The sequence below is a fragment of the Salvia hispanica genome, chromosome 6, assembly GCF_029641045.1.
Source record: "Salvia hispanica isolate PSC_SH4W2 chromosome 6, Shi_PSC_v1, whole genome shotgun sequence".
Classification (NCBI taxonomy): Eukaryota; Viridiplantae; Streptophyta; class Magnoliopsida; order Lamiales; family Lamiaceae; genus Salvia; species Salvia hispanica.
The window spans coordinates 8629696-8701784 of record NC_142697.1 but is presented as its reverse complement, the minus strand read 5'-3'; the positions used below and the strand labels follow the sequence as shown (position 1 = coordinate 8701784).

At 39.6% G+C, this 72089-nt stretch overlaps 3 protein-coding genes, 3 long non-coding RNA genes and 1 other non-coding gene across 7 annotated transcripts; 2 read left to right on the top strand and 5 right to left on the bottom strand.

The window, feature by feature from the left end:
• Positions 1–7005: 7005 nt before the first annotated feature.
• Positions 7006–8726, bottom strand: LOC148923161 (uncharacterized). Its single transcript, XR_016132341.1, has 3 exons — positions 8530–8726; positions 7857–7947; positions 7006–7237 (listed from the first exon to the last, which is right to left on the bottom strand). It is a non-coding gene; the product is annotated as an uncharacterized LOC148923161 (long non-coding RNA).
• Positions 8727–13744: 5018 nt separating this feature from the next.
• On the bottom strand, positions 13745–15896 carry LOC148923160 (uncharacterized). Its single transcript, XR_016132347.1, has 3 exons — positions 15694–15896; positions 15021–15111; positions 13745–13976 (listed from the first exon to the last, which is right to left on the bottom strand). It is a non-coding gene; the product is annotated as an uncharacterized LOC148923160 (long non-coding RNA).
• A 12732-nt stretch (positions 15897–28628) lies between these two features.
• Positions 28629–29190, bottom strand: LOC125204044 (18.1 kDa class I heat shock protein-like). The gene has a single exon (XM_048102584.2). The coding sequence runs from the start codon at positions 29154–29156 to the stop codon at positions 28764–28766; it is 393 nt and encodes a 130-aa protein (XP_047958541.1). The 5' UTR covers positions 29157–29190; the 3' UTR covers positions 28629–28763.
• A 789-nt stretch (positions 29191–29979) lies between these two features.
• Positions 29980–31343, top strand: LOC125204045 (uncharacterized). The gene is made up of 3 exons (XR_007173477.2): positions 29980–30889; positions 31002–31093; positions 31159–31343. It is a non-coding gene; the product is annotated as an uncharacterized LOC125204045 (long non-coding RNA).
• Positions 31344–33054: 1711 nt separating this feature from the next.
• On the top strand, positions 33055–44647 carry LOC148923159 (uncharacterized). The gene is made up of 9 exons (XM_089061415.1): positions 33055–34364; positions 34475–34628; positions 34682–35154; positions 35382–35442; positions 35521–35608; positions 36004–36072; positions 37227–37261; positions 37867–37941; positions 44429–44647. Exons 1-9 carry the CDS (start codon positions 33070–33072, stop codon positions 44645–44647), a joined length of 2469 nt encoding a protein of 822 aa, XP_088917541.1. The 5' UTR covers positions 33055–33069.
• Positions 44648–47234: 2587 nt separating this feature from the next.
• LOC148923158 (uncharacterized) lies at positions 47235–54093 on the bottom strand. The gene is made up of 2 exons (XM_089061414.1): positions 52950–54093; positions 47235–47293 (listed from the first exon to the last, which is right to left on the bottom strand). Exons 1-2 carry the CDS (start codon positions 54091–54093, stop codon positions 47235–47237), a joined length of 1203 nt encoding a protein of 400 aa, XP_088917540.1.
• Positions 54094–71539: 17446 nt separating this feature from the next.
• Positions 71540–71646, bottom strand: LOC148923157 (small nucleolar RNA R71). Its single transcript, XR_016133102.1, has one exon. It is a non-coding gene; the product is annotated as a small nucleolar RNA R71 (small nucleolar RNA).
• Positions 71647–72089: the final 443 nt, after the last annotated feature.

Here is a 72089-nt window from a genome sequence, read left to right as displayed (position 1 = left end):
CGGAGTTAGGCAATTTACCTTTCTGATTCTCCAAAGAATCGAAGATGGCCCGCGCCTTCTCCACGTGAAGATCTTGATTATTAGACCACAGATCTTCTGACTGGTTCCCGGACAGTACGTTGATATCAGTGTGGGATGATCTCACCAAAGTACAAGGACTCGAATAATGGAGGACAGAAAAACTGCTCACGGAGGGAGCTGAAGGACGAAAATTTCGTCCTCTTCTACTGCTAGAGGGGGATGAATTTTTATTCACTAAAATTGTGTGTATTCTGTCTCCTTTATTCTCCTATTTATATTAAGTCACATATTGGGCCCAGTCAGGGATCTATGGAAGACTTTGGATATGGGCTCCCCCAATTAGCTTTTCTCTAATTAAATTGAACCCACAATTTAATACAAGCTTATATTGGAATATTACGAACAACCACTACAGAAGTAATATTGCACTCCCCATCCTAATTCGAGATTACAAGTAATTCGGGTTTCCAATATTTATTATTATTTATTTCCCGCACTTAAGATAAAAACGTTCATTAATTAATTAGTGTCTGCTATGAACTTAATTAATTAACATATTTACTCCAATAGTGGACTCAGCAAGAAACACTTATTTATTATTCATAGAGTAATCAAACTCCAACTAGCTAGGTTACGAATAATAAAGTCCTCGTTTCGAGCTCCTCTTGTCAACGTTATCAAACGAGACTCAGCTCACGTACGATTCAATATAATAGCAATCCTAGCACCTCTAGATATTAATCTACACTACCCAATATGCCAGGATTCTTGGGTTATGAAAAACCCGCACCTATTGGCAAGTCAAAGTAGTACTCAATCAATACCGTATGCTCAATGCTAACGTACATTGATTAAGAAACAAATTATCAAGACCTCTTCTTTCAGTAGATAGCATAAAGACTCGTCTTGCTGTTAGATCCAATTCAATGTTATACCACACCAACGTCATCTTATTTCATTAAGGATTATTCTAGATTTTATTTCGATAAAATCAAATCCTACAATTCAAGATAACGTCGATTTAGGATTATCATTATTTAAATCGTACTAGGATATTACTAGATAGAAATAAATCCATCATAATCCATAAGATAAAAATAAAATCCTATCAACCAAGATTTATACAAATCTTAATTCTATTTAGAATAGACATCTAAAATATATCAAATATTACTTAGGATTTCTTAGATAAATGAATTTATCTAAATCCAATTAAATAAGGATTTTCTTATATATCATTAACATCCGAATCTATCTAGGACATAAATCCAAAAGATAAGGATAACTTGGATTAATACTTATTTTAATCCATCTAAGATTTGTCTAAATAGAATTAAATCTATTCAAATCCATAGGATAAAATAAATTAATATAAATGTTTATCCTAATTCATCTAGGATTTATCTTGGAATAAATCCATATAAATCCATAGAATACGATAATATTATATTATAATTATTCAAATGTATCCAAGATTTATCTAGGAACAAATCCATATAAATCTATAAGATAAGAATAAAGTATTATATTATCACTATCCAAATCCATCTAGAATTTATCTATGAATAAATTCATATAAATTCATAGGATAAGAATAAAATAATATGATCATTATCTAAATCCAACTAAGATTCATCTATTAATAAATCCACATATTTCTATAGGATATAGATAAAAACTTAGATTATTATTTTCCAAATATAACTAGGATTCATCTAGGAATTAAATCCATATAAATCCATTTAAATAAGGAAAGAATCTAATTAATCCATGATTTAATTCATAATTAAATCTCACATAATATATAAAATCCACAAAAATATATTCAAATCTTATTTCCATATTTATCTTGAATTATTTCCAAAATTGAATCCAAGGATTTGGAAATCCTAATCAAATTTGGAAAGTGGAGTCATGGAACGAGGCAAAGCGTCGTCGCGCGTAGGAAGAAAACCAATTCCATCCACTATTGGGGCTGCTCACGGAGGAACGCCGCTGCAGTCCGACGTCGATGCTGCTGCATCGTCACAGACGTTGCTGCTACATCGTCGTTGCTGCTCCCGCGTCGCCTCCGACACCCCGCTCGGTACCGCAGCGTCGTTGTCGTTGCTGCTCTTGCACCGATCATGCCTCTGTCGGACTCCCACTGAAAAACGCTGCAGCGCTGTCGTTGCATCACGAGTCCGGGAATCTGCCGACGGGCTCCCACTCAAGCTGACGGCGCTGTTGCGTCTCCGTAGCCACCGGCGCTGCTCATGGCAGACTGCCGTCCTTGGCCACCGGACTGCAATTTCTCTTGTTGTAAAGGTTTCGGATGCAGCGATACCAAGATTTCAATTCAGGTAATTAATTCCACCGACAAGAGAAATCAAATAAGATATAGGCGCATGAATTGATTCCATGAAATCACTATATGTCATGTTCACACGCAGCAGACGCAAGAAGGATGAACAAAACAAGACATACACATCATAACAACATACGCATAGAGTTATCCCAAATTTGATCAAATTGGGCAGATCGTGCATCTTCCTATCGACGTTGAGACTTGCGCATTCGGCGACGTGCAGCTCCAGCGCAAGCGCCAGCTGCACGTCCTTACCGTTCGTGCTCTCGTCGTTGATGATTCACGACTCATGCATTTAAGCAATTCACATAACATGAAATTAATCCACATTATCAGAGCCAAAAATTGGCTCTGATACCAATTAATTGGGTTAGGAGCCCCTTGCACAGCGGAAGACTTGTACAAAACAAATAAATTAGACATGGATCTATTTGACCGATTATGCGATTAATCAACTCACATGTTAAACAGATAATTTCATGCTAGAACCCAAATAATTCATGCTTAGAAAATATAAATCCTAAACATGATTTCTACGGTTTAGGGTTACCGATTTAGATTCTCCAAAGAATCGACGATTGCTCGCGCCTTCTCCACGATGATCTTCAATACTAGACCACAGATCTTCTAACTGGTTCCCGAACTGTATTCCGACATCAGTGTGGGCTGATCTTATCGAAACACTAGGACTCGAATAAAGAAGACAAAAATTTCTCACGGAGGAGGAGCTGAAATTCTCACGGAGGAGAAAATCAAATAAATAATTTCGTCCTCCTTTAGAGAAAAGGAACGAAAATTATATTATGAGAATAATAATCTTTATGTCTCATTTATTCTCCTATTTATATTAAGTTCATATTGGGCCCAGTCAGGGATCTATGGAAGGTTTTGGATATGGGCTGCCCCAATTAGCTTTTTACTAATTAAATTGAACCCACAATTTAATACAAGATTATATTGGAATATTACGAGCAACCACTACAGAAGTAATATTGCACTCCCTATCCAAAAAATTTCAAGTAATTCAGGTTTCCACTTTGTTTATTATTTATTTCCCGCGCTTAAGATATAAATGTCCATTAATTAATTAATGTCTGCTATGGACTTAATTAATTAACATTTTATTAATTCCAAGAGTGGACTTAGCAAGAAACACTTATTTATTATTCATAGAGTAATAAAACTCCAACTGGCCAGTTTCCCGAATAATAAAACCTTGTTCAAACTCCTCTTGAGGACATTATCAAACGAGACTCACCTCACGCACAATTCAACATAATAGCAATCCTAGCACCGCTAGATATTAATCACCACTACCCAATATATCGGGATTATTGGGTTGCGAAAAATCCGCACCATTTGAAAAGTCAAAGTAGTGCATAATCAATACCGTATGCTCAATGTTAACGTATGTAGATTAAGAAACAGTATTTTATCAAGACCTAGTCTTTCAGTAGATAGCATAAAGGCACGTCTTGCTGTTAGATCCATTCAGTGCTATACCACACCAATGTCATCTTATTTCAGTAAGGCTAAGAAATAACCAGACTCACATTGCAACCTTTCACGATAGGTAGTCTAAGCCTATTTGGTTTGTGAAATTCTTCTTTTTCTTTCGCAAAGCATTGCATAGAACCGACTGTGTTACCTTAAAGTGCACGACGCCCACAACCAGTCTACTAAGCAAAAGACTTAGACTTTGTTTGCCTCTTATACATTTAAATGTTTATAAAACATCTTATAAATGCACAAGCAAACACAATGTAATAATATACTGATTCTATTCGTGCGAAACTGGTCGAATAATACTGAATCGGGTTAAAAGTGGATTATAGAGTTTTACGTATACAAGCAAGATTCTATTCGAGCGAAACTTGCTCGAAACATGCTTTTCAGTATACCAAACCTAACAATTTCTAGTATACAAACTCTAACATATGGATGAGCCGAAAATTCATTATTATAGGGTAACTATTAGGTAATTTTTGTCATATGGTTCCCCAACCCCAATTTGGATGAAGTTTTGCAGGGTGCTTCAATAACATGTGTACTTTAGGGGAAAAATAAGCCAAACATGTCAGGTTTCCAATTTGTGTATGATTTTCATATTTTCTCCAATTTATAACAAAACAAGGCAATGAAATTCAAACAGATTAGATTAACAGGAAAACATAAGTATTTTTAGCTTATTTTCTTTTCAGTCAAGTATCACATATATCATAGAACATATACAAAATTTCATCCCAATCTAACAACAATTGATCATTCCAACCAGCAATAAAAATAGGCTACGAACAAAGACAACCTATGCTCTGATAAAAATGATATTGATATTCGTGGATAGATCCACCTTATCTTTTGTTTTAATTGAAGATCAAACAACATTGGGCACATCTTGGAAATAATAGATGGATCTATCCATTAGGATCCAAATCAATAAGTAAATCATGCAAGGATCAATCTTCTCAGACGTTGGCTGTCTCTTGACAGCAGTAACTAGCATGTCCTTCATGTCCTCCACCACTAATTTAAAGAAAGCTAGTCCATTCTTGAAAGTATGTTGCAAAAAGGGTTGAAAAGTTGATCCGCCAGGCTTTCTATCTAGAGCTGGTCCTTTTATGCTTGTGAGACTGGTCGTCATGGAGCATAAGCTTCGATTTACTGGCCGAACATTATCACTTCTTGCATTGTAACATCCCGAATTTCCGAACCCTAATTTTAGAGCCCTAGAATTTATTATTAATGACGTGGGAGATGTGAATTATTTGATAAATGAATTTATTGCATGAGTTTCTTTGACCGGGAAGTTTGAAAAGTCAAAATTGTTGACTATGTGATGTGGCATGTGATTTATTAAATTATGAGGTGAATTATTTGTTTAAGGGTGAGTGAGAATATTAGGGAAAATTTCCATAAATACTAGCCACCTAAATATTGAGATTTTCGAACCCTTGGACTTTTGGAGAAGGAATTCTATTTTTCCGGATTTAATTTAATTCTTGGGATATTTATCCAAATTAAATCCAAACCCCAATTATTCCTTATTTTTATGGAGAAAAATCGAGCCCCTTATATTCCTAGGTGATTTTCGAAAATCACCTATGTTGGGAAGAAAATATTATTTTGCTTGTTTAATTGATTCCTTACTTGATTTCCTTCCATACCTAGAATTTAAATATATAACCAAATCTTTCCATACCTCAATAGATCTTGCCATATCTTAATTTAGTTGATATTAAAAATCCATGCCTTATTTAAAAGGCTACTACATGCCTATTTCCCTTCCTCCAATGGGAGAATTTTTATTTTATTTTGCTCCATGATATTTTATTCTACTCCGTAAAATATACCAAAGCAAAATCTTGGCTAATTGGGAGCCATATATTTCGAAAATTACATGCCTTGATACCTTAGTCTATTTTTGTTAATTCTTCTTCCCTACTTCACAATATTTATTTATTTAATTGTGGAGAATAAAATCTTACCAAATATTCTATTCTATTTACCTAAAGATCTTATTGAGCACTATAAATAAGAGGAACCCCTAACCCTAGCCCCCATAATTTTCGGGCCCCTCCCTTCAACACTCTCTCCAATTTTTCTTCTTCTATTCTCCAATATTTTGTCATCTTTTGAAGAAGAATTGAAGTTTTATCCATGAATTTTGAAGAACCAAGTCTAATACTTAATTTCTACCGTTCGTTTTTCTCATAAGGTATTTTTATATTCATCTTCTTCGTTTCTACCCGATTCCTCTTCTTTCTAACCGATTAATCGGTATTCTTGAACCCTCATGCATCTTGTTGAGTGAAAGTGGGGTAAAGGGGATATGGAAATATGTATACATGTGTGTGGTGTGTATGTAAATGTACCCAATATCACGTCCGACGCATCATGCTCCTCTTGGGCTCGTATTGCATAGGAACGTCCTGGTGCTCGAGCTCAACTCTTGATGTAGAACCAGGCGTTTCCCTCTGACTCCTACCAGCTCCAAAACCTCTTCCTGACCCACGCCCTCGGTAGTTAACTGACTCAGATCTCGCATATGTAGGTGTTGGAGCATTCGTCTGTCTCGGACAATCTTTAGCATAGTGATAGCTTGAGCCACATTGAAAGCATAATCTTGCTAACCTTCTACACACTCCAGGATGATGTTTCCCACAATGTTCACACATGGGTGGGCTATCGAACCCTCCCGAACTAGCCACCGAAGGGGTCGGTGCTCTCTGTATGAATTCAGATCCTGGGTTCAAGTTTCTTCCTCAGGAATGTGCCGGTGCTGAGTACCCACCTCTCCTGAAATCTCCTGAAATCTCTGAACATGGATTGGGACATCATCATTGTTTATAGGCTGTTCTCCAGCTGGAGAACCTTGTATCATACTTTGAGCTTCATCCTCAGCCATATTTAGAGTTTTAGACTCACCACTTCAGAATGATACACCTATATGTATACCAGCTGCATCAGGTCACTAGCTCAGACACAACAAACTCTTATGTGGCATGTAACTAACATATCAGACCTTATCTAGTCCTAGAATCAACCAAACCTGGGCTCTGATACCAATTTTGTAACACCCCGAATTGATGTCACAATTTAGTACCCCATTTATTTTTATTTTTTATTTTCTCAACAAATAGAAAAACTATAATATATGCATATATATTTACATAGGCCCAGTTCGCACAACTATACACAAAAACACACGTACTTAGCAAAGGTGTAGAAAGAAGTAAAACTGTCCTAAATTGCATTCTACCCCTATACATGCCATGGCTAACATATCTAGGGAGTTACTCACACGCAACCGTTCGCTAGTGACCCGACTTCAACATCTGTACAGCAAAAGGGTTAACCTGATCACCTAGTCTGCAGGATAAAAAGAAGAATATGGAATGGGCTTCAACTAACTTAATAGTAACTCACCATTAAGGCATAAATTTTGAAGCTATACCATACAATTTACGCAGTCGATAATAACTATCATAAGTCTTTTCATCCATACCAACATCATCATAATTATACATATCCTATCAGTCATAATCATAAATGACCTCATACAGTTGATAAGAGTGTAGTCCATGACAAATTTCATCACACCGAATATCATATTTTAATTTCTCCAATCACACCGCACCTCACATGGTAATGTTTCGGTCATATTAGATTGTATTTCCTCCCATCACACCATACATAACATCATATCTTCTACACTCATGCCATGCTCACATATCATTACCTTCTGGTATGCCATCTAGTTCTTACCCATACTCATATTCAATAATTTCTAACATAATACGTTCACAACTTATCTCAACATATATAAGTTTACATAATCATTTCTTTCAATAACACCACTCAACATACTCAAGTGATAAACCTCCTATCATGCTCAAATATAGCATCTCTTGACTGACATTCAATACTCAGTAGGTAAAAACATAACTTTATTCAACAATTTAAGTCTAAAGTAGAATATTTATATTACCTCAAAATACAAAAAGTCTTGATATAGGAAGTGCCTTACTCCTTCACCTTCTCCTTCTCCATACCCGTATTAGCTCTTGAGGCAGTGTTACCTTTCAATATATATAAATTTCTTATCAGCACCAACACAAAACAATGTAAACATAAATAAAATTCTCCTTTCAAATTCTTGCTACAAATTATGTTATAAACTGGCTACAATAATTTAGCTTAATCACTCATTTTTGTCAAGCAATCTTTATTTAACATATAATAAACATGGTCCCAAACAAGCAACTTTAACTGTGAACATCTTTCATTCAAAAATATGCAAGATCCTCACATTCCTACTCGTCTAAAAGCTGCCCCAACTTTCCCATGCCAAAAATACAAACTTCTTCTCTGTTAAGGTATAAATTATGCTAAAAATGTAATTATAAAGTCTCTCGAAAGTAGCATAACGATTTTCCTAAACCAAAATAAATAATTATAGGTTTTACAACATTCACACACACAAAGAGAGATCTTTCTATCTGTATCATCTCCCAACTATCTCTATGCAGTGAATTAGAAATCATGACAACTTTACACTTAATTTACCTAAATTCCAAATTGGGGAAGCACTTGATTATGAACCCTAGCTCTAGATTTAGAGAAGAAATTGGGTAAATTGGAGGTGCAGGAGATTTTCTTACATAAATTAGAGCCAAGTCCAACCTAGACTCGCCGGAAAATGGCGATAACAACGCCGGAACCTGCCGGACAGCGGCGACTCAAAGAGGGGGAAAAACTGGATGGGAATCGGAGGCGTGAGGAATCGCTGGAGAGAGATTATCGTCTGTATGTATGTGTGTGAATGGCGGTGAGTGTATATGTGTGTGAATGGCGGTGGTTGGATGTGTTTTGGGGGAAATTCCCGTAAGTGGTATCAAAAGAGATCATAATCTCTTAATTCCAATTCATTTTCCTTTTTCTTTTATTTTACTTTCTAAATTTCAACCCCACACAACAATAACTACATGGAAACATATACTATTCACAACTTCTAATTATGTCTATTTATTTATTGCATTTTAAATAATTTAGAATTATATATATATATATATATATTTTCTTTTTAGATTTTATTTCCTGGGTTATTACAATTCACCTACTCTAAAAAAAATTTCGTCCCCGAAATTTGTACCAGATTTAAATAGATACGGGTATTGCTCTCTCATAACATCCTCTGGTTCCCACGTAGCCTCTTCGATTTGGTGGCTTCTCCACAATACTTTGACTAGTGGAATCTTTTTATTTCTTAGTTCTTTTATCTCTCTAGCCAATATCTGAACCGGTTCCTCATCATATGTCAAATCTGGTTGTACCTCAATTGACTCTGTTTGAATTATATGAGAGGGGTCTGATCGATATCTTCTCATCATCGACACATGGAACACATTATGGATCTTTTCCAGTTCTGATGGTAAGGCGAGTCTATAAGCTACTGGACCCACACATTCAAGTATCTCATGTGGACCGATAAATCTAGGGCTCAGCTTGCCTTTCTTCCCAAAACGAAGCACTTTCTTCCAGGGTGAAACCTTCAAAAAGACTTTATCACCAACACTGAATTCAATATCTTTTCGTTTCAAATCTGCATAAGATTTTTGCCTATCCGATGCTTCTTTCAACCTACTCCGTATTACTCGAACTTTATCTTCGGTCTCCTGTACCAATTCTGGTCCAACAATCTTCTTTTCACTGAGCTCAGTCCAATATAATGGCGTTCGACATTTTCGGCCATATAAGGCCTCATAAGGTGCCATCTGGATACTCGACTGATAGCTATTATTATACGCAAACTCAACTAATGGTAGGTATTTCTCCCAACTACCGTCAAAGTCTATGATACAACTCCGCAACATATCTTCAAGAATCTGTATTACTCTCTCTGATTGGCCATCTGTTTGTGGATGGAAAGTTGTGCTAAAATTTAATCTGGAGCCCAAGGCTTCCTGAAATTTTTCCCAAAATCTTGATGTGAACCGTGGGTCCCTGTCATAAATTATAGAAGTAGGTACTCCATGCAGTCTTACAATTTCATTAAGGTACAATTCAACTAGTTTCTCCATGGAGTAATCAGTTCTTACAGGAAGAAAGTGAGCTGATTTCGTCAACCGATCAACAATTACCCATATAGAGTCCTTTTTCCGGGGTGACATAGGCAATCCTGACACAAAGTCCATGGCGATTTTATCCCATTTCCATTCCGGTATTGATATTTGTTGCAATAGACCAGATGGAACTTGATGTTCAGCCTTGACATGTTGACATGTCAGTCACTTCGCCACAATTTCTGTAATATCTCTTTTCATTCCGGGCCACCAATAAAATTCCTTTAAATCATGGTACATTTTTGTACTCCCTGGGTGCATCGAATACAAACTATTATGCGCTTCCCGAAGAATATCATTTTTCAGCTCGTTGTCATCAGGTACACACAACCTCTTTCTAAAATATATACATCCATCAGGACTTTGTTCGAATTCAGGTGCTTCTCCCTTGTTGATTTGTTCCAATTTAGCTTTCAACTTCTCATCAGTCCTTTGAGATGTTTGTACTCGTTGAATCATGGTGGGCTTCACTCTAACTTCCGCCATCAAACTACCGTCATTCAACGCTTCCAAATGTGCATTCATAGCCCTTAAAGCGACAAGTGACTTTCTACTTAATGCATCGGCCACGACATTTTCCTTACCAGGGTGGTAGTCAATTACACAGTCGTAATCCTTGATGAGTTCTATCCATCTTCTCTGCCTCAAATTCAACTTTTTCTGTGTGAGTAAATATTTTAAACTTTTATGATCTGTATATATATAACATCTCTCGCCGTACAAATAATGTCTCCATATTTTCAAGGCGAACACTATAGCTGCCAACTCCAAATCATGTGTGGGATAGTTCTTTTCATGAATTTTGAGTTGTCTTGAGGCATAAGCTACTACTTTACCCTCTTGCATTAAGACACAACCTAAACCATTATGTGATGCATCGCTGAAAATTGTATAGACTTTGCCTGATTCAGGTGGAATCAACACAGGCGCCTCAGTGAGAATCGCTTTCAGCTTTTCAAAACTCACTTGACATTTGGCGTCCCAACGAAAAGGAACATTTTTCTGAAGTAAAGCAGTAATGGGTTTAGCAATTATCGAGAATCCTTTCACAAATCGCCGATAATATCCAGCTAAGCCAAGAAAACTACGAACTTCAGTAACATTCTTCGTAGGATTCCACAACACTATTGCTTCAATCTTCTTTGGATCCACCCGAATTCCTGCTGCCGATACTACATGACCAAGAAATGTAACCTCCGACAACCAAAATTCACATTTATTTAACTTGGCATATAATTGCTTATGTCTAAGTGTCTGCAAAACTATTCTCAAATGTTGTTCATGATCACTCTTAGTTTTGTAATACACCAATATATCATCGATAAAAACTATCACGAATTTGTCAAGATATAATTGAAATACTCGATTCATCAAGTCCATAAAAGCGGCGGGGGCATTTGTTAGCCCAAACGGCATGACCTTGAACTCATAGTGTCCGTAACGGGTTCTGAAAGCCGTCTTGGGAACATCCGAGTCTTTAACCTTCAGTTGATAATACCCTGACCTCAAATCAATATTCGAAAATACGCTTGCCCCCTTTAGTTGATCAAACAAGTCATCAATTCTTGGCAATGGGTATTTGTTCTTGATTGTCACTTTGTTCAATTGCCTGTAATCAACGCATAATCTCATTGATCCATCCTTCTTTTTTACAAACAGGACAGGTGCTCCCCATGGTGATATACTAGGCCGAACGAAGTCTCGATCAAGTAATTCCTGAAGCTGGGCTTTCAACTCTTTTAGTTCGGCTGGAGCCATTCTATACGGTGCCATGGAGATAGGGTTTGTTCCAGGTGCGACTTCGATGGCGAACTCAACTTCTCTATTTGGACGCAAACCAGGTAATTCTTCGGGGAATACATCAGGATAATCACATGCTATTGGTATTTCTGGTAGCTTTGGGTCAGCGGTACATGTATCCCATATATAAGCCAGGTAGGCCTCACAACCTTTCCAAATCAACTTGCTAGTTGTTGTGGCTGAAATCACATTAGTAAGGTAATTTGACCTTTTTCCAACCACCAAGATTTCATTATTGTTTGGGGTATAAAGTGTCAGTCTTTTTTTTGAACAATCCACTACTGCACGATGTACGCATAGCCAATCCATTCCAAGTATTATATCGAACTCGTGAAAAGGTAACTCCATCAAATCCGCCGAAAATAAAGACCCTTGGACAATCAGAGGACATTCTCTATATATTTTATTCACTATAAAACTTTTTCCTAAGGGACTTGACACCTCTATATCATACAAAGTCTTTTCAAGAGGCAGATTGAATTCTTTTATAATATTGTCACATATATATGAATGCGTTGAACCAGGATCAATTAAAGCAGTAACAGGTATATTAAAAAGTTTAAATGTACCCAATATCACGTCCGACGCATCATGCTCCTCTTGGGCTCGTATTGCATAGGTACGTCCTGGTGCTCGCGGCTCAACTCTTGATGTAGAACCAGACGTTTCCCTCTGACTCCTACCAGCTCCAAAACCTCTTCCTGACCCACGCCCTCGGTAGTTAACTGGCTCAGATCTCGCATATGTAGGTGTTGGAGCATTCGTCTGTCTCGGACAATCTTTAGCATAGTGATAGCTTGAGCCACATCGAAAGCATAATCTTGCTAACCTTCTGCACACTCTAGGATGATGTTTCCCACAATGTTCACACATGGGTGGGCTATCGAACCCTCCCGAACTAGCCACCGAAGGGGTCGGTGCTCTCTGTTTGAATTCAGATCCTGGGTTCAAGTTTCTTCCTCGGAAATGTGCTGGTGCTGAGTACCCACCTCTCCTGAAATCTCTGAACTTCTTGCTTGAAAAATGTCTTTCTCAGTTCCATCTTTAGAATCTAAGGCTTCCATGCTTTGTGCTAACTCAGACAATTTAGTCAAATCATCTTCTCTTGCTCCTATCACTAATTTCTGGATATTATCATTTAGCCCTCGCTCGAACCGCCGACACATCTCCTCGTCATTAGGCACAATCTCTCGGGCATATCGAGACTAACGTTGAAACGCACTTTCATACTCGAGAACGGACATGCTACCCTGCACAAAGTGGAGGAACTCTCTTTTTCATTCCTCCATGAACTTTACCCCACGTATCGTTTTCTAAATTCTTTAACAAAAAATTCCCAGGTGATCATCTCCGGCATGCATCTCTCCACTTTGTTCAACCACCATATATAAGCTTCTTCTTTAAGTAATGATATAGCACCATGTAGTTTTTCTTCTTGAGTACATGGTATGAAAGTGAAGATTCGCTCAAGTTGTTGCACCCAGTACTCAGCTGCATTAGGATCATCAGTTCGTCTTGCTCTAAACTCTTCAGCTCTATTCTTATGTAATTTTTCAACTACCGAATCTTGAGTGGGAGTCGCTGTTCCTGCTATCTGGCGCAAAGCAGTCGCCATCGTATGTAATATATCGTGTCTCGGGATTGGGACATCATCATTGTTTATAGGCTGTTCTCCAGCTGGAGAACCTTGTATCATACTTTGAGCTTCATCCTCAGCCATATTTAGAGTTTTAGATTCACCACTTCAGAATGATACACCTATATATATATACCAGCTGCATCAGGTCACTAGCTCAGACACAACAAACTCTTATGTGGCATGTAACTAACATATCAGACCTTATCTAGTCCTAGAATCAACCAAACCTGGGCTCTGATACCAATTTTGTAACACCCCGAATTGATGTCACAATTTAATACCCCATTTTTTTTTATTTTTTATTTTCTCAACAAATAGAAAAACTATAATATATGCATATATATTTACATAGGCCCAGTTCGCACAACTATACACAAAAACACACGTACTTAGCAAAGGTGTAGAAAGAAGTAAAACTGTCCTAAATTGCATTCTACTCCTATACATGCCATGGCTAACATATCTAGGGAGTTACTCACACGCAACCGTTCGCTAGTGACCCGACTTCAACATCTGTACAGCAAAAGGGTTAACCTGATCACCTAGTCTGCAGGATAAAAAGAAGAATATGGAATGAGCTTCAACTAACTTAATAGTAACTCACCATTAAGGCATAAATTCTGAAGCTATACCATACAATTTACGCAGTCGATAATAACTATCATAAGTCTTTTCATCCATACCAACATCATCATAATTATACATATCCTATCAGTCATAATCATAAATGACCTCATACAGTTGATAAGAGTGTAGTCCATGACAAATTTCATCACACTGAATATCAGCCTATACCCAATTAATCGAATATAAAGCACACGGAATACATATCTCCATCATATCCAACACCCACACGTATACAATTCTTAGACAATACCATATATATCACAACATGTATATTATCACATATTTATACTCCTGTTTGTTTCTGGATTATGGTCGGTACTCAGTACGAATACACGTTGTGGGCGGAATATTGTGGCATAAGGCTAATAGAATCTTTCCAACACACCATACATCAATTTATATTTCCTTCAATCACACCGTACATCATATTCTAATTCCTCCAATCACACTGGACATCATATTCTAATTCCTCCAATCACACCGGAAATCATATTCTAATTCTTCCAATGACACCATGCATCAATTTTAATTTCTCCAATCACACCGCATATCATATTTTAATTCCTCCCATCACACCGTGTATCATATTTTAATTTCTCCAATCACACCGCACCTCACATGGTAATGTTTCGGTCACATTAGATTGTATTTCCTCCCATCACACCATACATAACATCATATCTTCTACACTCATGCCATGCTCACATATCATTACCTTCTGGTATGCCATCTAGTTCTTACCCATACTCATATTCAATAATTTCTAACATAATACGTTCACAACTTATCTCAACATATATAAGTTTACATAATCATTTCTTTCAATAACACCACTCAACATACTCAAGTGATAAACCTCCTATCATGCTCAAATATAGCATCTCTTGACTGACATTCAATACTCAGTAGGTAAAAACATAACTTTATTCAACAATTTAAGTCTAAAGTAGAATATTTATATTACCTCAAAATACAAAAAGTCTTGATATAGGAAGTGCCTTACTCCTTCACCTTCTCCTTCTCCATACCCGTATTAGCTCTTGAGGCAGTGTTACCTTTCAATATATATAAATTTCTTATCAGCACCAACACAAAACAATGTAAACATAAATAAAATTCTCCTTTCAAATTCTTGCTACAAATTATGTTATAAACTGGCTACAATAATTTAGCTTAATCACTCATTTTTGTCAAGCAATCTTTATTTAACATATAATAAACATGGTCCCAAACAAGCAACTTTAACTGTGAACATCTTTCATTCAAAAATATGCAAGATCCTCACATTCCTACTCGTCTAAAAGCTGCCCCAACTTTCCCATGCCAAAAATACAAACTTCTTCTCTGTTAAGGTATAAATTATGCTAAAAATGTAATTATAAAGTCTCTCGAAAGTAGCATAACGATTTTCCTAAACCAAAATAAATAATTATAGGTTTTACAACATTCACACACACAAAGAGAGATCTTTCTATCTGTATCATCTCCCAACTATCTCTATGCAGTGAATTAGAAATCATGACAACTTTACACTTAATTTACCTAAATTCTAAATTGGGGAAGCACTTGATTATGAACCCTAGCTCTAGATTTAGAGAAGAAATTGGGTAAATTGGAGGTGCAGGAGATTTTCTTACATAAATTAGAGCCAAGTCCAACCTAGACTCGCCGGAAAATGGCGATAACAACGCCGGAACCTGCCGGACAGCGGCGACTCAAAGAGGGGGAAAAACTGGATGGGAATCGGAGGCGTGAGGAATCTCTGGAGAGAGATTATCGTCTGTATGTATGTGTGTGAATGGCGGTGAGTGTATATGTGTGTGAATGGCGGTGGGTGGATGTGTTTTGGGGAAAATTCCCGTAAGTGGTATCAAAAGAGATCATAATCTCTTAATTCCAATTCACTTTCCTTTTTCTTTTATTTTACTTTCTAAATTTCAACCCCACACAACAATAACTACATGGAAACATATACTATTCACAACTTCTAATTATGTCTATTTATTTATTGCATTTTAACTAATTCAGAATTATATATATATATATATATATATATATATTTTCTTTTTATATTTTATTTCCTGGGTTATTACAAGGAACGTGACCTTGATTGATTAATGATGCTAAAATAGATCGGTGGGAAAAGGGAAAAACGTTGAGACATGCATGAGTTAAGAATTTGTATTGAATCTAATTTGTGATATGTGCATATGTGAATAAAAAGGTGAAACCTCAGTTGCGAAGCCGGATAACAAGGGAAAGAACTTACTTGAAATCTAAGCAGTCGAGGTAGGCTTTACTCTTAAACTCTTTTATGTGCCAATTTATGAATGTGGAGAAATAAGGGTGGTTTAACTGTTATGTCATGCCTATGTCTGTTTTGTTGTGATATTGTGAGCCTGATGCCCAGTTTGAGAGTACGCTCCACTGGGCTATAGGGCTATGGATATGTTAAACGAATTCGGGTCTGAGTATGGGCCGCAAACCCTACCAGGCTGTGTACACGAGGGGATCGGGAGCCGTCCTTGCTAGTCGGCCGGTCTCGTGGGCGAAAAGTGTGGCCACACTTTCGTCACACTATGGAATGATTGTGATTGTTGAATTGTTGAGGAAAAATGGGGAGTTATTTTGACTGGCCAGTCTATTGGAAAATATATTTTGTGATACTCGTGATATTCTCTTATAACTGCTTAAAACTCGAGTTCACTTGGTAAGGGTGGCATAACTTATAAAATGTTTTGGCAATGAGCTCACTGAGTATTTCAAAATACTCAGCCCTGCATGTGTTTTCCTTATGTGCAGGTTGAACGATGACGAGCGGTGGCGGGTGTTGAGCATGATAATTAATTAAGATGGTTGTTTTGAACTTCAAGCGTAGTTGTGTCTTCATACATAGCTACTCTTTCTCTTGGTCGCTTTCCGCTGAGTTTTTGATACACTTATGTTTATTTTGAATATTTTGCACTCTCCTTTTCGGTTTAGAGGCGTTAGACTACCTTGTGGTTTTTATCTTAGAAACTATGTCATACTCTTGAGAATTGTTGATCGTAATTTATGATACCTTTTTTTTTTTTTTTTTTCTTATTTAAGCTTCTAGGTTAAGTTGCTGCTTTAATGCTCTGATAGTTCCTTTAAATCTTTGGTCAAAACTCTTTAAATGTAACCCTAGCCTATGTTGAATTCTTTGAGTCCGTTTTGGTAGCAGTCGCCGCATTTATTGTACCTAGGAAGGCGGGCTGTTACAGTTGGTATCAGAGCCTCAGTTCTTTCCGCTCTGGACCCAAGAGTCTTTTCAAAATTCAAGTTGTCCTTGTAATCATTTTCTAATAAACTGAATATGGAAGGCTCAACACCGCAAATCGTCTCGTTCAACCACGAAGAAAGAGGTACAGAATATTTCTATGATTGAAACTTTATGCTCTTGGAAATTTTGGTGGAAAGTGTTATTTTTGTGAGAAGCATGCCTTAAGTGTTGGAAATATTGTGAATGTGAAGCGATGCTTCTCGAATAATGACCTGTCGAATGTGTATGAGAACTTGTGAAAATTGTGAAATGCGAAACGTGATTATGTGAGAATTATTTTACAATGTTTGCAACACATAGACCTGAATTACTTGTTACCTAGCATGATACGCGTGTAATATAGATGCGCATGAACTGCATGATTTATGAAATGCGATTCCATAAATGATTGATTGACTGAGAGTTGTACGATGCTTGTTATGCTATGAAACACCGAATGGTTTATATGGTAAACATGTTTGATTGTGCAATATATGGATGGCGTTTGATGTGGTGAAAATTCATGACCGATGATGTATGAGGTATCGTTAGAACCACTAAGAAAGTGAAATGTAGAACTTTTCAAATTTGTTGCGAATGTAGAAGCCATATGGAGCTTGAGTTAGGTAACGATCGAATATACGTTGAAGTACGAGACTTCAAGCTATGCTTGAAATTATAGAGTGCCAAAGAAGTAGGCCAGACTGAACGTGCTAGAACTTTGTTGTAAGTTGACAACTGCAATATCACTTTCCTGAGTGATAAAACCAACGAAAATATATATATTTCGAACCATGGTGTATCCTTACAATGACGAGATCATACCTAAGATCTAATAAAACTATGCATCCTTGCATACCATGCGAAAGTGGCGATGCGACACACATACGACGACGTTTATGACACATTAAGACCACGTGCATATGTATTTCGAAAATGACCATGTGACATGGCCAGGAAACTTTGAAGATGCGACCATCAAAAATAGTTATTAATTTCGACGATACGATGAATCTCAACTTGGAATCCACGGTTTCATAGAAAGACATTGCCATGTTCAGGCTCGGGAAAAATGTGCGAGGGAGTGTGACCTTCGTAGCTAGAATGAACGATTCTTTTAGTCAACAGTACTTACTTGGATCCTAAGAAATTTTTTTCGGAACCTCTCGATTAACAGTGAGCCCTTGTTTATCTAAGACCTTGTTGGACTCGCAATTTGCAAGTAATACCCATTATTTCTTTTCCTATATCGGGCCATGAGTCACTTGTCTCGAAAGTTGTGTTTGCCTTTGTAACTTTGGATATCTTGATCGAGTAGACTTCTTTAATTCGTCATTCATAAGGACGATATTTGATTTTATTAGCTTCTGTCATTGAACTTCATTCCGAAAGTTGTTTATAGTTATGACCTTCAGTATGATCACATCTCCATACCTGTTTTCTTCAGAAGATGGAATATTCTTCTTGGAATTTTTTTTGTTCACCTCTTCATTTCTCCAGTTCTTTCTTGCAGAAGTGAAATTCCTTTTTAGCTCAATGATTTTTCTTTCTTCAACACCAAGTTAAGGCTATCATGTTCTCTTCTTCCTTAACGGGTCTATCGTATTAAAATTCTAAAAAGTTCCATTCTCTTTGAGTTGCCTTTAACAAACCGCGAATCCATTGATGTGATTCCATTTTTCAATAACGTGATGTCGTTGAACCATTTTAGTGTTACTTCATGACATTATGTCTATGTTTCTAAATCCTGCCACAACTGATTGTTTTAGGCCTTGACATGTTTGATCAATATCATTCATTGCTGTCCGAAATTTTTGCAAATTTTGATCGGGTAGTCTACTATGAAATTTGAGATTTATTGCAGTTTCATCTTGTTTTCATGACCCATCCCATGTTCTTTCGAGATCTCGTCAGAAGTAAATTCTCAAGCTCTATGGGTCTTACTTGATACCTCTAAACCATTAAATTCTCAGAATGGACGAGTTAAGTTCAATGGAACTTAGTCTTTGTTTAGTTTCAAACCAATTGTCAATTATGAGATTTGAAAGTGTCGAGCTAGAAATGTTATTCTTGTTTCCTTGATTAAGTTTGGAGCCTTTCCAATGAAAGACATTTTGTGGTGCTTCTTCGAATTGAAATCGGTCCATATCCAAGTTAAGACTGTTTGATTAAATTTTGAGTTTTTAATACATATTCTGAGTTCTTGATGCGACACGGCAAGGGAAGGCCAAAGCTTAATCTTTTAAGATACACGTGGGAAATAAGTTTTACAGACAGACACGCGCTGAAATGATATACCAACAAGAGGTGTAGACATGACCAATAGAACGAGACGAGAAATATTTCGCATTTACGAACTACTTATAACGATCTGCTAAGAAATTGAATATCGTGTTATGCACGTAGATAATAGAAATTTCTCGAACTTGCTTGAACGTAGAAATCGTACTAGGAGAACTTAAGTTAGTCGCTCACGACTTGCAAGTTATGGCGATGGGAGACGTCGATATAATCCTAGGAATGGACTGGTTGACCGCGAACTTTGCGACGATTAGTTGTAAGGAGAGACAAATATCCCTACATGCTCCGAATAAGGAACCCGTCGTATACCACGGAATCTCGATGAACCGGCAAACCGCGATATTCTCTGCGTTACAAGCCACCGCCATGTTGAAGAAAGGACGCCCGGCTTACCTTGTCTATCTCCACAGAGAATAGAAGGAGGAAAGGAGGCTTGAAGACGTCGCCGTTGTACGAGATTTTCCAGATGTTTATCCCGATGTGTTACCTGGACCGCCGCCGGATAGGCAGTTAGAATTTACGATCGATCTTGAACCTGGAGCCGCACTCGTATCCAAGGCACCGTACCGAATGGTGCCTAAGGAATTAGAGGAACTAAAGATACAGCTACAAGAGCTCATGGACTTAGGTTTCGTTAGGCCCAGTGTTTCGCCATGGTGCGCACCGGTGCTCTTTGTTAAGAAGAAAGACGGGTCAATGAGAATGTGTATCGACTACAGAGAGTTTAACAAATTGACCCTCAAGAACAAGTACCCACTGCCGAGGATAGACGACCTGTTCGATTAATTCCGAGGAGCCGACGTGTTTTCTAAGATGGATCTGAAGTCTGGATACCACCAGCTGAAAGTGCGAATGGAGGATATACCTAAGACCGCATTTCGTACCAGATATGGTCACTACGAGTTCGTCGTGATGCCGTTCGGGCTGACAATGCCGCAGCAGTGTTTATGGACTTGATGAACCGAGTTTTCAACCCGTACCTAGATACGTTCGTCCTAGTGTTCATAGATGACATTTTAGTCTACTCGAAGGACGAGAAGGAGCACGCGGAGCACCTACGAATCGCGCTGGAGACGCTGAGGACGGAAAAGCTGTACGCCAAATTCAGCAAGTGTGAATTCTGGCTGAGAGAAGTGAACTTTTTAGGACACATCGTGTCGGCAGAAGGAATCCGAGTGGACCCCGCCAAGGTTGAGGCGGTACAACAATGGAAGTCGCCATCGACACCGAACGAGATGCAGAGTTTCCTGGGCTTGGCAGGATACTACCGAAGGTTCATAGAAGGGTTCTCCAAGATAGCGAGACCGATGACCCAACAGCTCAAGAAAGGAATCAAGGTGAACTGGACGCCGGAGTGTGAAGTGGGTTTCCAACTCTTGAAGGAAAAGTTGACCACCGCACCAGTGTTAGCTGTGCCAGAGCTGGGAGTGAACTACGTAGTTTACACCGACGCCTCGAAGGTCGGATTAAGATGCGTGTTGATGCAGAATAACAAGGTGATCGCCTACGCGTCACGACAATTGAAACCGCACGAGTTGAACTACCCCACCCACGATTTAGAGTTAGCCGCAGTAGTGCATGCCCTAAAGATTTGGAGGCACCATCTCTACGGAGTTAGGTGGTGAAATCTTTACGGACCATAAGAGTTTGAAGTACTTCTTCGAGCAGAAGGATCTGAACGTGCGACAACGGAGGTGGCTCGAGCTGGTAAAGGACTACGATTGTGGCATCAACTACCACCCTGGCAAGGCAAACGTAGTGACAGATGCTTTAAGCCGTAGAGACCATTCGCAATTCGCTGCTTTTCTGACAGAAGAGGAAAGTTTAGTACGGGAGTTGAGTAAGTTGCGAATAGAAGTAGTAAGGACACCCGAAACCGTGAAGGGCCGAATCACCTTGTTAGTAGTAAAGCCTAATCTAAGGACGAGGATCGTTGCAACACAACGAATGGATGCGAGATTGGAGGAGATTCGAGTTGAAGTAAGAACCGGTGAATCCGGAAGTTTTAGCGAGGCTTCCGACAACGCTCTTACCTATGAAGGGAGATTGTGCGTGCCGAACGACGAAGGACTAAAGAACGAGATCATGAGCAAAGGCCACGAAACCCCATACACTGCTCACCCCGGGAGCACAAAGATGTACCAAGATCTGAAGAAGTCCTTTTGGTGGAACGGCATGAAGAGGGATGCCGCAGCATTTGTGGAGCGTTGCTTAGCCTGTCAACAGGTGAAAGCCTTACACCAACGGCCGTATGGGAAGCTACAACCGCTTGAGATACCCGAGTGGAAATGGGAGCACATCGCCATGGACTTCGTGACGGCATTGCCGAAGACCCTAAAAGGGAACACCGCGATCTGGGTGATCATAGATTGACTTACCAAAAGTGCACACTTCATACCGATCCCCGTGACCCATGGATCGGATAGGCTAGCTCGGATCTACATACAAGAGATCGTACGATTACATGGAGTCCCAGTGACAATTACGTCTGATCGTGACCCGAAGTTCACCTCGAAATTTTGGATTAGTCTACAGCGCGAGCTTGGAACACGCTTGAATTTTAGCACGGCTTTTCACCCACAGTCCGATGGACAATCCGAAAGAACGATACAAACTCTCGAGGATATGCTAAGAGCTGTGGTGCTCGACCGAGGCAGAAGTTGGGAGACCGCACTCCCTCTGATCGAGTTAGCTTACAACAACAGTTTCCAAGCAACGATCGGCATGGCACCGTATGAAGCACTATATGGAAGAAAGTGTAGATCTCCGCTTTACTGGGATGAAGTTGGCGAACGAAGGGCACTTGGACTCGATGCTGTCGAGGAGATGTTCGAAATCGTTCGACAGATCCGCGCAAGGATGAAGGAAGCCCAGGACAGACAAAAATCGTACGCCGACGTCCGACGGACGGACTTACAGTTCCACGCTGGCGATAAAGTTTTCCTCAAGGTATCCCCGTCGAAAGGGATAACGCGTTTTGGGGTTAAAGGGAAACTGAAACCGCGTTTCATCGGGCCGTACGAAATTCTTGAAGAAGTAGGACCCGTAGCTTATCGTTTAGCGCTGCCGCCCAGCCTTGGGAATGTGCACAACATCTTTCATGTGTCGCAGTTATGAAAATACGTGTTCAATCCGAAGCATGTGATTCGCTACGAGGAAGTTGCCGTAAACCCGGATCTGAGCTACGAGGAGCAACCCTAGATGATCTTGGATCGAAAGGTTCAAACCTCGAGAAATAAGTCTACTGCCTTCGTGAAAATACAATGGAGAAACCACGGGCCCGAGGAAGCCACGTGGGAGCGTGAGGATAAGATGATGGAACTATACCCGGAACACTTTCCATAAAGGTACCAAATTTCGGGATGAAATTTCTTTTAAGTGTGGTAGGATGTAACATCCCGAATTTCTGAACCCTAATTTTAGAGCCCTAGAATTTATTATTAATGACGTGGGAGATGTGAATTATTTGATAAATGAATTTATTGCATGAGTTTCTTTGACCGGGAAGTTTAAAAAGTCAAAATTGTTGACTATGTGATGTGGCATGTGGTTTATTAAATTATGAGGTGAATTATTTGTTTAAGGGTGAGTGAGAATATTAGGGAAAATTTCCATAAATACTAGCCACCTAAATATTGAGATTTTCGAACCCTTGGACTTTTGGAGAAGGAATTCTATTTTTCCGGATTTAATTTAATTCTTGGGATATTTATCCAAATTAAATCCAAACCCCAATTATTCCTTATTTTTATGGAGAAAAATCGAGCCCCTTATATTCCTAGGTGATTTTCGAAAATCACCTATGTTGGGAAGAAAATATTATTTTGCTTGTTTAATTGATTCCTTACTTGATTTCCTTCCATACCTAGAATTTAAATATATAACCAAATCTTTCCATACCTCAAGAGATCTTGCCATATCTTATTTTAGTTGATATTAAAAATCCATGCCTTATTTAAAAGCCTACTACATGCCTATTTCCCTTCCTCCAATGGGAGAATTTTTATTTTATTTTGCTCCATGATATTTTATTCTACTCCGTAAAATATACCAAAGCAAAATCTTGGCTAATTGGGAGCCATATATTTCGAAAATTACATGCCTTGATACCTTAGTCTATTTTTGTTAATTCTTCTTCCCTACTTCACAATATTTATTTACTTAATTGTGGAGAATAAAATCTTACCAAATATTCTATTCTATTTACCTAAAGATCTTATTGAGCACTATAAATAAGAGGAACCCCTAACCCTAGCCCCCATAATTTTCGCCCCTCTCCCTTCAACACTCTCTCCAATTTTTCTTCTTCTACTCTCCAATATTTTGTCATCCTTTGAAGAAGAATTGAAGTTTGATCCAAGAATTTTGAAGAACCAAGTCTAATACTTAATTTCTACCGTTCGTTTTTCTCATAAGGTATTTTTATATTCATCTTCTTCGTTTCTACTCGATTCCTCTTCTTTCTAACCGATTAATCGGTATTCTTGAACCCTCATGCATCTTGTTGAGTGAAAGTGGGGCAAAGGGGATATGGAAATATTTATACATGTGTGTGGTGTGTGTGTGTGTGGCGTGTGTGTGTGCGTGTCGTGTGTGTGTGTGTTGTGTTTGTGTGGTGTGTGTTTGATGGCTAAGTACTCTTGTATGACATATGTTGATGTTAGATCTAGATTTGAGATGCGAATAGAAATATTGCGAGTTACGTGCCTTGATTGATTAATGATGCTAAAATAGATCGGTGGGAAAAGGGAAAAACGTTGAGACATGCATGAGTTAAGAGTTTGTATTGAATCTGATTTGTGATATGTGCCTATGTGAATAAAAGGGTGAAACCTCAGTTTCGAAGCCGGATAACAAGGGAAAGAACTTACTTGAAATCTAAGCAGTCGAGGTAGGCTTTACTCTTAAACTCTTTTATGTGCCAATTTATGAATGTGGAGAAATAAGAGTGGTTTAACTGTTATGCCATGCCTATGTCTGTTTTGTTGTGATATTGTGCGCCTGATGCCCAGTTTGAGAGTACGCTCCATTGGGCTATAGGGCTATGGATATGTTAAACGAATTCGGGTCTGAGTATGGGCCGCAAACCCTACCAGGCTGTGTACACGAGGGGATCGGGAGCCGTCCTTGCTAGTCGGCCGGTCTCGTGGGCGAAAAGTGTGGCCACACTTTCGTCACACTATGGAATGATTGTGATTGTTGAATTGTTGAGGAAAAATGGGGAGTTATTTTGACTAGCCAGTCTATTGGAAAATATATTTTGTGATACTCGTGATATTCTCTTATAACTGCTTAAAACTCGAGTTCACTTGGTAAGGGTGGCATAACTTATAAAATGTTTTGGCAATGAGCTCACTGAGTATTTCAAAATACTCAGCCCTGCATGTGTTTTCCTTATGTGCAGGTTGAACAATGATGAGCGGTGGCGGGTGTTGAGCATGATAATTAATTAAGATGGTTGTTTTGAACTTCAAGCGTAGTTGTGTCTTCATACATAGCTACTCTTTCTCTTGGTCGCTTTCCGCTGAGTTTTTGATACACTTATGTTTATTTTGAATATTTTGCACTCTCCTTTTCGGTTTAGAGGCTTGTGGTTTTTATCTTGGAAACTATGTTATACTCTTGAGAATTGTTGATCGTAATTTATGTTACCTTCTTCTTTTCTTCTTATTTAAGCTTCTAGGTTAAGTTGTTGCTTTAATGCTCTGATAGTTCCTTTAAATCTTTGGTCAAAACTCTTTAAATGTAACCCTAGCCTATGTTGAATTCTTTGAGTCCGTTTTGGTAGCAGTCGCCGCATTTATTGTACCCTAGGACGGCGGGCTGTTACATGCATTGTGCTTCAACCATGAGTCTAGCAATCTCCTAAAAGGACAAGACCTTGCTTTTCTACTAGAATTTGCTTGATCCCTATCAAAGCTATCCATGCAATTGGCCACTTTACACTTCAATTGGTCAGATTTTTGAAGAGTATATGTAGAATTCAAATGTGGAACTACTAAGCTTTCCTTAAAGCTAAAACTTTATACCCTTTATTCCAAAGTTAAAGTTGAATCGACTTTTAGGAGAGAGAGATCTTCCTTCAGTAGTGGTCTATTCACCATAGCCACCTGAGCCTTAATAAAGACTAATTAAGGGCCTGATAGTCCCTTCAATTTAACTTTAGGTGACGTGGATGTGATAGAATATTCCTTCGGTAAAATCTGCATTAGTTGCACGAGAAGATAACAAGTCGTGCGTGCGTGCTCATTATAATTTCGAGCAAACACCCCAAACGTGAGACAAAATTGAATAAATTAACAATATGTATATTATTCCTAAGAGGTTCAGAGTCACGAAGATAAAAAATGTGCAATTTCAACTATGATAATGATAGGATAAACCTCCTATCGGGCTGATCGGCGCCCGTAGATCGGCGATCGGTAAATGTCTGTTGCGGCGAGTGCCCGTCTCGCCCATCAAGCAAGACGGTTTTCTCACTTTAGAGAAGCCAATGAAAAATAATTAATATTGATATTCTTGATTGATTTCAAATGATTACAATGACTCCTATTTATAATACTTAATAAATAACTTAATGAACAAGAAAATAAAAATATGGAAAAGATATGTGAATCCCTAAAACATCTAAACAAAATATGAAGTATGCTCGTATCAGATAAATTAAATACCTACGGGAAATTAGTTAAGTGATACATTATTTTCATGTAAACACTTAAACGATGAGAATATTGTCACTTATCCTAAATTGGCTAGATATATATGAATATCTTCTCATAAGGGGTGGACGCATACAGTGGCGAATCCAGAAAATTAATACTAGGGTATCCAAATTATTGATAATGATAATGAGTTTTTTGAATGGTGTCGTCGCTAGAGGTTGCATGATCAAAAGAAACAAGTGATACCAGAGGCGGACCTATGTGGGGGGTATGGGGGTTCATTGGAACCCCCACCCATTTTGTTATTTACTATATTATGTATAATTGAACTACATTTTTCAAGTATTTAGTTCGCTCAGTTGGTTTGTGATCTGGTCATTTAAGTACTTCATAATGTGTCGGGTTATTTCTATAATCGTCGACGCTAAAAAATATGCAACCACCGTTAATGTAATTTGGACCCCCAGTATAAAAATCATGCGTCCGCCACTAAGTGATACATATGACGACTATTTATTAAAAGAAACACCAAAACTATTTCATCTATCCATCATTGCTGAATCTTACTACTCCCTCCGTCCCGACAGAGATGACACATTTCTTGGCCGTCACGAGATTGTGGGAGTTATTGGTTAATGTGTTTAATTAGAGAAAAAAGGTGGGTGTAAGTGTTAAAATAGAGAGAGAATGATAGATGAATAATTTAATAGGAGTGACAAAATTTCCAAAAAAGAAAATGTGTCATCTTTGTTGGGACAAACTAAAAAGGAAAACGTGTCATCTTAAGTGGGACAAAGGAAGTATATTATTACACTATTTTTCAGTTATCATTCTTCAAATAACTCATGAAATTCAATATAAATGATAAGAAAATAAATTAAAGAGTTCTATTACACTCCCTACGTCCCACAATAGGAGTCACTAATTAAAGAGTTCTATTAAACTCCCTACGTCCCACAATAGGAGTCACTCTTAGTGTGGGCACGAGCCTTAAGAAATGTAAAGAATAGTGAGTTGGAAAAGTTATTGAAATATGAGACCCCTTTATTATATTGGTTTTATAATAAAATGTGAGTGAAGTGAGTTAGTGGAATGTGAGACCTACTACCATTTATGGTAAAAATGAAGTGTAACTCTTATTGTGGGACGGACCAAAATGACAAAGTGTGACTCTTATTGTGGAATGGACAAAAATGACAAAGTGTGACTCTTATTGTGGAACGGAAGTATGGATGTCAGTGTAGCCCGCAACCCGTGGGCTGGCCCGAATAGCCCGCCAAATTTATAGTGTAAGGGTTGGAAATTTCTAACCCGATTAGCCCGCACCCGATTAACCTGTAACCCGTTAGGGCCAGACCCGAAAATCCGATGGGCTGACCCGAAAACTAGATAAAATTTATATTATTCTATTTTTTTTACTTCTAATTCAACACTTCATTGATTAATTTTATAATATAGATAACTAAAAAATTTATTTTCAATTTTATATTAAATATACATATTATATATTGAATTTTTATTAATATAATAATTAATAAATAAATTAAAAACTTCAAATTCACTTAAAAAATATTTAAATTTCTAAAACATGCATTAAAATTTAACGAAATATCTCAAATATTAGTATTCGATCGTGTTTATGATTGAGTTCGACCATATATCTCAATTTTATACTACCTCTGTCCCTGAAAATTTGTCCCATTTTTCCATTTCCGTCCGTCCCCCAAAATTTGTCCCAGTTTACTTTTACTAGTGGACCCATATTCTACTAACTCATTCCTACTCACATTTTATAACAAAACTAATATATAAAAGTAGGACCCACAATCTACTAACTTTTTCAACTCACTTTCCATTACATTTTTAAAACCCGTGCCGGGTCAAAGTGGGACAAATTTTGGGGGACGAAGATAGTGATATTAAATATTTTACATTTTATGAATGCAACTAATTTTCATCATTATTTATTGGATTGATCGCATTTTAATCTATCGGTAGTAACCTGATTAACCCGCTGGGCTAGCCCGAAACCCGAACTTTTAGGGTTAGGGTCGAACTTTTATAACCCGAAAGAAATCACAACCCGACTAGCCCACACCCGATTAACCCGCAACCCGAGTAGGGCCGGCCGATTGACATCCTTAAATGGAAGGAGTAAGATTTAATTATATGCTATATTTACTCATTTATAAATTTGAAGAATTATTTTTTACAATTAAATTGCATTGAATGTAAGCAACATAAAATAAAGTACAAGTATCCATTAAACAAGTCAAACAAATGAACAACGCAAATCAAATAAGAATAAGCCCCATACATATACCGAAATACAATAAACTTTTATTTCATTACAAACTTACAAACCACACCAAGACAACATAAAATGTGAAATACTCCAAAGCAGCACACCAGCGACAGTTCATGAACAATGAAGATTATTGAAAACATATAATAAAGTTTCTCATTTGCAATCAGTGATCTCAATTTGCTTAACCTGAGGCTTCTTGATCTCCTTCTTCGGAATGGTGAGAATGAGAACTCCATTCTCCATCGCCGCCTTCACTTCATCACACTTGGCGTTCTCCGGCAGATGAAACCGCCTCCTAAAGCTTCCGCGGGGCCGCTCCAAGCGGTGCCACCTCTCCTCTCCTTGCTTCTCCTCCTCTGGCCCCGGCCGCTCGCCACTGATGTGCATCACCCTTCCCCCGTCTTCCACCTCCACCTTCACCTCCTCCTTCTTCAACCCGGGGAGATCCGCTTTCAGCACGTGGGCCTCCGCCGTCTCTTTCCAGTCCACCGGCGCCGCATTGAAGGCCGGACAAATTTCTCCTAGAATTTGAGGGATCAGAGACATTTTTGAGAATGTTTTTAGCTGACAATTTGTTTATATATGCTTGTGAATTGGTTTGTGATATTGGAATGAATTGGTATTTATAGTTATAATTAAGGGACATGAAGTTTCATGGGGCTTCCACGAGCTACATGATTTGAATTTGATTAATTATTAAGTAGTAAAATATGTGTTGGATTAGTTGCTTGTTCGAGAGGGTGCTCTCATGAGATGGCTGTGGAATGTTCCAGTACTTGCCCATATACTCTCAAGTCTCAACTCTCAAACTCTCATGCACTTTCCATCGTTAAAAATATACAAAATAAACATTACTACAAATATACTGTAGAACGACACAAAATCAAGGACACAATACTTTGGCGTTTGGGATTTTTCTAAAATAGTCAAAAATTAAGGACGCTTTTAAAAGCGTCTTAAATTAAGCTTCAAATTGGGGGCGCATAAAATGCGTCTCTAGGCATATCTTTATTGAAACAATTTAATATAATAGTATAGGTGTGTGATCAAATATTAACTAATTTACAGTAATAACTAATAACTAATATTAATATTATATGTTAAAAATATAACACTAAGACATAAATTTATTAATCTTTGTTGATAAACTTATGTCTTTGCATTGATATTTTAAATTTACATGTTGTATTGATGTAATTATGTCTTTATGTTGATAATTTTAATACGCAGAATTGAAAGTTATTAGTTATTACTGTAAATTAGTTAGCACACTAGCGCAACCTGTATAGTATATCTTTATTGAAACAAAAAAAAAAGTTAAATTACAAATCTCCTCCTCTCTCTTCTACATTCTCGCTGCCCCGATTTCCTGCCGCGGAGATCGCCGTTTCCGCTGTCGCCGGTCTCATCAGAGTATCTCCAGTCGAAGAAATCCAATCGAATCACCGCAGTTCAATTTCTTCACTCATTGTTTCACCGTTCTCATCGGAGACACTCCAGTCAAAAAAATTCAATCAATTCATTGAGTTTTGATTTCTTCACTCATTGTTTCTCCATGTGGATTGAGTTTAGAGGTCTAGGGATTCACAATTTAGGATATTTATATTACAATCGAAGCTAGAAATTGCAAACCGTAGGAATTGTGCTCTGCTTGTTCTATATTGGTTTTCTTCCTTTTATTTTCAATTAAGTGCATGTCTGCTAGTTGAAGAGCTGTGCATTTTAAAAATCATGTAGTAATTCTCAATTTTACATCTGCAATCATCACTAGAAAACCAAGCGGAAATACTTGAATTGTCTTCTCTATATGCCTGGATTGATAAACATAGATTAAGAAGCTTATCTGGAATTCAAGCTCGATCTGTAATCTATTCGACTGCTGATTATGACTGGTTTGATCAATGTTTAAGACTGACTCCTAAATTATCCAGAATTTGAGTATTTTTTTTATGATATGAGTTTTCTCTCTGATTGTTAGGTTTCATTTTGGACTCAATAAACTGTTGCAGTGTCAGCATGGTTGTAAGTTAAAGAGGCATTATATGATATTAAATGCATGAAACTATTACCACTATACCTATTTCCAAACTAGATAATCTTGTGGCAATCTTTTGATTTTAGGATTAAGAGTAGTCTTAGATGGTCTAGTATGACGCCTGAGTTGAGTTTTCCTAACCAAATTGCACTGAAAAGGTGGTTCAGATCTTCATATACTAGATGCAGATGTTATTTCTGAATTAGTTTAAGATGGTCTGGAATCTTGTCAGAATGTTGTTGAGGTAACTCTGTTTTCAATTCATACAACTCACCATCATTTTATATTACTCTTGTCAGTAAGATGCTTTTCACTTGAAATTTGGATTGCGATTGCTCACCTCAGTTAGATTTCAGGTGGAAGGCTGCTTGATATCGTCGATTGGGCCGGGCCTGCTTGTCCTCGTCGGGCTTCATGAGGCTGATGTTGAATCTGACGCTGAATACATGTAAGTATAAATCGAAAAGATGATATTTTTTAAGCTATCGTTTTGACATGTTTTCTGTGGTGCAGATGTCTCAAAGTGCTGAATATGAGATTGTTTCCAAACGGAAAAACTGGGAAAGCTTGGGACCAAAATGTAATTTCAATAACCTTATATTTCCCGTTGAATTCTACTCATTTTCGCTCCCTTCACTTTGAGTTTTACTTTGAAAGTTTAACATTCACTCTGCTGAGCAAAATCTAATTTTGCATCACTGTTAGTGTACTTGTAATTCTTTAGAAGAACAGAGAGAGTAGCAAGTCTATATGACTTGAAAAATAATGTCTAAGTTGATGTTTTTGGAAGAGTTCTCCAAAATACAATAAGTGGGAAGGTGTGGCAGTTTTAACATTTTGTTTTACAATAGGCAATGTTTTACCAAGAAAAAGAAGGCCATAGCTGTTGAAGAACATGAGATTATTATGCATTTGCTTGAAGGGTGATTTGATGGATCATTGCTTTGATGCTCATTGACAGGGAGAAGTCTAGTAATTTTGGGTGAAATTTGTTTGGAGATAACCTTTTATTAAGTTCAACATTAGTTAATCATTAGGGAGAGGGCTAGTAACAATAACCTGTTATTGTCTCCAAATAACTTCCAATTACACATGTTATCTCATTATAAAAAGTAAATGCGTTGTCAAGTTTAGAGGTATAAATTTAAATGCATACATATTATTATATTTTTATTCAGATAGTGCCATTGGTATTAAGTTTTATATTTATTTTGGGGCAGATTGTATGATTCCAACAGTGTTTTATTTGATCCTAATACTCATGATTTACCTAGGTCTTACTTATTATCTATGGATAAATCTTGGATAGAAAAGCCAAGAACACATCTGGCTTATTTGGAGGGTGTAGAAAATTTTATAAAAATTGCTAAAGAGAAGGCATTGATTGATGGAAAAATAGTTTGCCCGTATAGAACATGTTACAATCGATTTTATTATGAACCAATTGTGGTGGAAGATCACTTAGTATGGAATGGCTTTGTGTATGATTATACAACTTGGATTTTCCATGGTGAATCTTTGTCATCTATTCCTACCAATGTGCTTAATACCCAACATACTTTTGATGTTGTAAACACATCTAATATGCAACAAGGCATTGTCGGATGTGGTGAAATAAGAGAAATGCTTACAGATGCATTCCCATGTGGTAGTCATAGTCGTGATGAGTTATTGGATAATGATATAGATGACACCCATCCAAATGAAGATAATGGTAATATTAGTGACGATGACAACCAAGTAGACGATCTAATGAAAGAATGTGACAAGCCACTTTTTCCCGGTTGTCAAAACTTTTCAAGCTTGTCTTTCATATTGAACCTTTATCATCTCAAAGTGTTGAATGGGTGGTCTGGAAAATCATTTTCTATGTTTCTTGATTTACTCTCAGAGGCATTTCCAGAAGGTATATCATTGCCATAAACATATTATGATTCTAAAAAACTGATTAAAATGTTGGATCTTGGATATGAAAAGATACATGCTTGTCCAAATGATTGTATGTTATTTTGGGGTGGAAAGGATGGGGATTCTTGTCATGTTTGCGGGAGTTCGAGATGGGTGACCAACAAAGAGAATGTAACCGATGATTTAGGCGGTGAAATTAGTACCTTAACAAAGAGAAAAAAGACCAGCTAAGGTCCTGCGTTATTTTCCATTAATTCCTCGACTAAAGCGACTTTACAGTTCATCAAAAACAACTTTATCTATGAGGTGGCATAAAGAAGGTCGTACGAAGGATGGAATTCTAAGACATCCCGCTGATGGAGCTGCCTGGAAGGCATTTGATGAGCGATATGCAAATATTGTCGTTGATTCCTGCAATGTGAGATTAGGATTAGCTAGTGATGGATTTAATCCTTTTCGAACCATGAGCACTGCACCGCAATGTTAGTAGTTTACAATATGGAACCTTGGGCATGCATGAAAAGACCTTCACTTATTCTCACAATGGTTATTCCTGGGGAAAAGGGTCCTGGTAATGATATCGATGTTTATCTGCAACCTCTAATTGAAGAACTTAAAGTATTGTGGGAAGGAGTTGAGACATATGACTCATATGCTAGGGAAAATTTTAATATGAAAGATGCTCTTATGTGGACAATTAATGATTTTCCTTCGTATGCCAACTTATCTGGATGGAGTACAAAAGGAAGAATTGCATGTCCTTTTTGCGAAAAATTAACTCATTCTCAGTGGCTTAATATTGGGCAGAAGTTTTGTTATATGGGTCATCGTAGATGGTTAGAACCAAATCATTCTTTTCGATTGGAAAAGTATCAATTTGATGGTACCATAGAGTTAAGACTACCCCCTGAGCCGCCTTCTGGTGTTGATGTCTTGAGACAGGTTGAACAACTAAATCACACATATGGTAAATCATCCAAAAAGAGAGCAAGGGGTGATGGTTCCACAACAACAATTCAAGCAAAGACAACCTTTGAAGATGTTGATAACTTCACTGAAATTGCAGATGAAATTACAAAAGATGCAGTTGATAGTCAAAATGTTGATACATCTAGAACCTATGAGAGAGGATCATGTTGGAAAAAAAGAAGTATATTCTTTGACTTACCTTATTGGAAGTATAATCTTCTCTGTCACAACCTAGATGTGATGCACATAGAGAAGAATGTGTGTGATAATATACTTGGTACATTATTGAACTTGGAAGCAAAGTCTAAAGACAACTTGAAAGCACGACTAGATATGCAGGATATGGGTATTAGGCATGATCTCCGTCCCCAAATCCTTCCAAATAGAAAATCTCATTTGCCTACGACATCCTATAATATGTCTGGTGAGGAAAAACACTTGTTTTTAAGTGTTCTTAGCAATTTGAAAGTGCCTGATGGGTATGCTTCCAACATTTCGAGAGGTGTCAACATGCAAGAGTGTAAGTTTTCTAACCTCAAGTCACATGATGAGCACATAATGATGCAAGACATACTTCCACTGGCATTGAGAGGGATTATGCCTAACAGTGTCATTGCAGCTGTTTCAGAGGTGTCTGTGTTTTTTAAAAGATTGTGTGCAAAAACTCTTAATCCAACTGAACTTGATGAAATGCAATCCCAGGTTGTTTTAACACTTTGTCACCTAGAGAAAATATTTCCCCCTGGTTTCTTTACAATTATGGTTCATCTAATTATCCATCTACCTTATGAGGCAAAACTTGGTTGTCATGTGCATTATCGTTGGATGTATCCCGTTGAGAGGTTAGCGAGTTTAGTAGTATTTATAATTATCACATATATATGTCATCTCACGAAATTCTAAATTTCATCCTCATTTGTACTTACTTTTATTTGTACTTACTTTCATGAAGATTTTTGATGCGGCTAAAATCATATGTTCGAAATAAAGCACAACCAGAGGGATCCATTGCTGAAGGGTATAGTGCAGATGAGTGTCTTACTTTTTTTTCACATTACCTCTCTCATAAGGAGACACTTTTCAACCGTCCACGAAGGAATTATGATGTGGCAGACGGAGAAACTATTTATTCCGTTTTGGTGGATGATATATTGGAAAGGAATACCTCAAAACTCAAAATAGTGGAATTGTTGTTGAAGCCGAAGGAAAAAAGTATTATGGTGCACTTACTGAAATTTTGGAGCTAGAATTCTATGGAAAGTATAAGGTTGTTCTTTTTCGAGGTGATTGGGTTGATGTAAATTCTAGAAGGGGGTTAAAAGAGGATAATGGTTGCACACTTGTAAAATTTTCAAAATTGATCCACACTGGAGAGAGATTACATGATGATACCTTTGTTTTCTCATCACAAGTTAAACAAGTTTTCTATGTAGATGATGCAATAAAGAAGGATTGGAAACTTGTAGTTGCAACAAAGCCAAAAGATTTGTATGACATGGGGAGCAAACCAGAGGTAGAAGACGATGATACTTATACTGAATGTGTTCCTCTGGACAATATTTCCACTAATGTACTAGATAATTGCATAGGCTGGGCTAGGTCTAACAGTGTGAACGATGCCAACACTGCATGGTATGTAAAATTAACTTGGATACTATATTTGCTTATTTGCTTATATTTAAATAAGTACTTGCTGCAATTAGCATTTTCATCCCAATGTTGTTTTGCATTGAGGCTTCTTGTTACATACCTAAAGAAGGATGCTCCTGATGAACCTTGTGTTTGCTGCATCCTATTTACTACAGATGACAAATTTATGCACATCAATAGTTTTTTACTTGCTACATATATCGTTCTAGTTCCTGCCACAAATCACTTCATCTTATTTGCAAAGTTTTAAATGCAGAACTTCCCAAGACAGTACATCATTTAGAGTGTTGTCTGTTGCTGTCATCATACTCTTGCCTTACTTATATGTTCATTTTTTGGAATATGCAGTGCATTGGATTGATGAAGCTGATAGAAATGTTTGACTGCAGTTTTGGCAGGTACCAAAAGCTTAAATTTCTAATATTGGCATATTTTTGTATTGTGTGGAGACAATATTTATAAACTTGATTTGTGGATATAACATCTCTGATCTCACTGAAAGTATGCTGATTATTTAAATATCCCATTGTAGTGAATTCTATGCCTGCTCAACTAAGAGCAGGAGCTATAGTGGGTGCAGAAAGATATTCTTGTGCATGGCAAGCTGAATACAACTTGCATTCAGTAAATTTTCACATTAGTTTTCGGTGAGATAGAGGTGGATAAAAAATCACCCCAGATACTAGGAGGAAAGTTGTTATTACGATGTAATAATGATCCCACATAGCTGCATAAACATCTATTGGAATCAATCAAGCTTCTAACCGATTGCTTTGTACATTTTCATTAGCTATTAACTGTATTCGTGCAAATGTTGTGTATTGTTTCAAGCTAAATTGCCTATGTCAGAGATAGTTACCACAATCAATGAGTATCGCGCCACCTCTCAGCGCTTCAAAGGTATGTGATGGTGCTCAGGATTACGGGTCTCGTGTTGTGTAATTTAAGGGGTGCGTCCAACTGATCAGGATGAAAGTCCCAACCCAGCTGAGTCGTTGGCACGACGACCAGAACCTCGCATATCAAAGAAATTCCTCAACCCACTTCTACTGGCTAGTATAGTGGAGGTAAAGGTCGAATCCCACAGAGATGGACACGTTCGGATAATTGCGGTGATAATATGGGTGGTTTTGGTTATTGATAAGGCTAATTTCATGCATCGGTTATGTGATAAAAAAATCACCAACTACTGGGTCTAACACAATTTTTAAGCCAGGTGTGAAGGAATTCGCTAGGTCCAGGAAGAACTGAAGGCAGTGGACCAGGGAAGAAAGGAGACGAAAAGTGAGCAGAATCAAGGAAGAAAATGGCTAGACGAAGGGAGTCCAAAGCTGAGGGCAAAGAAGACTATTCAAACAAAAGAGCACCTGCTGGACCCACTTCCACGCCTATATAAAGAGGAGCATGCAACACACGACATATACATGATTTTAGCTCTCAGCTCTCACACACACACACACTCACACACTTGGGAAAATGGGGATTCTGGGGTAGTTTAGAGGTTCATTTTTGAGAAATTCTGTTGCAACACCGTCCTCACGGAGGGCGAAGATACAATTGTTTATGTTTCAGCTTTTGCGCTTTTATTTCCGTCGAACTTCACCGTTTTTTGAAGTCGATTGCTCGTTGCTACTTATTGTTTATCTATGAATATTATTTTACGTCATGATGGTGTTGATTTTGTGCTGATTTACGTTGATTCTATGTTTTGAGGTTTTATTTCGGAGGTTGATTGTTATTCTCTGTTTGGATGTTTCTGTACTTGATCTGGGAAATTTGTTGTTGATCTGTGGTGAATCAGCGAATCTACAGTTATGGTGATGATTTTGATCGGAGTTTGTCTCGGATGCCTGGATTCGGAGTGGATTTAGCATCCGAAGTGTGGATCTGAACAGGGGAACTGAGTTGTGCATGGATCTTTGATTTTCTGCTTTCATTTTTACTTTACTTCGTCTAGTAGCCGTAGATCTGCTTTAGTTTTAACTGTTCTTCATTTTGTTGCCTTTAATTTCGTCTGCTTTGTTTCGATTTACGTTCTCGCTTTGTTTTTACAGGTTGCTTCATGCCAAATGTTGGAGAAGATGATGTCGTTGTTAGTTAGTCCTTTAGTTAGTTATTTTGCATTCTTTCATCCGTACTCTACCTTTTCAGAAAATGGTCCCCACCTTCAATTGTTTTCCTAGGTCTAGGTAAATTTAGGAAATAGTTCTTTCGATCCAGTTGTTAGAGTAGCATATTTTAATTACCAAGTCTAGGATAAAAAGCTCAACCCAAAAATTGCGTGGCAGCAACCAACACAAAAATAGTCCCCAAATCCTTGAACATGTTTACTTGAGCATTCATCTCTGTGGAATCGATCCCTATTTCCACGTACTAGTTTTTTTCCTAGCTAAACGTGTTGAGGGTTTTTGAAGAGGGAGTTAAGGGAGGGAATGTGTGCCCGACGACAAGTAGCTCAAGGTTCTTTGAGTTCCTAGACCCAGTGTCTAGCGGATTTCTTGGACCGAAGGTTTTCCTCAACTTTTCTCAAGAACACGCCTTCACTAACCATCATTAGCTTCTAGACCATAATTACACATAATTATCACAGCTCTTCAAATGGCGTCGTTGCCGGGGATGGATGGCGTAAATTGTTTACGTGTTTGAGAAATTGGTGTATATAGTTTAACTTCTGTTATTTGTTCTTCTTGGCAGTTTATGAACGCGGGCTTCCATTTCGAAAGTTGTGATAGTTCATCTGGGTCAGGGAACGCCCGATACAAGTGGCAGGTAAGGAGTCTACATCCACTGTCACCACCAGATCAGGGTTAAGGACAGTAGATCCATTCCCATTCGAATCAGAAAGTGAGAAGGATTGGAACTCATCGGGAGAATAGGACCCGAAGTCGTCTACAGAAACAGAGTATTCCGAGACCGAGAGAGGAGAAGACGTAAGCATGGCACACTTGGAGGATCTCGATCCGGAGATAGGTTCACTCACCGCGCATCTGGACGGTGATCCCGCCCATGCCATAGTCTCGAACCAGCGCCGGAGGTCCATTGATATCAAGACAAATGTGCTAGGAGTTTTACCCACATTCTCTGGGCGAAGGAATAAATGTCCTTACGAATTCCTAAACGAGTTTAGTAAGCTGTGCAGCATCCAAAAGCGACCCAACGAGGCGACTGAGGAGGACTACCGTTTGCGTGCAATCCCGTTTGCCCTTAAGGGGGAGGCTGATACTTGGCTGCTGAGGCTCCCACCAGACTCAATCAACACATGGAAGGATTTCAAGCTGGAGTTCTTGGATTATTTTTTCCCGTCCAACAAGACGAACGCTCTGAAGAAGGAAATCCAGGAGTGCAAGCAAGAGTATGATGAGTCTCTGAGCTCTTACTGGTCCCGGTTCAAAGGACCGTTGGATTCTTGTCCGAACCACAGAATGATCGAGGCAGAGACTTATTATCTGTTTTACGAAGGTGCAAACCCTGAATCAAAGGATTTGATGAATTCCTCGAGCGGGGGAAATTTTATCAAAAATAAAGCAAGTGAAGCCAGAGAAACTTTGGGGAGATTGATCGAGGCGAAGAAGGCCTATGATAACCCGCGGAGCATTATGATAAGGGGATCGGCCAATGCAGTGACATAGCAAGATGATAAGAAAGTGGAGGATAGGATAGATAAGTTGGAGAAAGCACTGTTGAATGCAATTGAGAAGTACAACCCTCATGCCCCACAAGAGAATGAGAAACCCCCGGGTCCAGAGGAAAGGCAACTTCAACCTTATTACGGTCAACCCGGTGAAGGAGAGTACCAAGCCCAGGCGAATTCGATGGGGAGCTGGAATCCAGATGGAAGTTGGAATCAAGGAAGGCAAAAGGAGGCTCCATGAAGAACTCACCCTAATTTTAGATGGACTGACAATGATCAAAGTCAACCGCCTCCACTGCAGATCACAAATTATGTACACCCTCCAGAGAGGCAGTCCAACTGGCCAGGGAGGAATCAGGTGGGGCAGCTGCAATTGGGATACAAGAATTAGGATCATACTAACTGGGGAAGCAGAAATCAGAACAATCCAGGGAGCTCCTATGTGCCACCACATCAGAGGAATAACCAAGGGAATTACCAAAGCTCCCAACCTAACAATCAAGGGAATCAAGGATCTGCCAACCAGTACAATAACCACCAAGGGAATCAAGGGAATTATCGGCAGAACCAGGGACAGAACCAAGGTCAAGGGTCGAATTCGAATCAATTCAACTCCAGACCACAAAGGAGTTTGGATGACATGGTCCATGACCTAGTGAATTCACAGCAGTTCATGTAAAATTACCTGCATTCCAACAATGACGTGGTGCACAAACTGAAAGACGCCTAGTTGGAACACAAAACAACCATGGACATGATGGCAAAGCAGCTGTCCCTGATCGTGGTTTCTTTGAATGAGATGCGGGGGAATGAAGGAAAACTTCCTGCAACAGTCAAGCCACCTGATCGAAGCAAACATTAGTCAGATCACCTTGAGATCAGGGCGGGGTTATGAAGGACCGACGCTGGAGATCGATGAAGACGCACCCGCACAGGCAAGTAAGGGGAAGGAGAGCCAAGAAGTTCATGCTCAGGATGACCTCCAGGAGGGAGATTTAGAGGGATCTTTACCTCAAGCAGCTGATCCATTTTTCCTAGATCCAGAGCCTGAGTTAGAAAGTAAGGGAGTGAGTAGGGAAACTGGCGAAACCCCAGCTGGGAGTTCCACAAATGCGGTGAAGCGAGCGAAGTCGTTTCCATACCGAGGGGAAGCCAAGAAAAAGAAGGATGATACAGAGGACCTCATGGAAATTTTTAGCAAGCTGGAAATCAACCTGCCTTTAGCAACTTCATCAAGGAATTCATAGCTGGGAAGACAAAGCTAGACGGAAAGATTGTGATCGGGGAAAATGTATCTGCTGTGATACAAAAGAGAAGGATGCCTTCAAAATGCACAGACCCAGGTATGTTCACACTGCCTATTTCTTTAGGGGACATTAAGGTCGAGCATGCCATGTGTGATCTAGGGGCATCTATAAATGTTTTACCACTTTCAATCTACAAGAAACTGACAGGAGTTAGGATGGTCGCTACCAAGGTGGTAATCCAGTTAGCAGATAGAACTTGCATCTGTCCTGAAGGTGTGTTATAAAATGTCATAGTTAAAGCGCATGATTTTCTATATCCTGCTGATTTCTATGTTATCAAAATGAATGATAATGAGTCTATTGAGTCCAGTGGCGTACTTCTAGGGAGACCATTCTTACGCACTGCCAAGACCATTATCGATGTCTTTGATGGAACGATTTGCTTGGACTATAATGGGGAAAAATATACATTTAGCATAGATGAAGGAATGAAAAGGCCATTAGATGTTGAAAATTTGTATGCTATAGATGTTATTAACCCCCCGGTCCAAGAATATCTTGAGACTGAATTGATACAGGAACAAATTGACAACTCAGAGTTGAGCCATTTAATCGACTGAGAAGTTGTAGGGTGGTGTGCAGCAATGAATACAATGGAATTGACAGATGAGGAACTAGAAGAAGCGATCATGGAGTTTTGCAAAAATCCCGAGTCAGCTAGATCAAGGAGATGGGCCCATGTGACCAGTCTGGAGAATTCTCCTGGGTCTGGGAAGGAGACATTACCTGATATTGCAGAAAAAAATCCCTTGCCCCAGGAGATGAACAACACCAAGAAGGAACTGGAGACACTCCCACCAGGGCTCAAGTATGCTTACTTGGAAGAGAATGAGGCATTCCCAGTGATAGTCAACAGTAACTTGACCAAGGAGCAGGAGAATGGAATTATTGGAAGTTATCAAGCGGAACAAGAAAGCAATAGGATGGACCCTCTCTGATTTAGTAGGAATCAGCCCTGATCTCTGCATGCATCACATCCGATTAGAGGAGGGTGTGAAGGCTCACCGCGACGCACAACGGAAGCTGAATCCGAACATGCGGGAGGAAGTTTTGAAGGAGGTGTTGAAACTGCTCTCTCTAGGGATCATCTACTCCATTCCAGATAGTGAGTGGGCCAGTCTTGTCCATATGGTGCCCAAAATGTCTGGAATACAGGTTGTCAAGAATGAAAAGAACGAGTTGGTGCCCACTAGGCTGGTGACTGGGTGGAGGATGTGCATCGACTATAGGAAGCTGAATGAGGCCACGAAGAAGGATCACTCCCCCTACCTTTCATTGACCAGATGTTAGAAAGGTTAGCTGGCAAACAGTATTTTTGTTTCCTTGATGGATACAGTGGCTATTTCCAGATCTACGTTAACCCAGAGGATCAGGAGAAGCCCACGCCCACGTGCCCTTTTGGTACATATGCATACCGAAGAATGCCGTTTGGGTTGTGTAACGCACCAGGAAAGTTCCAGCGGTGTATGATGAGTATTTTTCGGATTTGCTTGAGGTATGCATTGAGATATTCATGGATAATTTTACCGTATACGGGAATTCATTCGACACTTGTTTGGCCAGCCTTGACCTAGTATTGAAAAGATGCCAAGAGAAGCACCTGGTTTTGAATTTCGAAAAATGCCACTTCATGGTGACTGAAGGTATTGTCCTGGGTCACGTGGTTTCTGAAAGAGGGATACAGGTGGACAAGGTAAAGGTGGATGTTATATCAAAGTTACCTTACCCCACAAACCAAATAGAAGTTAGAGGCTTCCTGGGTCACGCAGGATTTTTTAGGGATTTCGCAAAAATTGCGCAACCGTTCACCCATCTGTTGCACAATGATGTGGAATTCGTTTTTTATGAGGGATGCAAGCAAGCTTTTCAATTGCTTAAAGACAAACTCGTATCAGCACCAATAATCAGGGCGCTAGACTGGAATCACCCTTTTGAGATAATGTGCGACGCTAGTGATTTCGCTGTGGGAGCTGTCCTTGGGCAAAAGATAGACGGGAAAAGTTATGTGATCTTCTATGCATCCAAGACTCTGAATCAAGCTCAAAAGAATTATGATACCACAGAGACGGAAATGTTTTTCCTGTCGTGTACTCATTCGAGAAGTTCCGTCCCTATCTGCTTGGGTCGAGGGTTATTGTTTTCACAGATCACGCAGCGATAAAGTACTTACTGGCAAAGAAGGAGTCTAAGCCAAGGTTAATTCGTTGGGTGTTGCTTTTGCAAGAGTTTGATTGGGAAGTGAGAGACAAAAGAGGAACAGAGAATAGAGTAGCCGATCACTTGAGCAGAATTTTTCAAGGGGAAACGGAAGAGGCCATACCCGATGCTTTACCTGAAGAGCATTTGTATAATCTAGGGGAATTCCCTAGACCAATCAGTTGGGAGGCAGTATTGGCATTAACCGGTCTAGGAGAATCCGACAGGGGGAAGCGAACACTAAACGCAGAACCATGGTTCGCTGATTTGGCGAACTACTTGGTCACGGGAGAGGTGCCAAGTTCAGACGAAGTTTCTCGAGCCCAGAAGATGAAAATTAAAAGTGAAGCTAAATATTACTTTTGGGATGATCCGTACTTATGGAAGATGTGCTCATATCAGGCGATCAGACGCTGCATTCCCGAATGGGAACAAAGAGATGTGCTGAATCATTGCCACACTTTGGCGTGTGGAGGTCACTTTGGACCAAGGAAGACAGCGAGGAAAGTATTGGATAGTGGGTTCTACTAGCCGACGCTTAATAAAGATGCGTTCGAGTTTTGTCAGTGTTGCGAGAGGTTCCAACAGACAGGGGGAATTTCAAGGAGGGACGAGATGCCCCAGGTCCCGGTGATTGTCTGCGAAATCTTCGACGTGTGGGGGATGGACTTCATGGGACCGTTTTCATCATCCTATGGGAACACATATATATTGGTCGCAGTGGACTATGTGTCTAAGTGGATAGAGGCCAAGGTCACCACGACATGTGAATCAAAGGAGGTAGCAAAGTTTCTGAAGGCCAATATCTTCAACACATACGGAGTTCCTCGAGCTATCGTCTCGGACCAGGGAACACATTTTTGCAATCGCACCATCGAGGCTCTGATGAGGAAATATGGTGTGCACCATAGGGTATCTACCCCCTACCACCTTCAGTCTAACGACCAAGCAGAAATTTCTAATCGAGAGATCAAGGCAATACTGGAGAAGACAGTCAATCCATCGAGGAAAGACTGGAGTAAGAGGCTCGGTGATGCAATATGGGCCTACAGAACTACTTTCAAGACTCCTATCAGAATATCGCCTTATAGGCTGGTGTTTGGCAAAATGTGCCATCTTCCCGTGGGTATAGAGCACAAGGCGTACTGGGCAGTCAAGGAGATGAGTATGAAGCCTTCAGCTTGTGAAGAGGAAAGGAAATTACAGTTACAAGAGCTGGAGGAACTAAGGATGGAGTCTTATGAGTCTGCTATGTGGTATAAGGAAAGGACAAAGTTATGGCATGACAAGAATCTCCGAGTCAAGGAACTCCATGTGGGACAGAAGGTGCTCCTTTTCCAATCCTGGCTCAAGCTTATGCCAGGAAAGTTGAAGTCTAAGTGGATCGATCCATATACCATTGTTGGCCTCCGCGCGAATAGAGTTGTAGAGATCAGGGAAGTGCCTCAAACTTTGTCCCTTTCCTTGTTAATGGTCATAGAGTGAAAGTCTATAGGGATAATTCTGAGTTGTGTGTAATGGAGGAAGTGTCACTACGTGCACTCCCTATTATCACCTAGTCAGACAAGGAAGTATTTTTGATGAATTCTTGGGTCAAGTAAATGGGGTTACATTTTTTAATATATACACTGAACCAGGGGATCTCGGGAATACTCAAAAGGAATGTGTAAATAGTTTAATTGCGTTATAAATATTCAAGTAAAAATCCAAAAAAAGAGAAAATCTAAATCTTCTAAAAATATTTTCGAAGCACCCTACTCCGTAGGAAAAACGTTGCCTTGTATTCTATCCTTGACCTAGGAGTCTGGCGTCTTCAATTTCTTTTTAAGTGTAAAGTCGTGGTCAGGGAAATCAGCTAGGGAAAGAAAGTCTAGAGAAGGAATTTAGGGGGAATGGAGATAATTTGAATTTCAAAATTGGCCGATATTTATGGGAGGTGTACGGTTGCTTACATCACGCATGCAACCGCACCATCTTTTCACCAAAAAGGCTAACCGGCAGTTTCTCTCTCCAATAATCCCAAACGACAAACCACAGTTTCTCTCCCTTCTCTCTACTCTATTTCTCTCTCAAGAATTACAAACCCTAACCCGATTTCTACCAAGTTTTCTTTTGATTTCAGATTTACAGTGATGGATCCAACCCATGCCACAAGAAGTTCACGGCCGAAGGCGTCAGCCACGGGATCGGAGACCGTCCAGAGCCCATACGACGTGGTTCTTCTGGCGGAATTGACGCAGAAATTGGGAAGCGTCGAGAAAGCAAAGGAGGTCTACGCCCTATTCTCAGCCAGCCTGAAGACATCCGCGGCTGCCGCACCACCGCCGACGATCCCGGTTGATTCGACGACTCAACCCGCAATTCCCCATGACGAGAGGCCTCAAGCTTCAACCAGAGTACCGGACTCTGGTCTTCAAATGGCAGAAACCGCTCCAAGCACAAGTCTACTAGGAGCGGACAAGAAGGAGGAGATGGGTGAACTGGCGGCAGAAGGTAGGCCGAAAGAAGGTGATGAGAAGGTAGAGTCCGAGGGACAAGGAAGTGAAAACCCTAACTCTGAGGGTGAGAAAAAGGGGGAAACCCCTGTTCGAGAGGAAGTTGCTGAGGGGGAAACCCCCTGTTTTGGAAAAGTTTGTTGAGGGCGAAACCCCTATTCTGGAGATGTTTGCTGAGGGGGAAACCCCAGTGGAGACCGGGGATGAAACCCCGAAGGATTTTAGGGGGACAACCCCTGAGCAATGGAGGAGGGGGCAACCCCGAGTGATGTCAGGGGGGAAACCCCGATGTTTATATTGAGGGGGGGACCCCGATGGTGGATGATAAGGGGGAAGCCCCGAAAGAGCTTTTGGAGGAGACGAACCCCGATACTACTGAAGTACTAGAGCCCATCGAGGAAGGGCAAGATTTGATTGTGGACCTGGTGGATGACCAGGAAGAAGACGAACAAAAGGTGGACGAGAGAGCAGAGTGGCGAAGGGCCAGGAGGAGTCTACTAGACGAGGTAGATGACTTGGTCTATTTTGAAAAAGAGGAGTTCCCTGCACGAGGGACAGAAGCTGATGAGGCGGAGGATCGCCGCCTGGCCAAGGAAAGGACGAGGAAAGGAAAGGCAGCTGCGACCCTGTCAAAGCGGTCAAGGAAAACTCCCTCCGTCAAGGAGGTTGAGGAGCCACATTCTCCACTGACCGAAGTTCCCTCCACCGAGGAACAAGCCGAGCCTACTCCTGAGTCCGATTCTGAACCCGGAGAATCTGATGGGGAGTTTAACTATGAGCGCCCGGAGGTTTTGGTAACTAGGGAATTGCTGGGAAGATGGCGAAATCAGGCAAGCAGTACAACTCCAAGGAGCTTAAGATGATTGCATGCGATGAGGAGTTCCGCGCGTGTATCTACCCGATCGGATTTGAGTGGTTATTGAAGCACAGCCTAACAAAGGTGCCGATGGACTTAGCTCGAGAGTTTTTCTCAAAGTTCCAACTCAAGAACACTTCTGACCTTGACGCGGACTCCATCACATTCAGGATTTTCAACGAAGAACATGAGATGAGCATCAGGCAGTGGTCCTTGAGGATGGGGTTGTTTTCCAGAGCCGATGATGACGAAGGCATCTGGAATGAGAGGATGGTCGGCGTACCGAAGAACACGCCAGGGTTTAAAGTACATGCAGCATGGGAGCTAGTCACCCACTCTAATGCGGGGGCGTTCAAATCCAGCTACTCCAAAGCCTCCCACATTGAAGACCGCATCCTCCGATTCGCCCAGACATTTATTAGCTACAATCTGATGGGAACGGCGAACTCAGCTCTGACAACCACTGACCTCTACTTCACCTGGTCTATGGCAAGGGTGTGAAGGTGCATCTCGGCTATTGGTTGGCCCAAGCATGCCATCAAATGACAAGCAATCCCGCGCGACATATGTACACATGCCATCTCCTCGGCGCTTACCTCCAACGGAACATTAACATGAAGATAGCCAAAACCGCTCCTCTGGTCGTGATGTGTGAGCCCCCAGAGATCTTCAACGTTGAATATTTCTTCAACGAAGGGCTGCTCCAGGCACACGGCAAGGAAACCTTCTTCTACGAGGTAGGAGATAAGGTGAAGACGGAGTCAGAGGCTGTGGAGGCTGTTTCCAATGAGGAGGTTGAGGAGTTGAAGAAGGAGATGCAAGTGATGAGGAAGGAGATGGTGAAGGAACTCAGTGGGATGCGAAAAGAATTGAGCGGGGCCCGGGAGGAGATAAAGGCGCTGCGGGGGAACATTGCAGACCTGGCAATGAAGTCCTCCAAACAGAATGAGCGGATGGATAGCAGAAGCCATGGAGCTGATGATGACAATGTCAAAATGGGTGGAGAAGACACTCTCCCTGACCCAGCAGAAGGCGCTTCCTGGATCCAGCAGTGAGGTCAAGCAGGCCGGCCAGGGCAGTTCCTCCATCCAGCGACCCCCACACCCGCTCAAGCCAGTTGTCACCCCATCTGCATCCAAGCCAGTGTTAATCCCATCCAAGTCAAAGTCCCTGACGTTAAAGAAACCAGTGTCCGATCAGCAAGAGAAGGAGGAAGAAGAGTCGGAGCTGCCGGCGAAGAAGAAGGTGAAGATGACCCGACCCGGAATCCCACCCCAGTCTGGCTCTCGAGGGGGCCAGACCCAGAAGTGAATTGCCCCTCATGACCAAGTAACTTTTATTTTCTGTATTAGCGTAATTTTTTGTTTTTTATGTCTGTGTTATTATCTGTGTCTCTGTTAATAATTGCTATATGTGTTTACCTTCTCCCACTTAGCCCATTGCTTGGTCTAAGTGTGAGATGTAACGACCCGCCCATCTAGGGTATAATAAATGCGGCGATCGTTAACTAGGCGGACTTAAATGCATCAAAGATCATAGGCTAGGGTTCCATTTAAAAAGGGATTTTACCAAAGCATTTAATGAACAATTATGTAGGAGAGAAATGATGCCTTAGCAAAGAAATCCAACAAAAAGGCTATCACCAAAAATGCTCAAAAATAGCAATAGTTCCAAAATATTCTCAAGTGTTCCATATCCAAAATATTCCCACGAATCTAAAAGTATTCATCCCAACCAAAAGATAACAATTTTTCATAATATAGCGGAAGCGACCAAGAAAGAAGTGAGGCTATGTATGGAGACACAACGACACTTTAAGTACCAACAGATCATCTTATTATTTCCTACTCAACACCGCCGCCCGCTCGTCACCGCTCATCCTGCACATAGGGAAAACACATGCAGGGCTGAGTACTATAAACATACTCAGTGGACTCATGCCGAAAACAGTTTTATCACAATTATAGTTATCATGCCATTTTCAAGTGTCCATCGGGGTTTTAAATTTAGAAAGACCCGAGGCACCAAAATATATTCTTTCTCAAATATCACGGTCGCGCATCCATTTTTCACATCGACGTTTACCATATCCTCATTCTACATGACAAGGACTGCGGCCGCAATCCAGGTCACTAGACCGGCCAACCCGTACGCTAACACTCGGTCTAACATTGGTGTAAACTAACCCAAGTAGAGTTTGCGGCTCTACAAGGATCCGAATTCGATTAAATCAATAGTGGCATAGCCACGAGGGATAGGCACGACAAAACAAATCAAGGCATGATAACACAGATTTCATTCTCATCAATATCAGTTTAGGACAATGTCCTTATTTTAAAAGAAAGCCCACCTCGTCGGCTTATCTCGAAAGTATTCTCTTCTCCTCGTTTATCACGCTGAGAGCGCGAAGTATCACCATTAAATTAGGCGTATCACAAATCAGTTTCAATCATTGATTTCAAATCATGCATGTCTCCCATATTTCCCTTTTTTCCCATCGATAAATCTTTAATATCATCATCCAAAATCAAGGTATGATTAGCATATCATTTTTATTCAAATAACAACTCCAAATTCACCATTAAATCGTGTCACGCATGAGTGTTCCACACACACAACACACGCACACGATCACAACACATGTGCACGCCTCCCGAGGCGTGCACACACACACTCTCGGTCACACACACACACACATCCATGCATCCCAATTTCATCAATTTATTTTCCCTTCACTCAATCTAAATGCATGTGGACTCAAGAACACCGATTAATCGGTAGAAGAAGAGGAGATCAAAGATTAAAGTACCTTTTCCAAAAGAACAATCGGTAGAAACAAGTTATAGCCTTGATTCTTCAATAAAATCTTGAACTTCAACTTGAATTCTTCTCAATTGATGAAGAAATCTTGAAGAAAACTTGAAGAAAATTTGGAGAGAGTGGGGGAGAAGTGGGGAACGGTTTTCAAGAGTGGGGCGATTTTTGTAGCTAGGGTTTTGATTTTCCTCTCCTCTTATTTATAGAGTGCCAACAATAATATCTCTAATTAAATAAATTAGAGATTTGAGAAGATATAGAGAGATTTGAAGAGTAGTTGGCGTTGAAACCGTTGAGAATATAGGGGATTTCGAAATTTAGGCTTATTTATTTAGCCTATGATTTAATTCAAATATTTCACGGAGTAGAATAATATATCACGGAGCAAGAAAAATATTAATATTTTTCCCCAATTAAAAAGGAAAGTGGCGTGACTTTTTCTTTCTCAAAAGGGATTTAGTATAAATCCTAATTAAATTAGGATATGGCAATATCTTCTTAGATTTGGCAAGATATGGTAAGATATTCTAGCATATTTATATTTATTCATGGAATAGAATAAATAAGGGATCAAACAATATAAATAATTCCCTCTTCTCCAATATATGAGATTTTCAAAAATCTCATGGGAAAAATCAAAGTGGTGATTCGAAAATTCCATGTAGGATTTATAGAGTATTTGGACTTTGGATTTAATTTGGATAATTATCCCAAACAAATAATTAAATCCAAGAAAAATAGGATTTCTTCTCCAATAATCATGATGGCCGAAAATTTCCACACATTTAAAATAATACTCCTATTTACTCCTCACTCATCCCTTAGGAAAATAATTCACCCACAATTATATTTCTCCGCATCAAATATTCACACCCAATCAATCATTTCCTCACATCCTCTTCTTTTTCTCAACGCATTGACCTTTCAACGGCCACGTCATATTTTCCCATCTTTGACTATTCAATAGCCACGTCAACATTTCAACAAGTTCACTATTCAACTCAATCTCCATTCTCATACGCAATTAGGTCACAAAGACACTATGCAATTAATTACTCATCAAATAATCCACATATCATAGCATTTAGGGCATTTAATGCAAAAATTTTATAACCCGAAAATTAGGGTTTGAAAAAGTGGGGCGTTACATTCCACCACCCTTAAAAGAAATTTCGTCCCGAAATTTGGTACCTCATGGAAAAAGTTCCGGGTACAGTTCCTTCATCTTGTCTTCAAGCTCCCACGTGGCTTCTTCATATTCGTGGTTCCTCCATAGCACTTTCACACTAGCAATGGATTTATTTCTCAAGTTCTGAACCTTTCGGTCCAAGATCATTTGGGGCCTCTCTTCGTAACTCAAGTCGGAATTCAACGCGACTTCTTCGTAGTGAATCACATGCTTCGGATCGAACACATATTTTCGCAATTGCGATACGTGAAAGACGTTGTGCACGTTTCCAAGACTTGGCGGTAGCGCCAATCGATAGGCTACGGGTCCTATTCCTTCTAGAATTTCGTAAGGCCCAATAAAACGTGGTTTCAATTTTCCTTTAACGCCAAATCGTGTTATCCCTTTCGACGGGGACACTTTCAGAAAAACCTTATCACCGGCTCGAAACTGTAAGTCAGTTCGTCGGACGTCAGCGTATGACTTTTGTCTGTCCTGGGCTTCCTTTATTCTCACACGAATTTGTCGAACAACTTCAACCATCTCTTCGACCGCATCGGGTCCTAGCACCCGTCGCTCTCCAACTTCATCCCAGTAGAGCGGTGATCTACATTTTCTTCCGTATAAGGCTTCATATGGCGCCATGTTGATTGTTGCTTGGAAGCTGTTATTGTAAGCAAATTCAATTAGCGGTAGCACGGTCTCCCAACTTCCACCGCGGTCGAGAATCGCGGCTCTCAACATATCCTCGAGAGTTTGGATCGTCCTCTCGGATTGCCCATCGGATTGCGGGTGAAATGCCGTGCTAAAATTCAATCGCGTTCCAAGCTCGCGTTGTAGACTAATCCAAAATTTCGATGTGAACTTCGGGTCACGATCGGACGTAATTGTCACTGGGACTCCGTGCAATCGCACAATCTCCTTTATGTAGATCCGAGCTAGCTTGCTCGATCCATGAGTTACCGGAATCGGTATGAAATGCGCACTCTTAGGGTCTTCGGCAAGGCCGTCACAAAATCTATGGCGATGTGCTCCCATTTCCACTCGGGTATCTCCAATGGTTGTAATTTTCCATGTGGTCGTTGATGTAATGCCTTCACCTGTTGGCAGGCTAAGCAACGTTCTACAAATGCCGCGATATCTCTCTTCATGCCATTCCACCAAAAGGACTTTTTCAAGTCTTGGTACATCTTCGTGCTTCCAGGGTGAGCAGTGTATGGAGTTTCATGAGCTTCGCTCATGATCTCATTCTTAAGTTCCTCGTTGTTTGGCACGCACAACCTTCCTTCAAAGGTGAGGGCATTGTCGGACTCCTCACTAAATTTTCCGGATTCACCGGTTCTCACTTCAATTCGGATTTCCTCTAGTTCCGCATCCATCCGTTGTGCTGCAACGATTCTCGTTTTCAGATCTGGTTTAACCACCAAAGTGGCAATTCGCCCTTCCACTGTTTCGGGTGCTCTTATCACTTCTAATCGCATTTTGCTAAATTCTCTTATCAAGCTCTCCTCTTCCGTCAGAAAGGTAGCTATTTGCGAATGATCTCTATGGCTCAAAGCATCAGCCACTACATTTGCTTTGCCGGGGTGGTAGTTAATGCTACAATCGTAGTCCTTCACTAGTTCGAGCCATCTTCGTTGTCGCATATTCAAGTCTCTTTGCTCGAAGAAATACTTTAAGCTCTTGTGGTCCGTAAAGATTTCACATCTAACTCCGTAGGGATGATGCCTCCAAATCTTTAGGGCATGTACCATTGCTGCTAACTCCAAATCGTGCGTTGGGTAATTCAACTCGTGTGGCCTTAATTGTCGTGACGCGTAGGCGATCGCTTTAATGTTTTGCATCAAAACGCATCCTAATCCAACCTTAGAAGCGTCGGTGTAGACTACGTAGTTCACTCCAGACTCGGGCACAGCTAAAACTGGCTCGGTTGTCAACTTTTCCTTCAAGAGTTGAAAGCTTGCTTCACACTCTGGGGTCCAATTCACCTTGACTCCCTTCTTGAGTTGTTGCGTCATTGGTCTCGCTATCTTGGAGAATCCTTCAATGAATCTTCGGTAGTATCCTGCCAATCCTAGGAAACTCCGAATTTCGTTTGGTGTTGAAGGCGACTTCCATCGTTGTACTGCCTCAACCTTGGCGGGGTCCACTCGGACTCCTTCTGCCGACACAATGTGTCCTAGAAAATTCACTTCCTTCAGCCAGAATTCACACTTGCTGAATTTGGCGTAGAACTTTTCGGTCCTCAACGTCTCCAACGTGATTCGTAGGTGCTCCTCATGCTCTTTCTCGTTCTTAGAGTAGACTAGTACGTCATCTATGAAGACTAAAATGAATTTATCCAAGTACGGATGGAATTTTCGATTCATCAAATCCATGAACACCGCTGGGGCATTCGTCAATCCAAACGGCATCACCACAAACTCGTAGTGGCCATATCTTGTGCGAAACGCAGTCTTGGGTATATCCTCCCTTCGAACTCGTAGTTGGTGATATCCAGACCTTAAGTCCATTTTTGAAAAGACTCCTGCTCTCGTAGTTGATCGAACAAATCATCTATCCTCGGCAGTGGATACTTGTTCTTTAGAGTCAACTTGTTTAACTCCCTATAGTCGATGCACATTCTCATCGATCCGTCCTTCTTCTTCACGAAAAGTACTGGTGCGCCCCACGGCGAGACACTAGGTCTAATGAAACCTAAGTCCATGAGTTCTTGGAGTTGTATCTTTAGTTCCTCCAACTCCTTTGGCGCCATTCGGTATGGTGCCTTTGATACGGGTGCGGCTCCCGGTTCAAGGTCAATTGTGAACTCCAATTGCCGATCTGGTGGTGGTCCAAGTAACACTTCTGGAAAAACGTCTGGAAATTCTTGCACGACAGCAACATCTTCCATCTTCTTTTCGTCCTTCTCCTCTCCATGGAGGTAGATAAGATAGGCAGTTGGCCCCTTTTTCATCATTGCGGTCGCTTGAAGCGCGGATATGATGGCGGTTCGCCGATTCATCGAGATTCCATGATATTTGCCTCTCCTTACAACGAATCGTCGCAAAGTTCGTTGTCAGCCAGTCCATTCCCAAGATTATATCGATATCCTCCATTTTTATGACTCGCAAGTCATGAGCAACTACGTTCGAGCACGTTCTAGATATTTCTATCATTCCTCCTACTGGTGAGGACACCATCATTCTACGTTCAGATTCGCTAGTAGGCAAGCTCAAAGTGCGCACACATAATTCAGATATAAACGAGTGCGATGCACCCGTGTCAAACAACACAACAACAGGGGTATCGAGAATTTCGCCCATACCTGTCAAATTTCCTTTCTCACGATCCTCTTGTTCCTTCTTCGGCTTTCTCTGTTCCAGCGCAAACGCTCTAGCTTGGGGAGGAAGTCTGGGGCGGTGAGGTTGTTGTTGCCGCGACGATGAGTCACGATTTCCTCCCGATTCATTCGGCGGTGCCCTCGCTTGTTGACGGGATCCCTGATCGTTCCGTCTCGATCCCGATCCTATCTTGTTATTTGGACACTCCCTAGAGAAGCGACTGTTTCCTCCACAAGTGTAGCACTTGATCACATTCTGATATCGACATTCTCCGAAATGGTACTTAGAGCACACATTGCATTGTGGTGCCCTAGGTCGGTAGTCTCCTCTCTGGCTAGACGTACGCTGCCCTCCTTCGTACTGGGACTGATGCTGACTTGACTGATGCCGTTTTCCATCGTGCGAAGCTCTGTGCTCATCCCACTTTCGTTTCTCTCTGGAGTAGTGCGGTGGGGGTAAAGACGAAGTAGTATTCTCCTTAGCTTTCTCCTTAGGCATTGCTGCCTCAATATCTAGCGCAAGTGCTAACGCTTCAGTGTAGGGGAGTCTCCCTCGGCTGGCCAACGACATTCTTATCTCGGGTTTTAGTCCCTCACGGAACTTGTCGGATAGCTTCTCATCGGTGTCGACTTGATCGGGGGCATACCGGGTCATGCTGTTAAGCGCTCGATCGTACTCGGTCACTGTCATGCGTCTTTGTGTCAGATTGTGGAATTCCGCTGCCTTTGCTTTCCGATAGCTTTTCGGCACATACTTGTTGTATACTTCCGTTTTGAATCCTTCCCACGTCATCGCCTCTACTTGGTCCCGTGGCATAGTCTTCGTTCTTGTATCCCACCAAAAGTCGGCTGCCTCAGTCGGCTGATGGGTCACACAACTCATGCGTTCTCTATCGTTGCATCTCAAAATCACGAAGATGCGCTCTATTGCCCGGATCCAAGATTCAGCCTTGGCCGGTTCTCCCAATCCATCAAACACCGGTGGCTTTTGCTCTAAGAATAGTTTCACGATTTCTCGATCGACCGGAGGCGGCGGAGGCGGAGGAGGTGGAGGATGCGGAATAGGTTGTGACACGCTGTCCTCTTCCTCCGTTTGAGGAGTTGGTTCTCGGTGGCGTCTTGGTGGCATTCTGATTTATCAACACAAAATATTCCCATGGTTCTAACAATAGCCACGTGATATAGTTGAATAACAAGGTTCATGGGTCAATTGATTTAGAGTATATGGCCAAGCACAAGATATCAAAAGTTCCTCACGTAGACGGATTGCCAAGAGTAGTGTCAATCAACATTGTTACCAAAAATTGGCTGCGTCAAGGTTATCAAAAGATCAATGTTTCCATATCATCAAGGCAATTGCACTTAAGAAGCAATCGTACAATTTAAGTGGCGAGTACAGGGCGCCATAAGGTATTCAAAAAATGGTGGTGCGGTAAGAGGCATGATGTGATGGCGTGATAACATAGTGATAGATAATTTGTACCATGTACGAAAGGCAATCCATTGAATCAAAATAAATATCTCCCCATGGCATATAATAAAAGAAAAACGTTGCCTCATAAAGGTCTTAGTATCAATGCAGAAAAACGAAAGAGAGTAGCAAAAATTATAAGGTAGAAAATCAAGCCAATCAATCCAAAACATGGGGGAAGCCAAAACAAATATTCCACGACCATCAATCCTAATCGATGTCGTTCATATCCTCCTCGGGGTCATCATCCTCATCCATTTCCAAAGCGGGTCCTTCCTCGTCCGGTCCCTCATTCTCACCATATTCACCGACATCCGGGGGCGGCGGAGTGATCGCACGCATGTCCTCCACGTTTCCATGGATAATCAAAGGATTAGCTGCGTTAGCCTTAAGTCTCGACCTAGTAGGGACACGATCAACATGCGGCTCCTTATCGCGACGATACCTCCATCGGCGGGCCTGTCCCGGCGGATACTTGTGCGGTGGGGGACTAAGCGGCGGTCCATCCGTCGCAGCTGCCATAGCTGGGAGTAGCACTCCTATTAAGCCGATTATATCGCCTCGAGGCTTGTACTATGGCGGACTGAACCATGTATATGGCAATGCAGCTTGGGCAGTCCATTCGCTCCAAGGACTTGGCAGAGTGTGGATCAATCTCGAGATCCCCGCGTGATGGGTAACTCCTCCATACGCGTATGCATCCATCCAGCGATCGTAGAATTCAGTGACGTAGGTTAAGAGAAAGGACTTTCCATCCCACTCAAACTCTTGGTAGGTTTCGACAGGGAAAACCTTGTTTTTCGCGTAACGATCGCGCATCGGTGCGTAATAATGATTAGGCATCTACAAAAGAAATCTCAGCATCAGAACAAGGATCGAAGAAAATATCAATAGTGTATAAGATTTCAACTGATGCTGAGAGTACGATGGATATATATATATATATATATGTGTGTGTGTGTGTATGCGTCGAACGACGGAGGTGTGGAGATAATATCATATCAAGAAATAACGGAATTTCCTTTCCGTGCCAAAAGGTTTGTATATATATATATATATTTTCGCGTTTCAACGCTTCGCTATTCGTTCTCATAAGTCGATCGCCTAGTATTCGGCGTTTGATGCCTCTAAGTTCGATATTATCACAAAATTTTCATTCACGGCGCGACTTACAACTATGTATAGCAGCATGCTCAAGCTCATTCTCATAGATGTCGTTCATCATATATCACGAAAATCACAATTCATATAGAATTTCATAGAGTTTTATTCGTTCAACTCATAACGGTCTCAACATATAATCACTTGCATAACAACATTTATCATTTGCTTTGCATAATCATATTTTGCAATTTCGCATGCATACATAATCATCATTTTATATTCCACCGCAAATTTTCAAATATCACATCAACTCCCATTCGCTTCAACTTCCAATATTTCATAGTTCAAATCAATATTCAAGAGATACTTGTTACCTCATTCATCGTGGTTGAGCGGAGACGAGTTGCGGTGTTGAGCCTTCGACGATTATCCATTAATCAATTTACACAAATTTCAGATTTTTTTAATTCAACAAGACTCTTGGGTCCAGAGCGGAAAGAACTGAGGCTCTGATACCAACTGTAACGACCCGCCCATCTAGGGTATAATAAATGCGGCGATCGTTAACTAGGCGGACTTAAATGCATCAAAGATCATAGGCTAGGGTTCCATTTAAAAAGGGATTTTACCAAAGCATTTAATGAACAATTATGTAGGAGAGAAATGATGCCTTAGCAAAGAAATCCAACAAAAAGGCTATCACCAAAAATGCTCAAAAATAGCAATAGTTCCAAAATATTCTCAAGTGTTCCATATCCAAAATATTCCCACGAATCTAAAAGTATTCATCCCAACCAAAAGATAACAATTTTTCATAATATAGCGGAAGCGACCAAGAAAGAAGTGAGGCTATGTATGGAGACACAACGACACTTTAAGTACCAACAGATCATCTTATTATTTCCTACTCAATACCGCCGCCCGCTCGTCACCGCTCAACCTGCACATAGGGAAAACACATGCAGGGCTGAGTACTATAAACATACTCAGTGGACTCATGCCGAAAACAGTTTTATCACAATTATAGTTATCATGCCATTTTCAAGTGTCCATCGGGGTTTTAACTTTAGAAAGACCAGAGGCACCAAAATATATTCTTTCTCAAATATCACGGTCGCGCAACCATTTTTCACATCGACGTTTACCATATCCTCATTCTACATGACAAGGACTGCGGCCGCAATCCAAGTCACTAGACCGGCCAACCCGTACGCTGACACTCGGTCTAACATTGGTGTACACTAACCCAAGTAGAGTTTGCGGCTCTACAAGGTTCCGAATTCGATTAAATCAATAGTCGCATAGCCACGAGGGATAGGCACGACAAAACAAATCAAGGCATGATAACACATATTTCATTCTCATCAATATCAGTTTAGGACAATGTCCTTATTTTAAAAGAAAGTCCACCTCGTCGGCTTATCTCGAAAGTATTCTCTTCTCCTCGTTTATCACGCTGAGAGCGCGAAGTATCACCTTTAAATTAGGCGTATCACAAATCAGTTTCAATCATTGATTTCAAATCATGCATGTCTCCCATATTTCCCATTTTCCCAATGATAAATCTTTAATATCATCATCCAAAATCAAGGTATGATTAGCATATCATTTTTATTCAAATAACAACTCCAAATTCACCATTAAATCGTGTCACGCATGAGTGTTCCACACACACAACACATGCACACGATCACAACACATGTGCACGCCTCCCGAGGCGTGCACACACACACACTCTCGGTCACACACACACACATCCATGCATCCCAATTTCATCAATTTATTTCCCCTTCACTCAATCTAAATGCATGTGGACTCAAGAACACCGATTAATCGGTAGAAGAAGAGGAGATCAAAGATTAAAGTACTTTTTCCAAAAGAACAATCGGTAGAAACAAGTTATAGCCTTGATTCTTCAATAAAATCTTGAACTTCAACTTGAATTCTTCTCAATTGATGAAGAAATCTTGAAGAAAACTTGAAGAAAATTTGGAGAGAGTGGGGGAGAAGTGGGGAACGGTTTTCAAGAGTGGGGCGATTTTTGTAGCTAGGGTTTTGATTTTCCTCTCCTCTTATTTATAGAGTGCCAACAATAATATCTCTAATTAAATAAATTAGAGATTTGAGAAGATATGGAGAGATTTGAAGAGTAGTTGGCGTTGAAACCGTTGAGAATATAGGGGATTTCGAAATTTAGGCTTATTTATTTAGCCTATGATTTAATTCAAATATTTCACGGAGTAGAATAATATATCACGGAGCAAGAAAACTATTAATATTCTTCCCCAATTAAAAAGGAAAGTGGCGTGACTTTTTCATTCTCAAAAGGGATTTAGTATAAATCCTAATTAAATTAGGATATGGCAATATCTTCTTAGATTTGGCAAGATATGGTAAGATATTCTAGCATATTTATATTTATTCATGGAATAGAATAAATAAGGGATCAAATAATATAAATAATTCCCTCTTCTCCAATATATGAGATTTTCGAATATCTCATGGGAAAAATCAAAGTGGTGATTCGAAAATTCCATGTAGGATTTATAGAGTATTTGGACTTTGGATTTAATTTGGATAATTATCCCAAACAAATAATTAAATCCAAGAAAAATAGGATTTCTTCTCCAATAATCATGATGGCCGAAAATTTCCACACATTTAAAATAATACTCCTATTTACTCCTCACTCATCCCTTAGGAAAATAATTCACCCACAATTATATTTCTCCGCATCAAATATTCACACCCAATCAATCATTTCCGCACTTCCTCTTCTTTTTCTCAACGCATTGACCTTTCAACGGCCACGTCATATTTTCCCATCTTTGACTATTCAATAGCCACGTCAACATTTCAACAAGTTGACTATTCAACTCAATCTCCATTCTCATACGCAATTAGGTCACAAAGACACTATGCAATTAATTACTCATCAAATAATCCACATATCATAGCATTTAGGGCATTTAATGCAAAAATTTTATAACCCGAAAATTAGGGTTTGAAAAAGTGGGGCGTTACATGAGAAGTTTGTGTTTTCTATTTTTTTGTTGTCTTCTCCCACTTAGCCTGATGCTCGGTCTAAGTGTGAGAAGTTTTATTTGGTTATCTTTGTTGTTGTTTGATGGATTGACTGCCCTGTTTCCCCCCTTCACGACGATGGCTTGGGGACAAGTTTGAGTGAAGTGGGAGGGAGAGGGGAGTCAATGTTTGTATGTATTTTAATTGTCAAGAGTCGTTAAGTCTAGGTTTGAATTGTGTCGCATGAGCTGGTGAATATAATACGGCATGATCTCCTTAGTGAGTGTAATTGAAGATAGGATGTATTTCAACTTAGAAGCCTTTTCCTTTAATAAGCCGAGGTCAGTCTGAATGAAGTAAGAACGATAGAAGATGCTTTAGCTGACTTAGTTGTGAAGCTCCACTATAAGAGCGAGTTATAAGCCTAAAAAAAATTTTGAGCTAACATATGTAAAATGGGGCCGCCACTGAATGCTTAGGGAGAAGAGTCATGAAGGAGAAAAAAAATAGGGGGAAATTGGGTTATGAAGGTATAAGCTGGACGAAGTCCAGGTAAAGGAAAGGAGTTATAAGCTGGACAAAGTCCAGAGAAAAAAAAAAGTGGAGGAATAAGCTGGACAAAGTCCAGAGAAAAAAAAAAGAGAGAGAGAGAGAGAGAGAAAAAAAAAAGATGAGATATAAGCTGGACGAAGTCCAGGGGAAATATGTCTAAAGGGAAGGAAGCAATAGTAAACTGACCCATGAATAAAAGGGGAAACGAAGTGTAGAAAGGAGAAAACTCTCATAACCCGACGCTTCAGTGGTATGGCATTAACTTATGAGAAATTCGGTCGTAACATCCCTGTGAGGAATGATTGATCGAGTGAATCCAACAATTGGGGAAGTAAAGACTATCTTGACGAACTGACAGATTGATTAGGTAGAAGAAGGGAAGGGGCCAATTTGGAGAAGTGCAGCCTGTTGGATTGACCTTAATCTTGTGGGGACGGTTGCCTAAAAGTTTAAGTTAGTTCATGCATATGTGTTTATGTGTTTTTCTTTTAAGTGTTTGTTATTTTGTGTGTCGGTCTGTGTCTTGGTCCAGGAGTCTCTGTTAAGATAGAGTCTAGAGAGTCGGTCATGGGATAACCATGCGTTGAAATTCGCCTTATTTCTTTTTCTTGTCTTTATACTTGAGGACAAGTATGGTTTAAGTGTGAGCAGTTTGATAAGGATAATTTCATGCATCGGTTATGTGATAAAAAAATCACCAATTATTGGGTCTAACACAATTTTTAAGCCAGGTGTGTGAAGGAATTCGCTAGGTCCAGGAAGAATTGAAGGCAGTGGACCAGCGAAGAAAGGAGATGAAAAGTGAGCAGAATCAAGGAAGAAAATGACTAGACGAAGGGAGTCCAAAGTTGAGGGCAAAGAAGACTATTCAAACAAAAGAGCACCCGCTGGACCCACTTCCATGCCTATATAAAGAGGAGCATACAACACACGACATATACATGATTTTAGCTCTCAGCTCACACACACACTCACACACTTGGGAAAATGGGGATTCTGGGGTAGTTTAGAGGTTCATTTTTGAGAAATTCTTTTGCAACACCGTCCTCACGGAGGGCGAAGATACAATTGTTTACGTTTCAGCTTTTGCGCGTTTATTTCCGTCGAACTTCACCATTTTTTGAAGTCGATTGCTCGTTGCTACTTATCGTTTATCTATGAATTTTATTTTACATCATGATGGTGTTGATTTTGTGCTGATTTACGTTGATTCTATGTTTTGAGGTTTTATTTCGGAGGTTGATTGATATTCTCTGTTTGGATGTTTCTGTACTTGATCTGGGAAATTTGTTGTTGATCTGTGGTGAATCGGCGAATCTGCAGTTATGGTGATGATTTTGATCGGAGTTTGTCTCGGGTGCTTGGATCCGGAGTAGATTTAGCATCCGAAGTGTGGATCTGAACAGGGGAACTGAGTTGTGCATGGATCTTTGATTTTCTGCTTTCATTTTTACTTTACTTCGTCTAGTAGCCGTAGATCTGCTTTAGTTTTAATTGTTCTTCGTTTTGTTGCCTTTAATTTCGTCTGCTTTGTTTCGATTTACGTTCTCGCTTTGTTTTTACGGGTTGTTTCATGCCAAATGTTGGAGAAGATAATGTCGCTGTTAGTTAGTCCTTTAGTTAGTTATTTTGCAGCCTTTCATCCGTACTCTACCTTTTCAGAAAATGGTCCCCACCTTCAGTTGTTTTCCTAGTTCTAGGTAAATTTAGGAAATAGTTCTTTCGATCCAGTTGTTAGAGTAACATATTTTAATTACCAAGTCTAGGATAAAAAGCTCAACCCAAAAATTGCGTGGCAGTAGCCAACACAAAAATAGTCCCCAAATCCTTGAGCATATTTACTTGTGCATTCATCTCTGTGGAATCGATCCCTATTTCCACGTACTAGTTTTTTTCCTAGCTAAACGGGTTGAGGGTTTTTGAAGAGGGAGTTAAGGGAGTGAATGTGTGCCCGATGACAGGTAGCTCAAGGTTCTTTGAGTTCCTAGACCCAGTGTCTAGCGGATTCCTTGGACCGAAGGTTTTCCTCAACTTTTCTTAAGAACACGCCTTCACTAACCATCATTAGCTTCTAGACCATAATTACACATAATTATCACAGTTCTTCAGTTATCTACCACGCGTTGGGTTGAGATTCTACCTAGAAGGAAATTAAAGCTGGTACTCTACTGACTAGTGGGCGTGAAAGTGACGGACATGTGGTTGTGTGCGTGAAAATAGGGGAGAAGATGTCTCAGAGACATGTGGAAAGTAGACAGTTACTAAATGAGGAAATATAGGACAGCAGGGCATATTTGGTGGCTGGGTGGCAACTCTAACAGGTCTAGAGGGTACAAACTTAAAGTAAAGGACAAATGTAAAAAGTAACTAAAAAGCAAAAATGGTCCAAAGTAAAAGTGGATTGTGATGTTTTCTTCTTCAACAAGTACTAACAGAAATCATATGAACACAACACCATGTATGAACTCAGATTAACAGATTCAAACACAGGATTCATTAATTAAAAAGCTTAAACTTGAAGATTAACAGCAAATGACTGCAGATTACTCCTACTGGCTAACATGAAAGGTGGTAATGACACAGCAAACGAAGAAATTCATGCACGGAAACTTGACAATCATGATACATACATTCTAATTTATGTAAGTTCTAATAGACAATGGGATCGAATAAATCCTGGCACAACGATAGCGAGAAGATAATTCTCTTTGAGCATAACCCATTGTCATTGTCTAGCCATTTGAGATCCACATTTACACTTGCAAAGATACTTGCTCCCACTGACTGACACAGCTTATGGGTAGTATTGCAAGTCTTGTAAAACATGTTGTCTATCTTAGATTGTAATATGGAATCTATCACCTTTTCAAAGATGATTATCCAAAATAACCAATGCTACATTGTAGTTAAAGGGATTATGTTTAAGTTAATCTAAGACTGAGTCTTACGACACTCTTAGACCCATGAACTTGTTGTGTTCCAGAGGAACGCTCCCACTACGACATGGTTCTTACAATCTTAGGTACTGAAGTTGATTTTACTAGTGCAAAAGTTTCTAATGGTATGACTTCTTGGTAATTTGGAAAATCTGATATCTCTCTCTTTATCTTGAGAGTTATCACGCTATTAGGCTTGTAGTTCATCTCTTGATCTTCGTACAAGAATTATATCTTTGAAGATTACAGAACTTATAACCTTACATCATTTGGGACAAACTTTAAAACATGCCTCAGTACTCAACTCCAATTTCTTGGACACTTTTCCAACACGTGTTGGAACAACATTATACCTTGAGATGTGCTAGACTAGAGACGCTCTAGTCCACAACTCGTGTTTTGTAGAAGGTACTGATGTTGGTAGTTTCTTTAATGTTTTTCCCATCAATGATAAGATTTTAATGAGTACAACTCATCACTTAATCAAACTTGTCTTAGAAAGACTTCGATTCCTTCTTACATAACTATCTCATTCATTAGATGAATGCTTGGATTCGTTAATGGAGATTAGACTCCCACTACTGATCATAACCCTTTGCCCGTCTCCTTATGGTGTATGCCCGTCTCCTTATGGTGTAAACCATTGAGACTTGCTAGTTTTTCTATGTTGCACTTCTATAAGCATTCTGAATCTCTTGAAAAATCAAATGATTCTAACTCATAGTGCATCAAACAGACTTTCTCAACTCTCAAGCTATTTAACGAAATGTTAAAATCTTGATAGTCTAGATCAGTTCGAACAATTGCTAAGTATTTTCTTAGCCTTAAGACTAAGAGCCATAAATACTTTATCATTCAATGATTAAGAAGTTGATGTGTTGTTGAATACTCAACCTTGTCGGACTTATATTATTTTAATACTATGATGCCTTAAGCATCAACCATAAAACAATAGTTGAGCATTAATAGCTCCCACTGCAACAAAAACCTAACTTTGAAGTTGCATTAATAGATCAAGATCTCTTACTTAGAAGTTGAATTGTCATGTAAGTCATTGTCCTTCTATAAAATAGGTCAATCCAACTCACAAAGCATCTTCTCTCGCTTTAAACAAACTTTGATGACAATTCAGGCTCTCCCATTTCCATATCTAGTCTTTTCTTCAAATGAACTAGGACTTAATGAAAAAATGCAACCTTTATGAATTCATCACCTATCATGTTACTTTCCTTTAACAGTAATATAACGACTATTATTTTGAAGATTTTCTACTTTTCAGTTAATCCTTCTTGTAGTCATTTCTTATTACTTTAGGCAATGACTTGTGTTAGAAACTATTTGAGTGATCAAAAGATCCTCAAAACATTCTGTCACTTTAGGATATTCCAATCGAATCATCTTGACAGATTCTATTGATATCCATCTTTCATCGTCATTAACCAAGACTTGTCGAGCTACTTAAAGGAAAATAGCTTGACCTTATTCCTCAAAGAGCTTGTCAAGTACATGTGCAATGCATTCTCGAACCTTCTTCGTGGAATTATGTCGAGGAAATGGAGGACATGAATCATTGAGTATAAACTCCAAGCTTTCAGCGATGAGAATCTTATCCATTTTCGTTTCCGGTCTACATAATTTAGGCATTCGAGTTTACTTTCTTTAAGGATCGCAGACAAATATTAAATGACATAATGAAGATTTTGCAAATAAACTTATTATCACATACTCATGCTCAATACATAATCACAAATAACCACAAAACAATTATGTATCTTGCAACTGTAAAATCGAAAACAGGTAGCCTCCATAAGAGGTCAATACTCATTCAAAACTTTAACATTTTTACTGGTCACAACACCGATGAATAGTCCAGAGACCACATAATGGCATGGCTGCCTAATGTTGCCTAAGCACGACCATCAGATTTCGCATTACAGAATTTTGTTTCTACAACACCCTCCCATAACAATGCTCATGTGTTGATAACAAAATCAAGCTATCTCATAAATTCTGTTTGAACTTCTGAAAAACTGTAATTTCTTAGGATTATTGTACCCACATAATGGGTGGCGATAATATTAGAAACTACTTTATAGTTCACACTATTTATATTTGAGAAGTCTTCCCATATGAACTTGCTATTTCGTAAGATTATTGTCCCCACATAATGGGTGGAGATAATATTAGAAACTAGCTTCATAAAGTTTGCAAACAAACCGATGGAGACCGTATACAACGCACTTATTGTAATCGTCACTTAGATATTTTGTAAGGTTTTTGCATAACTATCACATATGCAGATAAAGCAGATAATCCACTTAAAATAGATAAACACCAAATAAACAGATAAATCCATTTAATGCATGACATTTAAACACACAGGATAATTATCAAAAAATATTTAAGGGCTTTTGGCTTAAAAAACCAAAAACTTTCACCGAATTCTGGTTTTTCCCACGAACTATGAGATTGGATTTTAAAACCATGAACTTTAGATTCGTTTGATATTTCCCAACCCGACCCGATTACAATTTTCAGGTGTAAAATTGCACTACGTGGACAGTCGGAAATATGTCTTGGAAACTGATTTGTTGACCGTGAAATACCAAATTTTTTTTAATTAAAACTTGGAATTAAAAAATTATTTTCACATCCGAGCTGCCCAATTTATCTCTGCATCACATCTTGTACCGTCTCCGCTGAATTCAAGACGGCTTCAGCGCTGTCGCCGGCGTCTCTGACTCTGTCGCCTCACACCCGCTGCCTACATAGAGCTATATTCCCATCTCTCTTTCATTTCCCTTTCTCGGCCCTCTCACAACCAGATTCAAGCCGCCTCCACCGCGGTGCTACCAGATTCAGGCCATCTCTAACTTCGTCGCCTCACTCCATTGTTGCTGCCCTTATGCCGCCTCCACCGCGATGCTACCCCGTCAGGCCGTCACCGCCGCAGTAGCTAAGAGAGGTCTCTTCGGTATGCTCAATCTATATGTTTCTCTTTGGATTTCTGAATTTCACAGTGCATCTCGTTGCTGCTTTCATTGACAATGCTGCTGCCGATGGGGCTGAGGCGATTGAGGTCGGAGTAGTTGAGGGGGGAAGAAGAGGGGGTAGCGGCGGCGGCTGGTGGATTGGACGACATCGGAGTTTGGAGAGGCTTCATGAATGGTGGGAAATGAGAATACAAGAAAGATGAAGGATGGAAAATGGGAATATGGCAAAATAGTATAAGACATGTGGCATTGCCAAATACTCCCTCCGTTCCACAGTAATAGAGGCGTTCTATTTTGAGCTCTCGTTTTGAAAAAATGATAATAAATAGTTAAGGTGGAGAAATAGTAAAGTAAGAGAGAGAATAATGTAGTGAAAAGTCTTATCTACAATATTCTCTCTCTTACTTTACTCTTTTTCCACTTTAATTATTTATTATTATTTTTTTAAAATGAGTGCTCAAAACGAAACGCCTCTATTACTCCGGAACGGAGGGAGTAGGATCTTTACTGACAAATAAGATTAAAATTGACACATAGACAAACCGGGTTTGGTCGTTGACCCGCCGGGGGAAATAGCAAACGATGTGAAAGTTCGTGGTTTGAAAATCCAATCTCATAGTTCGTGGAAAAAACCGGAATTCGGTGAAAGTTTTTTGTTTTTAAAGCCAGAAACCCAATATTTGATCTAGTCAAGGGAGACTCAATTAAATAATTAAGTTATGCTGGGGTTTGGTGCCCCTTGCACAACGGAAGACTTGTACAAAACAAATAAATCAGGCGTAGGATCTATTTGACCGATTATGAGATTAATCAATTCACATGTTAAACAGATAATTGCATGCTAGAACGCAAATAATTCATGCTCATAGAGAGTAAATCCTAAACATGATTTCTACGGTTTAGAGTTATCGATTTGATTCACCAAAGAATCGTCGATTGCTCGCGCCTTCTCCACGATGATCTTCAATACTAGACCACGGATCTTCTCTCTGGTTCCCGAACTGTATCTCGATATCAGGGTGGGCTGATCTTATCAAAATACTAGGACTCGAATAAAAGAGACAGAAAAATTTCTCACGGAGGAGGAGCTGAAATTCTCACGGAGGAGAAAAACAATAAAATTTCATCCTCCTTCAAGAAAAGAAGGAACGAAAATTTCAGAAGAAAATATATTGTGTATTTTCTGTCTCCTTTATTCTCCTATTTATATTAAGTTCCTTTTGGGCACAGACAGGGATCTATGGAAGGTTTTGGATATGGGCTCCCCCAATTAGATTTTTACTAATTAAATTGAACCCACGATTTAATACAAGCTTTAATTGGAATATTATGAGCAGCCACTACAGAAGTAATATTGAACTCTCCCCATCCAAATCCGAAATTACAAGTAATCCGGGTTTCCGTTATTTATATTATTTATTTCCCGCGCTTAAGATATAAATGTCCATTAATTAATTAATGTCTGTTATGGACTTAATTAATTAACATATTATTAATTCCAAGAGTAGACTGAGCAAAAAAAACATTTATTTATTATTCATAGAGTAATAAAACTCCAACTGGCCAGTTTTCCGAATAATAAAACCTTGTTCGAGCTCCTCTTGAGGACATTATCAAACGAGACTCACCTCGCGCACGTTTCAACATAATAGCAATCCTAGCACCGCTAGATATTAATCACCACTACCCAATATATCAGGATTATTGGGTTGCGAAAAACCCGTACCATTTGATAAGTCAAAGTAGTGCATAATCAATACCGTATGCTCAATGCTAACATATGTAGATTAAGAAATAGTATTTTATCAAGACCTAGTCTTTCAGTAGATAGCATAAAGACACGTCTTGCTGTTAGATCCGTTCAGTGCTATACCACACCAATGTCATCTTATTTCAGTAAGGCTAAGAAATATGCGGACTGACATTGCAACCTTTCACGATAGGTAGCCAAAGCCCTATCTAGGTTGTGAAATTCTTCTTTTTCTTTTGCAAAGCATTGCATAGATCTGACCGTGTTACCTTAAAGTGGACGACGCCCACAACCGGTCTACTAAGCAAAAGACTTAGACTTTGTTTACTTTTTATGCATTTAAATGTTTATAAAACATCTTATAAATGCACAAGCAAACACAATGTGATAATAATAGTGATTCTATTCGTGCGGAACTGCTCGAATAATACTGAATCGGGTTAAAAGTGGATTATAGAGTTTTACGTATACAAGCAAGATTCTATTCGAGCGAAATTTGCTCGAAACATGCTTTTCAGTATACCAAACCTAACAATCTCCCACTTATACTCAAAACATGCTTTCGAGTATACCCACTGCCAAAAACTCTCCCACTTATACACAAAGCAGGTATTAATACTAGATATATCGAACTACCATTCATTTCACAAGGTGAAAGAAAAATCTGCTTGGTTGTTCTCTGATAATATCTTTTTCACCATAATGTCTTTGCTGCGTACTTGATCTTTAATTAATTTCATCCCCGTATGTGATTGCTTAGCTTAATAAACTCGTGTGTCACTCGAGTTAGCCTTCGCTAGAGTAATTTAAAATAATACTCATAGGCATACTCAAACTTACGATTAAAGCTATTAGGAATATATTCCTAAATTAAACATATATTCAGAGGATGACTTACTCGATCACTGATTAGTCATAAAACTAAGACAGTGTAACCCCAAGGACGTTACATGAATGACCGGTAATCTAGAATATAGTTACTAGTCTTTCTCAAGCACTAGGGTATATTCATTACCTCCATCAAAATCCTTTGTCATGGTTAATATGATATATACTTGCAATGCATAAGCACAACTAATATCAAACTTAGTACACATTATAGCATATATGAGACATCTATCTCCAACACTAGTCTCATTATTCTTAATCTCACTAAGCGTCAAACGACACTTGACTAGAGACAAGACAATTCCATCTTGAGAGGTATAAACCTTTTCATGGAATTTCTAATGCTTAAATGTTCCAAGCAAAATGTAGATATAGGATTCCTAAGAGAATCTCAACATTCTTTCTAGCATCTTAAAAGGACTTAGATTCTAAGAATGTATTAGTTTCTCTTAAATCATTTATGTTAAACTGGGTAGACAACCAGTTTCCTGCGCTAGATGCCAATCTTAGTTATTTGCAACTTTTGTAGATTTCATCATCGTAGAGTACCAATAATACCACATTTAATGCACTTTCAACTTCCTGGTGCTTAAAGCACTGCTAGGGGCAAAAGTCAAATTCCAGACATTTGACAATTTTGATAAAACACATATACTCTGATTTAGATGTTTGCCTAAGACCACGAAGGTCTATATAAGCTTCCAATCATGCGTTTCTTGCCCTTAATTACATATCCCATTAGAATGTTCTAGTAGATGATTTCCTCAAGACTTCTATTTGTAAAAGGCTGTCTTGACAATCGTAATACATACATTCTAATTTATGTAAGTTCTAATAGACAATATGATCGAATAAATTCTGGCACAACGATAGCGAGAAGATAATTCTCTTTGGGCATAACCCATTGTCATTGTCTAGCCATTTGAGATCCAAATTTACACTTGCAAAGATACTTGTTCCCACTGACTGACACAGACTGTAGGTAGTATTGCAAGTCTTGTAAAACATGTTGTCTATCTTAGATTGTAATATGGAATCTATCACATGTTCAAAGATGATTATCCAAATAAACCAATACTACATTGTAGATAAAGGGATTATGTTCAAGTTAATCTAAGACCGAGTCTAACGACACTCTTAGACCCAAGAACTTGTTGTGTTCCAGTGGAACGCTCCCACTACGATATGGTTCTTACAATCTTAGGTACTAAAGTTGATATTATTAGTGCAAAAGTTTCTAATGGTATGACTTCTTGGTAATGTGGAAAGTCCGATATCTCTCTCTTTATTTTGAGAGTTATCACGCTGTTAGGCTTGTAGTTCATCTCTTGATCTTCATACAAGAATTATATCTTTGAAGATTACAGAACTTATAACTTTACATCATTTGGGACAAACCTTAAAACATGCCTCAGTACTCAACTCCAATTTCTTGGACACTTTTCCAACACGTGTTGGAACAACATTACACCTTGAGATGTGCTAGACTAGAGACGCTCTAGTCCACAACTCGTGTTTTGTAGAAGGTACTGATGTTGATAGTTTCTTTAAAATTTATCCCACCAATGATAAGATTTTAATGAGTACAACTCATCACATAATCAAACTTGTCTTAGAAAGACTTTGATTCCTTCTTACATAACTATCACATTCATTAGATGAATGCTTGGATTCATTAATGGAGATTAGACTCCCACTACTGATCATAACCCTTTGTTCGTCTCCTTATGGTGTAAACTGATACGCCCGGATTTTGCACTGTTTTAAGGCCATTATTTGGTCCGTTTTTGTCATCAAAATCACTCTACATGTCCATTATTTGCATATTCTATACATTTTGGTATTTTGACGTGTTTTGTGAGAAATGTGCATATTTGAGCCGAAAAGGGGAGTAAAAACGCATAGTCTGGAAATCTGGAGTCAGACGGCGACCAGCGACCGCCGCGAAGTTGTACGGCGACCGCCGGCGCCCGGCGGTCAGAGCTATGTGGCGGCCCGCCTCGGAAATTTACGCTAGGAGAAGAGTCTCGCCCGGCGACCGCCGGAGGACATGTGGCGGTCCGCCACCGAAGGGTCAGAGTCTCTGGACTCCAACGCGGCGACCGCCGGCCAAGGTGCGGCGGCCCGCCGGAGAAAGGCGGCGAATCCGACCAGCCCTAGATTTGATCCAAGATTTACCAAATTTTGAAGATCTTTTCCTTCTATGATGAGGAATAATCTTCCCCTATAAATAGGACCTCAAGCTTCATCAAAAAGAGTTTTTTTCCGACACACAACAAGAACACATTCATAGAGATCAAAAGCTAGAGTACTTCAATTGTGCAAGGAGTTGAAGAAGGATTTCAAGAACATCAAGAACGACAAGGATTCAACCTACGGGTTTTATTTTCTTTAGTTTTATGTTCAGATTGCTTTCCCTTCAATCTATGTTTTTAGTTTATTCAGTCATGTGTAACTAAACTCATAGAATTCTAGGGATGTGTTAGTAGCAACTTTGGTTATACAATTCCGTTTTCTATTTAATATCCGTTTTGTTTTTACTTTGTTTCTTCCCTAAGTTAATCATGATGCTTCATAATTGAGTGACACAATTATGTATGATTCAATACAACTTGCTTCATAACTGTGACAGAGTTCTAGCGAGTTAGATCCACTTAGTAGACACTACAGTTAGCTTCCTTTAATACGGCACTGTTAATTGAGAGTGAGGACTTTTCAAGGGTCTTAGGAGCTTTTTGGAGTTACGTGTTAGAATTGACAACCCTAATGTTAGTAATCAACGTTTGTAGCGCATGAGCATAAGCTAGGTGACTCGTCCTTTCAAAGTATTAACTGTGCTAGGGTATTGTAGTTTGGAATTTGTATAACCATAAAGCGAAAGCACATCCCTGGAATTCCCCTTATCTCTATACTTTTCTCTCCGTGATTTGCTTGTTTTTAGTTGTTTACTGTTTTTAATATTTACTGTTTTCAAAAAGTTACAAAAAAAATTCTTGTTTCTCCAGATAGTAATTGAGTTCTAGTAGAAGATAGACACTTTGTGTACATCTTCCCCGTGTTCGATACCCGGTACTAACCTTTTGCTATACTATACCTACTCTGTATACTTGCAGGTATTTATAGTGCAAATAAAAAGTGCATCAAGTTTTTGGCGCCGTTGTCGGGGAAGACAATTCACTTTGGAGTGATATCTTCAAACGGATAATTTTACTACTTTGGATTTTTATTGCTTTCTGTTTTAATTTTTTTTAGTTTAATTTGTTTTTGTTTTTGAGTCTTGCAGGTTTTGTATGCGAACGCGTTCTGGGAAGTACATCTTAGAGCCGCTTGATTTAGAGCTTGAAAGAACTCGTAGAATAATAAGAAGTGAAAAAGGATCAGGAAAAATGGGTGACCGAACAGATATTGAGAAGCTGCAGGAGATGGTGAAGTTGCTGATGGATGAGAGAGATGCGGAGAGAGCAGCCCAAGAAGCCATGGAAAAGAAGAACAGAGAAACATTACCTGTGATGAACATGTTCAATCATGGGAATATGATCACTTTTCCTAACGGCCCTCGTATTGATGCTAACAATTTTGAGTTACGCATGCCCCTTATCCAAAGGGTCGAGCAAACTCCTTTTGCAGGTAGGGCGACTGAAGATGCTAACCGCCATCTCTCCAAATTCGTGGAAATCGCAAACACTCTGAAATTAAATGGTGTCGACGACGATGTCATACGGGTAAGACTTTTTCCATTCTCATTGATTGATTCTGCTAAAGAGTGGTTTGAGTGTATGCCACCAGAAAAGGTCTCCACATGGAAGGACATCGTAGCTACCTTCCTCGACAAATACTACCCGCCAGGCACTATTTTGAAGCTCAAAAGTGAGATCTTTCAGTTCACACAAGGCCATGACGAGCCCCTCTATGAGGCATTTGCTCGTTTCAAAGCTCTTCTTCGAAAATGCCCAAACCATGGTTTTTCCATAGACCATCAGGTAGGAATCCTCTATAATGGATTTAACGAGAAAATATGTGCTATGCTTGATTCAGGCGCAAATGGAGGATTTCTAAGAAAGACATGAGAAGATGCAATGGCGGTGATCGAGGAGTTCGCCACCAATAGTCGGGGGTGGTCGAAGGAAAGGCATGCCACGAGAAGAGTAGCAGCCATAGAAGAGGCCGAAGAAAGTTCTTTTGCTAAGGAGTTAGCAGAACTTAGAGTCAGGATTGATCAAATGGACATCTCGAGGAAGGAAGATCCAATTCCGGCAACTTCCATAGTGGCAGTCAATGCACCCGAAACTGCCATATCAACTGTGGAAGAAATAAATTACGTGCAAGGAGGCGGTCCCGGAAACTACAATAACAATTATCGCCCTAATCAGGGGGGCGGCAATTTCAATAATTATAATGGGAACCGTC

Coding starts and splice junctions, on each gene's coding strand:
- LOC148923159 (XM_089061415.1), top strand. CDS start 33,070: ATGAAAAGACCTTCACTTATTCTCACAATGGTTATTCCTGGGGAAAAG. Junction 34,365..34,474: donor TGGATGTATCCCGTTGAGAG/GTTAGCGAGTTT, acceptor ACTTTCATGAAG/ATTTTTGATGCGGCTAAAAT. Junction 36,073..37,226: donor CACCTCTCAGCGCTTCAAAG/GTATGTGATGGT, acceptor TTGTTTTTACAG/GTTGCTTCATGCCAAATGTT.
- LOC148923158 (XM_089061414.1), bottom strand. CDS start 54,093: ATGCCACCAAGACGCCACCGAGAACCAACTCCTCAAACGGAGGAAGAG. Junction 47,294..52,949: donor TGAGAAAGGAAATTTGACAG/GTATGGGCGAAA, acceptor TTTTGGTGATAG/CCTTTTTGTTGGATTTCTTT.
- LOC125204044 (XM_048102584.2), bottom strand. CDS start 29,156: ATGTCTCTGATCCCTCAAATTCTAGGAGAAATTTGTCCGGCCTTCAAT.